General features: G+C 46.1%; 1 protein-coding gene across 5 annotated transcripts; it reads left to right on the forward strand.

The window, feature by feature from the left end:
- Positions 1-20,633: 20,633 nt before the first annotated feature.
- SERP2 (stress associated endoplasmic reticulum protein family member 2) lies at positions 20,634-49,874 on the forward strand. 5 transcript variants are annotated; one of them, XM_027557173.1, is made up of 4 exons: positions 20,634-20,650; positions 21,405-21,522; positions 28,354-28,426; positions 45,996-46,450. In XM_027557173.1, exons 2-4 carry the CDS (start codon positions 21,439-21,441, stop codon positions 46,034-46,036), a joined length of 198 nt encoding a protein of 65 aa, XP_027412974.1. In that variant the 5' UTR covers positions 20,634-20,650; positions 21,405-21,438; the 3' UTR covers positions 46,037-46,450. The 5 variants fall into 5 exon arrangements, 4 of the variants coding, with proteins under 4 accessions (XP_027412974.1, XP_027412973.1, XP_027412971.1 ...); XM_027557172.1 differs by lacking the exon at positions 20,634-20,650 and adding an exon at positions 20,694-20,980; XM_027557170.1 differs by lacking the exon at positions 20,634-20,650 and adding an exon at positions 21,079-21,180.
- The last annotated feature ends 18,814 nt before the right edge of the window (positions 49,875-68,688 follow it).

Genomic DNA, 68,688 nt, shown 5'->3' on the forward strand with positions numbered 1-68,688 from the left:
TAAGCAGAAGTTGAATGAACTGGATTCATACAAACCAACATGGTACACAGTGACATCTTTGGAACATAATGTGAAGGAAACAAAGACATTCATAGGATGATAAATATAACACGCCGCCATGTCTGCAAATGTTTTAAATATATACTATTATGTTAAGTAGGGAAAACAAAGAGACCCACTAAATTCATGATGGCAGCGACTGACATCTAAGGAAGGAGGGAATGGAACAATGGGACTGGGAAGGGGAACAGAAGGGACTTTGGCTTCTCTGACGCACGTATGGTAAAACGTGGACATCTGCTGCGTCTGGCTAGTGGGCACCGGGTGTGTGTTATATTCTCTGTTGTTTTTGACTTGCAAACTTTTCATCCACAATAAAAATGGCATCATGAAGAGGCACTGCCCTGGGAAGCTGCCTGCCTCAGCCCCTTGGCTTGTGGCACCCAGGAGTCTCGCCACCGTCACGTCTCTGGAGTGGCCTTCTCTCCACTGAGGGCAGAACATGCAGTCCATCTACAGGAAGAGACCTCAGCAAATTGGTCTCTTGGATCTAATCTAATTCTGGGGCCAGACATCCAGTGCAAGTCAAAGGTGACTCATGATTTTAAAAGCAGGATGGGGCTTCCCTGGTGGTCCAGAGGTTAAGACCCTGTGTTTCCACTGCAGAGGGCAGGAGTTCGATCTCTGACCTGGGAACTAAGATCCCACGTGCCATGCAGTGCAGCCAAAACAAGAACAAAATAAATAAATAAAGGGCGGATTGTCTAGGGGGGCACAATATTACCAGCCAAACTTTTCCTAGCCTTAAATTGCCAAGAGAACGAATGAAGTTTCCTGACAGGTTGTGCGTGCATGGTAAGTCGCTTCAATCATGTCCAACTCTTCGTGATCCTAGCAATTGTGGCTGGCCAGGCTTCTCTTTCTGTGCGATTCTCCAGGCAAGAACATTGGAGTGGGTTGCCATTCCCTCCTCCAAGGGATCTTCTGAACCCAAGGATTGAACGCGTGTCTCATGTTTCCTGCATTGGCGGGAGGGTTTTTACCAGTAGCGCCACCTGGGAAGCCCTCCTGACAGGTCAAGGTACCATGAAACCTAATACGGCATTATAGGCTTTGGAATCAGACAGACCTGGATCATAATGCCAGCATCACCATTTATCAGTTGTGGGTCATTTTGCAGAGTAACCTGTCTGCATCTCGGCCTGCTTATCTGTGGAAGTGGGCAAAAGAATACTTGCCTCTTGGGTCTGTTGAAAGAATTAAATGAATAAAGAAGGCACATCCTTGTTCATTCCTTGGATACAGTAGACACTCAGAACATTACCATATTTCATCAACTCTGTCATATAGTTTCTCTCGATTTAAAAGCTCTGAAAGCAGGGCCTGCTTCCAATCGTTAACATCTTGAAATTGTAATTGGTGGTATTTTGTGTTATTTCTTAGAGGAAACAACATAGAGACACGTCTTGGAAGCAATGGGATCTGAGAGTCTATTAAATATGGCGGTTCCTGAGCTTCCTCTTTCAAATAGTAACTGTGTGTAAATCAAGATATACCAGTTAACATTATTAGGCTATTTCTGAATATGTCTTGTCAAACCTAAAGGAACACACTAAAATAAGAACTTACCTCATTTTAATCCATCATCTTAGTCTCGTTAGGGAAAAAATGGGGCTCCCTCCTGTATCCCCCAGATCAATCCCTGTACCTTCAATGCACTGTTTGCCCTGCAGGGCTGCTGGGAGAGAGATAGGCATTTCAGAAGAAAATATTATGTGCGCAGTAACAGCTGTAAACAAGCGCCAAGCTCATCTCCTTGATAAACAACAGAACTATTTGCTGAGCATTTCTAAAAGATAAGAGGAAGTTTGGAACCAGTAAAACAATGTGATAGGGAAAAGGTGTAAATACCTGGAAGAAGTATTCTATCTAATAAGAGGATAATTTATAGTTTAAATTTTTCAAAGATTTTTCATCTATTTTATTTAAAGTAATCGTCGCAACCACTTCATGATTTAAGAGAATATTATTATATTATCCTGTTTTACAAGTCAGACAAATGAGGCTTGGGAATAAGTGGTGGGTTGAGATCATATAGCTGAAGGAAATAGAAGAACCTAAGTATTTGAATTTTCAATCAAACTTTCCTCTTTTAAATTTTAAACCATTTTTTAAAAAACTGAAGTATAGTTAACCCACAATGTTGTGTCAGCTTCGGGGGAACAGCAAAGTGACTCAGCTACATACGTATCTGTTTGTATGTGGGTGTACACTGCAGCCCATGGGGTCGCACAGAGTCGGACACGACTGAAGCGACTTAGCAGCAGCAGCAGCATACACATACACACACACGTATTCTTTTTCAGATTCCCCTCCGTTACAGCTTGTTACGAGATATTGAATATAGCTGCCTGTGCTCTACAGCGGGTCCTTGTTATTTCTTTCTACACACTGTAGTATGTGTGTGTATCTTCAGTTCCTAAGTCACGTCTGACACTTTGCCACCCCATAGACTATAGCCCCCAGGGGATTTTCCAATCAAGAATACTGGAGAGGGTTGTCATTTCTTACTCCAGGGGATCTTCCCGACCCAGTGGTCAAACCCACGTCTCTTGGGTCTCCTGCATTGGCAGGCAGATTCTTTAACGCTGTGCCACCTGGGAAGCCCTACATAGGTAGTGTGTATATTTTAATACCAAGCTCCTAACTTATCCCTCACCTCCACCTTGCCCCTTTGGTAATCATAAATTTGTTTTCCCTATCTTGAGTCTGTTCCCCTTTTTTTGCAAATAAATTCATTTGTATCATATTTTAGATTCCACATAAAAGTGATATCATATGATATTTGTCTTTTCTTCTTGGTTCCTCTAACAGTGACCTGGAAGAAATCACAAGATTTTATTTTGTGGTCTGTTACAACAAGCTGGCGTGCCAGATAATTTATTAGATTTCTTGCTCTTCTGATCACTGTTTGAAACTATTTCATAAAAAAAAAAACAAAAACAGCAACTCAGCCACTATCTTTTTCTTTCTTTCCATCTTATGAACCCATACAATCATTTTTTAAAAAGAACATTTGACATTTTTGATGATAGCAAAAGCCAATATATTCACTGCCATCACATCCCAGCCTGTCAATTTGCCCGTGTCTCCTGGCATATTCTGATGAAATTACTGCTCAACTTACAGTGTACTTCCTCACAGCCCTGAAAGAATTCCCCTACCCATTAATCTGTAGTTGTATTCATCCAGGATGTCAGCTTGATAGCTTATTTTCCATCCTGTCTAACTCACTAGTAACACGATCTGGGAACCAACACATCGAAATGGAAATTCCTCCTAGAAAATGCAGCCATAAACACGTGTGAAGCTTATCATATGGTAGATTTTTTTTTAATACAGTTCAGAAAGATTAGGATATACATAATCAAGAATGCATCTGTGTTTTTATTTTCAAACCGGGAAAGTGAGATCACAGAGTTCTTTGATGTGTGATTTTGATCTTCAGAAAGTTTGTTATTACGACCCGTTGCTGATCATCCACTTTTTCACTTGCTGGAAGGGCACAAGATGGATTTGTTTTCTATGAAAACTCCAGCCAAAACAGCTGGTTAATAATCATAATATTCTCTTAGAGCAAAGGACATTGTCTCCAGCTCTTCTGGCTGAACCTCAGTATGTTTGAAACAGCACATCCTGTTGACGACTTCGACCCAGAGGGTGAGGGAGTGGGGGAAGAGTCAAGGAGAGCTATGAGAATGTAAATATGGGTAACTAAGAATGGAGCCCGCCACCAGCAGTAGTAGAGTTGAATAGCAGCCAAGGTTTGGGGAGACATTAGGCTTGTGGTTATATATTCCATTTTAGGCATAGAGATTTCGGGGACGATAAACTATCCAAGTGGAAACACCTTGCAAACTGGGGGAAAAAGATAAGAACAAAATACAAAACTGGGCTAAGACTGGACTTTATCTTCATTCAGTAATGACACCTCACTATGGAAAAACAACACCTCGTTATAACTACACAATAATCAATGTCATCCACATGCTTCTTACCATGTGTCTGTGGTTTAGTCACTAAGTCGTGCCTGACTCTATTGCCACCCCAAGGACTGTAACCACCAGGCACCTCTGTTCATGAAGTGAATACTGGAATGGGTTGCCATTTCCTCCTCCAGGAGATCTTCCCAACCCAGGGACTGAACCCGTGTCTCCTGCATTGGCAGGCAGATTCTTTACCACCGAGCTCCAAGGGAAGCCCTACCCTGTGTCTACAAACACATTCACTGTTGAAGTCTTAGAACAAGCCTGCAAAGCAGGTATCATAATCATTGCCATTTTTTCAGATCCAGAATCTGAGACAGGGTCTAAGGGACATGGCCAAGTTTCCCACCCAGGTGAGCTGGTCCCCAAGGCCACGTCCCTAACCACCCTAACATCTCCCAACAGAGCATTACAGATCAAAATGCACCCCGACATCCTAGCCCATGCGTAATCCCCATGGCAACCCTACAAAGGAAGTACTGTTATGCTTATTTTTACAGATGAGCACACCAAGGCCTTTCTGGGTGGTAAAGTTCCAGAACTCAACCCCACGTCTTCTGACTCCTAATGCAGTGTTCTTTCTGCTCCACCACAGCTGCCCCTGAAAGCTCACGAGCCCCTGCTTTAGGCAGGTAGCATGGACTGTGGATAGAAGAAAGGAAAACCCCACACGTGTTGAGGAGGAAAGAAAGGGAGGTGATGATAAAGAATGAGAACTCAGAAAAACAGAAGTCCAGAGATCCCACATCAGATATTTTTCCTTCTAGGAACAGTCTCACCAAATTAAGATTGACCACCTTCTGTGGGCAAAGTGCTATGTTTGGTGCTTAAAGAAAGATAGCTCCAGGGCAGATGCGATGGTAAACACTTCAGAGAAGACCTGAGTCTTGTCTTTGATGAGCTTATAATCTTATTAGAGAGTAAACCAGACACTGAACACAGACAATGGCTGGCCCCCATCAGATGAATGGGACCGAAAAGCACCTGAGGGCTTCAGAGGAGGCAAAGCTACAGGTCACACTGTCAGCTAACGCTTCCTGAGGGAAGATGGCGCCTGAGCATTCTAGTAGAATCATTTTGTGCTCTTGTTCTTATTACTTTTAAGCACATCTGCACATTTATCTTGATCTTCTGGAGCAAGATGGGAGAAAACGAGTTCAAATCCTTTCCTCCTTCCTACCTCTCTTCAAAACCTAAAAAATGATGACAACTTTTCTAACCAGAAGACTGAGATGGCTTACTTAAGTGCCTGCTTCAGTTCTAATAGCTATCCTGTGCTGCGCTAAATCGCTTCAGTTGTGTCTGACTCTTTGTGACCCTATGGGCTATAGCCTGTCAGGCTCCTCTGTTTACCCTGGGCCAAGAAAATAGGTGTTATTTACACTCTCACCCCAAAGGCATTGGAAAGTGCTCTGAATATGCCCAAGGATCCACCCTCTAGCTGTTAACTAGGTCAACAGTCCCTTGAGGAAATAATCTCCCTTTTAGAAATCAGGTAGCTCTGCCTATAGTTAAAGAAACATAAACCATCTGATTCCTGATTACTAGAAGCAACTAACCCAGTGTGAGCATTTATAAAAGTAAAGGAATCTCAAAAATCTGATTTTTAACCGTGAACCCCAAGTCGTAAATCTCTGTAAGTCCAGCTGTGTCGAAACAGAAGCCTAAGATAAACTCTCGAAGTTTAACAAGCCCCTTTCCTCTTGATGTGGTATCCCATTTCTGCTGTTGAGTTGGATTTCTAGACATTGAGTCAATTAAAGGGAATTATATGAGGCACATAGAATAGGCAGATTTGTAAAGATAAGAGGCCAGAGGAGAGGCAAATGGGGTGCTTGTGTTTAATGGGTACGTATGGAGTTTTGGTTTGGGAGGATGAGAATGTTCTGGATATGAATAGTGCTGATGGTCACATAGCAGTGTGAATGCACTTAATGCCTCAGAACTGTCCGTTTTAAAATGGTTAAAATGGTGAATTTTATGTTCTATATATTTTATCACAATTTTAAAAAAGGAAGATAGGGAACTTGTTTTAAAACACATTATTGTCATTTGCAGCAAGATAGATGGACCTGGAGATTATCATCCTAAGTGAAGTAAGTCAGACAGAGAAAGACAAATCTATGATATCACTTAAATGTGGAATCTAAAATATGATACAGGTGAACTTATTCACAAAGCAGAAACAGACTCACAGACACAGAAAACAGACATTGTTACCAAAGGGGAAGGTGGGAGAATAAATTAGGAGAAGGGAATTAGCAGATACAAACTACTATATATAAAAGAGATAGACAACAAGGCCCAACTGCATAGCACAGGGAGCTATATAAAATATCTTGTAATAACCTATAATGGAAAAGAATCTGAAAAAGAATATATATGTGTGAACATAACTGAATCACTTTTCTGTACACCAAAAACTAACACAACATTGCAAATCCACTATAATTCAATTTCTTTAATGTTCTTTAAAAAAATGAAGAATTAAAATCTTCTAGGAGCAATGACCAGGGCAATTGCCAACTTTTAATGACAAGCCAGTTTCGAGTAAGCTATTTGAAAAGTACCATGAAAGAAGGGAAAGGAGAAAACAAAGCTTTTAAAGAGGATACAGAGGAACGTCAGACTGTTTGCTAGGAGCCATAGTATGAGTAATTCAGGTGAACCGTGGTTGTTTCCTGGATTATTTAAGGGAAGATTCAGTCACCAGATGGCTCGTTCCACAATCTGATAGAAGCGTGCTGGGGCTTTGAGCCAACTGTTATCCGTTTAAGGATGCTAAGACTTCAAAACTGTGTTTCAGTTCCTAAAGAGGCAAATTCATAGAGACAGAAATAGAATAGAGGTTACCAAGGGCTGGGGAAAGGGTGGGGGAGCTTAGTGGGCATAGAGTTTCCATTTGGGATGATGAGAAAATTCTAGAAACAGTGGTGATATTTAATGCCACTGAATTGTACACTTTAAAATGGTTAACATTTATGCTATGTATTAAATAAAACATTTTTACGTTGTATGTTCAGTTTTACATATTTTCTATCACACACACAAAAAAACCTAGAACATCTCCACCACTTGAAATAAAAATGAAAAAAAGAAAGTGAATCCTAAGGGAAATGATTAATACCTGGTAGACACTAGCAGTGGGAGGGGAATGACACCGCTGGGCTGTGCTAAGTCGCTTCAGTCGTGTCCCACTTTTGGTCACCCTACGGACTGGGAATGACACTACATTTCACCAAATGGGCTGTTGCGGTCATGAGGCAGCATTTAGCCAGTCGACTCTACAGACAGCTATCCCAGGTCTTTGGCTTGTGAGGTCTTATTCAGCCAGAAGTTTTCCAAATAGCCTGTCCCTCTTTCTCTGGCCTCCTCCCCTCATCCTCCCCCTCCTTCTAAACTATTCAGAGCTCTAACCGGTCATTTTCTTCCTTTTATATTGGCAACCGCCTACATTGGATAAACAAAATACACAGGATGGAGGGGGTGGGTGAGGCGGAAGCACATTTCAGAGTTAGGCAAACAAATAGCCAACGAAACAGGAGAGACCACAGTTTGACTGAGACAAGTTCAGCTGTGGAAAGAAGTGTCAGACGAGGCAATTGTTTGCAGATCTCAACAGGCGGGGATGGGAGAGAGCAAACCATCCCATTTATGGGAGTGAGTTCACGTGGGGTGCAGTCAAAGTCAAGGAAATGGAGGGAGAGAAACAAAGAGGAGAGTCAAGGTCCCTTTTCATTAAGTTGTCACTGAGAAAGCCAACTCTGTAATAAAGCTTGCTGGGTACTGATGAGACTCTGTGGGTTTGGACAGGAGAGGAAGAAGAATAAAACACCAGTCAAGACATGACACCTTCTCCCTGACTCGCGCTGGAGCAGAACCTAAAGAGTCGGACCAAACTAAGCTCAGGAGCCACACAGCTGCCATAGGCCACCCGGGTGTGAACGTCTCAGGAAGGATGAACGAAGCCGGGGAGACTGGGATCTTGGGGAGGTGAACAGGCTGCTCCTTGGCACTCATGTTTGGCTATAGTTGGAGTTCATTAAGGCCTTGTTTTCTCAATCAGACTAGCAGACCTGCAGAATGAACTAGATAAATCGGTTAGTAGAGGCTTCCCTTGTGGTAGATAACAGTATGAAAATTCAGTAATTTCCTATTGCATGGAGTCCAGACATTGAATGTGCATTCAGGCAATACTATTTTAATACAGGACAACTTTACCCATTCCAAGTCCATGGGCCTGAATGTCCGTGCCATTGACGTGTCTACGGTACAGTAGAACACGGTGGAAAATGCTGACGAGAAGGGGATCAGAGAAAGAGGAAACAGATCATGCAAATATGAACCAAGAGAACACACTCATGGAATATCAAATATGACAAAGAAAAAAACACAGAAAAGAAGCGCCATGCCACTAAACGAACAACAACAACAAAAGACAATGTCTGGATGGACTGAATTGTGGAGGTGTCCCAGAGAACTGGGCTCCCCGGGAAAAGAGGGAATTTTTGTCATTAAAACAGCAATGCTAATATTAACCAAAATGAATCTGAGAGAAGAATATTTCTGCTTCTTCAGAGCAAAGGAACAAAAAACCCTCAGTCGAATCAATCATGTTTCCATTCCTTCTAGACTTTGCTCCTTTTGCTGCCAAAGTCTTGTGTATGGTTTCTACTCATGAATGATGTTTGTGCATGTATGTGCTCAGTCAGTCGTGTCCAACTCTTTGCAACCCCATGGACTGCAGCCCGCCAGGCTCCTCGGTCCGTGGAATTTTCCAGGCAAGAGTACTGGAGCAGGTTACTATTTCTTTCTCCAGGGGATCTTCTTGACCCAAGAATTGAACGTAAGTCTCCTGCATTGGCAGACAGATTCTATACCACAGAGCCTCCTGGGAAGCATTAGCTGAGTTAAAATAATGAAATGTATTTTAACTATATGTCCTACACAGTACCAAGTGATAGAGAAAGCAAAAAAAAAAAAAAAAAAGAGCCCCCCTCTCTCTCCATACTCACACACACTCAAATTCATTGAGTACAGGTTTTGCATATGAAAATGATCACTCTCAGTTACCAAGCAACCATCTCGATGAATTTTTCTCTTTTGACATTTGTTTTGCAGCACCTTTAAAGGAGGAGTTGGACTGAATAGCTCTCAAGGTCCTTTTCAACCCTGAAGTCCCCTGAGTCCGCACAGGAGGTGGGCTCAGGGATTGTTCAATGGGGAGCTCTGACAAAGCACAGAGGGGCTGGCAACCCCCTCAGGTTCAGCAACCTGAACCCTTAGCCAGGGCCACCACTGGTATTTATGTGACAACCCTCTGGCAAAATCACGTCTGTCACGGTGGGCCATGCTGGTGCCAAGGAGACAGAGCTGGGGATAGAAGCCACATATGCTTCAGGCTTTCTCAATTCTGTGAAAATGCTATGCAAGCAAAATTTCAAGACACATTCCTATAATTCAAAATGATAGGTCCACCCGTATTTTCATAGCAGTGCTATTCACAATAGCCGAGGCATGGAGACAACCTAGATGTCCATCAACAGACGGATGGATAAAGACGACGGGCTACATGTGTACAACGGGATGCTACTCAGCCATAGAAAAGAAAGAAAGCAGGCCATTTGCAGCAACATGGATGGAATGGGAGACAATCACTCTCAGTGAAGTGAGTCAGAAAGACAAACACCGTATTACATCATGCGCATTTGGAGCCTAAAACGTGACACAAGTGAATTTATCTACAAAACAGACTCACAGACATAGAGACCAGACTTGTGGTTGCCAAGGGGGAGGGGGCACAGGGAAGGGATGGACTGGGGGTTTGGGATTAGCCGATGCAAACTGTTACATACAGAATAAATAAGCGAGACCCTACTGTACAGCACAGGAAACTACACTCAATATCCGGTGACAAACCATAGTGGGAAAAACTATGAAAAAGAACATATTGTATGTATATAATTGAATCACTGTGCTACAGCAGAAATCAACACAACACTGTATTAATAAATCAACTAGGGACTTCCCTGGTAGGCCAGTGATTAAGAATTTATCTTGCAACGCCGAAGACTTGGGTTCGGTTCCTGGTCAGGGAACTAAGACCCCACGTGCCACGGAGCAACGAATCTGTACGACACCACTACTGAGCCCACGTGCCCTGGAGCCCACATGGTACAACCAAGACACCCTGCAGCCAAATAAGTCAATAAACTACACTTCAGTAAAATAATTTTTTTCAAAAAGGTACATTCCTACCACGGTCCCCTCTTCCCCACTTCTAACCAGATTGTTGACCCTGAGGTCCTTTATTTCTGGGAATTTTGTCACAGTCACCATCTGTGTGCTAGCTTCTCAGCTACAAACCTGGGATAAGGATGACGTTGACCTATCTCCCAGGAGTGGTGTGGGTGTTGACTGATCAAGCTTGGTAAAATATCTTAGAAAACAGACAAAAGAACAGGATCTACTTCCCAGGAAGAATTCAGTGCTTCCGTGGGCCTGACCCGTACTGGATGTGGCGACACTTGTCACTCTATGGCAGTATTTCATCCTTCTTGGACAAAGGGCTCTGGAGTAAAAGGCAGGCTTGAACCACACACCCTCCCAATATTATGCTCAGAGGAATTCCTGGGAATCAGTCTGGTGAGGAGGCTTGCCAACTGCTCTGAGTCACTTCCTTTCTTCCCATGGATTGGCTCCTTCCTGATTTCTGCTTCTACGTGAAAAGCGGGTGCGGGAGTGACACCATGGCTCTGGTCCAGGCGTGTGTTTCCAGGTGCCATGAGGCGACTGATGCTTCTAGGTGACCAGCAGGGGCTCCCTTCAAGGCTTCTTCTTCCTCTTCCCTCACCTATTTTTCCCTCATCCCGGCTCAGATTTCACTGTGATATTCAACAGCCTTGGGGCAGCCCCTGCCTAGAACACAGTTCCACCCAGACGAATGTGGAAACCAGAATGGCCCAGAGCTTTCCTCATGCAAAGTCACCCGGGGACGTTGTGTGATTCAAACGCCACTGTGGTTTCGGTGCAAACAGTTTCATCCGAATGTCTGAGCTTTCTGCAGATGGTTTACTAATCCATACCCATACCATTGCCAATAAGCTCTTTATGAAATCCTTTTAAAGTACATTCGATGTGACAAGTTTCCAAAAGCTGGGAATCTTGGTTGAATGTGCTGACATTCAGAAAGGCCGAGAGCATTCTTCATCATCCGCAAAGCTCCTTTGAAACAACTGTGTGATGACATTATTGAAAGGACTGGATTTTGGGGGAAAAAAAATTCAACGTGACAGATAAAAATCACAACTATAATGAGGAGTGAGTGACCCGGACAAGTAAAACATGTATATTATTCTAAATGGTGATATAACTTTGAATTTAAATCAAAGGAAAGTAACATAAGCAACGAAAACAGAGGCTTACTGTTGTCTATAGATGGCTGGGTTACAGCTTGGAGTATGAACTTGCTCTGCATATCTAACACAAGTTGACATGTACTCTGAACGAATGAAATACAAACTGTATAATACACTAAATAGATATTTATTGTAATTAATATCCACATCTCCCAAATTCTTTCTGTATTCACTATTCTCTCATTCAGTATTCACTTAATCTGTCATCAGACACCCTCTGGGGATACCATAATGAACATCCATGGTCTGTGTGTTGAAGGAGCTCACAGTCTACTGAAAGCAATTTCTGTACAATAAGGATTGTGCATAAATATAAGTCCTTTATCTCCAAATTGTTAGAGCTCTGTACTAGATATAAACATGTCTTGTGACAGTGAAGCTTAACAAACAAAATAATATTATTTTTTAAACATTTCAATTTTTTTATAATTCTCTATTTTAGGAAAGTAGACTCTAAGGAAATCCAGAAATGGTCAGGAATATTTCCCATCTGTCCATTTTCTCCTCTGGTCCCTATTGTGACTCACTGAGCAGGAAACCTTGATAAAAGAGACAACAAAGCTAACTGACTGCAGAGTGGACAAATTCATGCCTGTGGCCTCATTACAGTACTCACTCTCACTAGGAAAGCCTGTAAAGAAACAAAAAGAAGTCATGCCACTCACCCAAGAGTGCTTGTCCAGTGCCATGTAACTAAGGAAAAAATACCCTGAACCCATTCACATACACTATGAAGGAAGTATACAAATTGATACAATATCTCTGAGGATAATTTGATAATCTCCATACACTTCTCAACACATAACTTTTGGCCCAGTAATCACACTTCTGGGAAGTCCTCCAATAAATATATGCATGTATTTTTGCAAAAATATATAGGCAAAGCTATTCATTGATTTTTGTAGCAATAAACTGGAAACAATCTAAATGTCGATCAATAGGAGATTGGTTAAATCAATTATGGTTTCTTCACACCTGAAATATCATGCAACCATGTTAAAAGAATGATATACACTTAGATCAAATGAAGTGAATCAATCTCCATGATACATGAAGTGAAAAAATAATAATAAAATAAGGTACAGATCAGGTTGAATAGCAGGATACTACTTGAGATTTTTTAAAGGAGAATTAAAGGGATTTTGTAAAGAGTTTATTTAAAATTATTATATATAAATAAGCATATATAATACATGTACACACATTAAAATGTATCATGCATACATACTTGAATATTCATGGACAGGTAGAAACTGTTTTGAACATATTGGAGTCAAAGGTGAGAAAGTCTGACTTTTCTCTATATCCCTTCAATATGGTAATGCTTGGATTTTTTTTTAGATTTTTGAAATAATTTAAAAGAAAAAATGACCGAGAAAGATTATGTCTCTTAATGCAATGGCTCTTTGGGTTCATCTGGGCTTACAACATTCAGCCCTGTTTAAGAACCTCAAGTAGACTCCAAACTATGTGAGGGCAGTGACCATGGCTCATTGTCTTGACCTTCCTTAGGCAAGATACTTAACTTCTATAAACCAATTTCCTCAGCGGTCTATGGAGATATTAGCAAAGGCTGACATTTACTAAGTAATGACCATGGATCTATGCTCTGCGTTTAATGTTCTTAACATGAATAATTTCCTCTGATCTCAAAAGAACTCTTATAAGCATTACTGCTATATCCCCGCTTTATAGATGAGGAGAGAGACTTATATCACCCACCTAATAAGGGGAGGGACCAGGATTTGTCTGTTTCCAGGATCCACATACTTAGAGGGTTGTGTAAGAAGTGAGAAAGCACAGGTAAAGCAGTTAGCAATGCCTGGCCCTCAGGAAGTGCTTAGGAAATGTTAGATATTACTGATGTTATTTCTTCCCTACCAGGAAACTCTTCCAGCCATTAAAAACATGTACCTGACTGAACAGAAACAAGCTGGCTTTGTGCTAAATCACAGTTGAAATCTTAGCAGGGCACGGGCAGGAGTGTGATACGCAGCATGGCTTGAGTGTTCAAACATGTGGAAACACTTCGCATCACTACAGCCCTGAGTGCACTGCCGTGGGAGGTCATTAGGGAAAATACTGTGATGGGTACGATCCCTCCCCCCTCGGGATAGGATGGTTTTACTGCTATTAATAACAGCTGTGAGCAGGCAATTACAGACTGGAGATGGGTAATCACATCTTCCATTTTAAAGCTTAATCTGATCACCTGTAGGGTCAGGGAATGACAGTTATCATGTTTAAAGTCTGTCTTGTGCTATCACTTAGGGACCAAAGATCAAGGCTCGTCTGGAAGATAGTTTATCCTTGTTCTGCAGTATGCATGTGTGTGTGTGTGTGTGCACGTGTGTGATTTATTTCAGAGCATGTAGAGGCTACTCCAAATCCCTCAAACCTGCAGGCTGGCTCCCACTCAAGTTTACCTAGTAAATGTTCCTTCTGAGAAAACAGGAACCCAAGAGGCCTCTTTCCTGCCTTCAACTCTGCCACAACTCCCTCTGCAATTTCAAGGCCTTTGCTCATTTGTGAAATGAGGCTAGTCTCCCAGTGTTTGCTCTCTGTCTCTGCATAAAACCTAGCGCTTCTAAAGGTAGAAACTCTTGTGTCAGTCATCGAATCCTCGGTGTCTAACATAGTGTCTGGCACATAGAAGACAATAAACATGAAATAAATGGCTGAGTTCTCTTCCAGTTACAACCTGATATGGTTCTATAAAATCATAATTGAAGGCATTGATTCTAACACGTGCAGCAGACAGCGATGACTGTCAGTTCTCCTATTTTTCTCTGCCTACTGTTGACATATCACCATGAACATTCTTATCAGAGCTTCACATGTGCAAAGGAGATGCTGCTGAGATTTGCCAACTTTGCCTCTTCTCCAGCAGTATTGGAAACAGTTTGGAGGAAGAAGAAACTGAAAATATTAATTTGAAGCATCAGCGATCTGCTAGTTTTACTTATATAGTGGGTACCTGTCACCCTCATTCAATATCAAGAACTGGCCACCACAGCACCTGCCACCAAGATCTCTATGCCCAGGTCCCCTTGATGAGGTAGGCTGAGGGGAGGCCACTAGTTGTCAATGTCCGAAAACTTCAAGTGAGACGGCCATCATTCCAGATCTGGAAAGGGGAATGACCACAGAGGACATTCTGGGCTTCTGTCTGTTTTTGCATACATTCAGCAGGGTTTTTGGTTGTGATTGTTCCTGTTTAGTTGCTAAGTCATGTCTGACTCTTTTGCTACCCCATGGACTAGCCCATCCTCTGTCCATGGGATTCTCCAGGCAAGAATACTGGAGTGGGTTGCCACTTCCTTCTCCAGGGGATCTTCCCAACTCAGGGATCAAACTCGCATCTCCTGCCTGGAAGTCAGATTCTTTACCACTGAGCCACCTGGGAAGCCCTCTTGATTGTGAACAACACATATAAACTCTGGCCAATGGAAGCAGGAGAATAATTTATTGCAAGGATTGCAGAATACATGAGATACTACCATTGGGTCACCACCACCTTAACCATCACCCTCTCCACCAGATATTGCTGGTGTCTTAGACCTCACCACCAAGGTGAAGTTGAACCTGGCCCTTTGTCCTTGCACTTCCTGCTCAAGCTTTGAAGTTCCAAACAGGAGCATCACTTGGCCAAGCTTGGTCACACACCCTACTGGGCTCCCATAGTGGGAGAGAAGATCCTGCGATCCACACAGTGAGGAGTCCCCCCAAAAGACACAAGGTTTGCGTGTTGTTCACAGAAAAATGACAGGTGTCCAGTACATCACAGCTCAATAGAGTCACATCTGTAAGCTTTGATTATTTGTTGTTACTTGGCTGCAGTCCATGGGGTCGCTAGGAGTCAGACACGACTGAGCGACTTCATTTTCACTTTTCACTTTCATGCATTGGAGAAGGAAATGGCAACCCACTCCAGTATTCTTGCCTGGAGAATCCCAGGGACAGAGGAGCCTAGTGAGCTGCTGTTTATGGGGTCGCACAGATTCGGACACGACTGAAGCAACTCAGCAGCAGCAGTCACTAAGTTGAGTCTGACTTTTTTGTGACTCCATGGATTATAGCCCACCAGGCTCCTCTGTCCATGGGATTTTCCAGGCAAGAATACTGGAGTGGGTTGCCATTTCCTTTTTCAAGGGAATCTTCCTAAATCAGGGATTGAACCCATGTCTCCTGCATTGGCAGGTGGATTCTTTACCACTGAGCCACCAGGGAAGCTGCAGCTTTAATTGTACATCATTCATAAAGATGGGTGAAACCCAGTCTCTCTAGTCTGAAATCCAGCCTTAGGATTAATGGTCACAGGCTTGTGATGAATTCTTGCTCAAAAGGTTGAAAAACTTACCACCCCAAATTCAATTTTAATCAGTTAACAGCTTCCTGCTTCTTTACCCAAGGCAATTTTAGAAGTTGCAGTTGAGCATTAGGTACTACCGGTGTGTCATAAAACTTCTCCCACCAGCACGATTAACCCAAAGGAATTTTCTCCTCTTGATCGACTTTCCATTCCCCTCCTCAATCCTCCCACCTCACAAAAGCAAGATGACTCCAGGCCTCACTCCTTCTTAGCACAGCAGTTACTCTTGAACTCTAAGGATGCAGCTTCAGACATTGGGCCCTGCTCCCCAGCAGAAGGGCTTCTGGCATGAGCCAGCTCGATCTCTGGTGTATGGCAGGCTGTGGGGCTAAGGGGGCTTCCCCAGTGGCTCAGTGGTAGAGAATCTGCCTACAATGCAAGGGACGCAAGAGATGTGAGTTCGATCCCAGGGTCAGGATGATCCCTTGGAGGAGGCTATGGCAGCCCACGTCAGTATTCTCACCTGGAGAATCCCATGGACAGAAGAGTCTAGCAGGTTGCAGTCCATGGGGTTGCAAAGAGTCAGACACAAACGGAGCAACTGAGCATGCATGCATGCATGTGGGGCTAAGGAGAGGAAGGGACAAGACCCACGGTGGAAGGGAAAACTCTTAGTAAATTATGGTAATCCTCAGGACTTCCCTGGCAGTCCGGTGGTTAAGACTTCACCTTCCAATGCAGCAAGCTGTGGGTTTGATCCCTGGTGGGGCAGCTAAGATCCCACATCCCTCAGGTCCAAAAAAACAAAACATAAAACTGAAGCAGTATTTAACAAACTCAATAAAGACTTTAAAAATGGTCCATATTAAAACATATTTAAAAAACAATAACGGTGATCCTCTAGGTCTAATAAAGGTCTGAGACTTGTAGAGGGCAAAGAGGAGAATGGGCAGATATAGTGGAGGTCACAGTAGTGGTGGTGCTAGAAAAGACTCTTGAGAGTCCCTTGGACAGCAAGGAGATCAAACCAGTCAATCCCAAAGGAAATCAGTCCTGATTATTCATTTGAAGGACTGATGCTGAAGCTCTAATACTTTGGCCACCTGATGCAAAGAACTGACTCCTTGGAAAAGATCCTGAAGCTGGGAAAGATTGAGAGCAGTAGGGGGAGGAGGAGACAGAGGATGAGATGGTTGGATGGCATCACCGACTCAGTGGACATGAGTTTGAGCAAGCTCCGGGAGCTGGTGATGGACAGGGAGGCCTGGCGTTCACGGAGTCGCAGAGTTGAGCACGACTTATGACAGAACAAGAGCAGGAGACTGCCTCTCCCCAAAAGAAAGCAGTAACCCCACTGAAGCCATGAAAGGTGCAGCAGCTTCAACTTAGCAATCTAGTCCATACATATACACGTGTCCTGCACAAGCACATAAAGATACACATCCAGGATGTTCACTGAAGCATTGTTGGTAAACACACACATGTATACAAAATAACTGGAAATAACTGTCCACCTATCGGTTCAGTTCACTCAGTCGTGTCCGACTCTTTGCGACCCCAAGGACTGCAGCTCGCCAGGCTTCCCTGTCCATCACCAATTCCTGAAGTTTACTCAAACTCATGCCCATCAAGTCAGTAATGGCATCCAACCATCTCATCCTTTGTCGTCCCCGTCTCTTCCCGCCTTCAATCTTTCCAGCATCAGGGTCTTTTCCAATGAGTCAGCTCTTCGAATCAGGTGGCCAAACTATTGGAGTTTCAGCTTCAACATCAATCCTTCCAATGAATATTCAGGACCGATTTCCTTTAGGATGGACTGGTTGGATCTCCTTGCAGTCCAAGGGACTCTCAAGAGTCTTCTCTAACACCACAGTTAGAAGGCATCAATTCTTCGGCGCTCAGCTTTCTTTATAGTCCAACTCTCACATCCATACATGACTATTAGAAAAACCATAGCCTTGACTAGATGGACCTTTGTTAGCAAAGTAATGTCCACCTATAATTCAATATATTACTATATAACCATAAATATGGAAGACTGTGTACCTATTAGAAAAAGAAGGGATATAAAAGTAGATGTAATCATATTGCAATAAACTGAGAAAAGCAAGTGGCAGAACAGTTGGCATATGTTGGCTTGTTTTTTAAAAGGGAATATATAAGTAGCCTTCTATAGGAGTAAAAACTACTAGAAGGGTAACCTAGAAACAATGGGAATTAGTGGGGAGGGCAGGGAATGAGACCTTTGCTTTATCACTTTATATCCTATTTCTGTTTGAATGTTTGCTGTGAGTACACAATCTATAATTAAACTAACTTAAAATATTGTGAAATGAAGCACAGCAAGAAAAAGAGAGTAAAATTGGTCAGTGTCAAGCAGGCATGTGTGCGTGCTCAGTTGCTCCCATAACGTCCCACTCTTTGTGACCCCTTGGACTGTAGCCCGCCAGGCTCCTCTGTCCCTGGGATTCTCCAGGCAAGAACTCTGGAGTGGGTTGCCATGCCCTCCTCCAGGGGATCTTCCCGACCATGGAACTGAATCCAGATCTCTTGCGTTGGCAGGTGGGTTCTTTACCACTAGCACCACCTGGGAAGCCCCACATCAAGCAGGACTCATGGGTCAAAAACCAGTTTTTTCCCTAAGCGAGGCAGCACACCTGAGCCTGATGGAAGGCAGATCTCTGACCCTGAGGAACACTTTTCTGCTCTCAGGCCCAAATGGAAAACCATCTCTGTCTGCATCTTTTCCTTCATGCTTCTCGGAGCCAGGTCTGTGCGCAGCTCAGGCGGGGTCCTGCCTTGTCTCCTCTCCAGGATCGGAGGAAGGTGAGTCACAGAGAGGCTGGCCCTGGGCCTCACACACAGCCAAATCCAGCAAGTGTGACTGAGGGGGAGAAGGCCTCTCACCCTTCCCCACCAAGAATCTTATTTGCAAAGCAGAAACAGACACACATAGAGAAGAAATGAATGGACACCAAGGGGGAACCGCAGGGGAATGGGAGGAATTGTGAGCTTGGAATCGACACATATGCACTACTGATACTACAAATAAAACGGGGAACTAATGAGAGCCTACTCAGTGCTCAGGGAACTCTACTCAGAGCTCTGTGGTGACCTAAGTGGGAAGGAAATACAAAAGGGGGGGATGTATGTATGTATACATATAGCTGATTCATTTTGCTCTATAGCAGAAATGAACACCATATTGCAAAGCAGCTATTGTTGTTCAGTGGCTAAGTCATGTCCAACTCTGCGACCCCACGGACTGCAGCATGCCAGGCCTCCCTGTCCTTCACTATCTGCCGGAGTTTGTTCAGACTCATGTCCATTGATTCAGTGGTGCCATCCAACCATCTCATTCTCTGTCACTCCCTTCTCCTCCTGCCTCAATCTTTCCCAGCATCAGGGTCTTTTCCAATAAGCCAGCTCTTGACATCAGCTGGCAACTATACTCAATAAAAATTAATTTTTTAAAAAGAAAGAACTCAATTGTTATTAAAAGCACAGCATTAGAGTTGGGCCTACTTGGTTTGTGGTCATGAAATTAAAAGATGCTTACTCCTTGGAAGGAAAGTTATGACCAACCTAGATAGCATATTCAAAAGCAGAGACATTACTTTGCCAACAAAGGTCCATCTAGTCAAGGCTATGGTTTTTCCAGTAGTCATGTATGGATGTGAGAGTTGGACTGTGAAGATAGCTGAGCACCGAAGAATTGATGCTTTTGAACTGTGGTGTTGGAGAAGACTCTTGAGAGTCCCTTGGACTGCAAGGAGATCAACCAGTCCATTCTGAAGGAGATCAGCCCTGGGATTTTTTTGGAAGGAATGATGCTAAAGCTGAAACTCCAGTCCTTTGGCCACCTCATGCAAAGAGTTGACTCATTGGAAAAGACTCTGATGCTGGGAGGGATTGGGGGCAGGAGGAGAAGGGGATGACAGAGGATGAGATGGCTGGATGGCATCACCGACTCGATGGATGTGAGTCTGAGTGAACTCTGGGAGTTGGTGATGAACAGGGAGGCCTGGTGTGCTGCAATTCATGGGGTTGCAAAGAGTCTGACACGACTGAGCCACTGAACTGAACTGAATAATGGTGGTGGTGGTAATGGTTAAGCCAATGGAAACTAGTTTGGAAACTTAACTCATCTTCAGAGTAGAAAAAGAATGACCAGACTTTATTAATGATGCTAGATAACTTCTGGCTTCTTCTAGCTTACCCAAAGCTGCCCCTAAACAGTCCGTGTTATCGTTTGATTGACAAGAAATGGGGAGGGGCATGAGGCTGAGCTCAGTCTAGGAGCCCCTGCCAGTTACCAGGGCCCAAAGGGCCAGAAGGCGCCCTCCCTCCCCTCCCCTGGACACAGGGGAGTCTCACGCCATAAAACCCGGTGGAAACCCAGTCACAGATGCCCCAAAGGGAAGGACTGGGGTGCACGAGCCAAAGCTGGTCTAACTCTTCTTCCCACCACTCTCCCCAGCCCCAGAACTTCCAGGCTGAGGTTTCCCCTCTTCTGGTCTTCTAGGGGCTAACTCCAATCCGTCCAGCACGTGGGAAAGTGAAGGACTGGACCTCTCTCCCCACCTGTCCCCACACTAGACAATCTGTAGGGCCTGGTACCAATGGTTGTGAGTCAGGAACGTTCCATTTGTACCCTTGAACCACAGGGAAGCCTCCAGTTCAGATGCCCCTGGACCGGGGGTCGGGGGTTGTGGGGGGGAGGAATTTTCTAGAGGAGATCCAAGTTGCCCCGAGTGGTCCAAGTTACCCACGTCCGGGCGGTGACCACCAAACTCCGCCTGGGCAGCAAGCCTAAGTCTTTCCTCCTCCACGTTTCACTCAGATGCGGCGCTGCCCGTCTTCCGAGTAACCCGGTAACCGCCCAGGCAGGAAGGCCTCTCTCCGCTCCATCCTCACACCCCCTTCTCCCCATCCTCGGGAAGATCCGGTCCTTTCTGCAGCACTTCAGAAAGCTCCTGCTGCGCCCTTCCCTACGCAAGCCCTTCCCCAGACCCCCGAAGGGGAGGCTCCTTCCCACGGTCCCCCAAAAGCGCGGGCCCAGCCCCGTCCTCCCTCGTTCAACTTGTCTTTTGAGGACCGCGGGCCGCCGCCTCCAGCCCTGCCCTCGGCCAGCGGGCAGCGGAGCCGGGGAGCACGACCCCGGCTCGAAGCGCAGCCGCCCCAACCCCTTCCCCAGGGCCTCGGTGGGTCCCGGGCCGGGGAGCCCCGCCCGCAGTGAGCGCACAAAGCCCGCGGCCGCCGGAACCCTGGGCCTCGCCGCCTTCGGCACTGGATCCCGACTCCCCCGGGCTCCCCAGACCGGAGCCGCTCGGCGCGCTGCGCTCCGGCCGCCGGGTGCGCAGTGGACGCGCCGCAGCGCCCGCCTCGGGGCTGCGCTGGTTAGGTAGCTGGGGGGACCGGAAGGATGGCGAGGAAGTAGGAGAGGGTTTCCTGAGATGAAAGATTACTTCCGTCCGGGCTCTGGCCTCTCTCTGGAGCCAGCTCGTTGGGGGTTGGGGAGCGGGGTGCCCGGGGCTCGGGGGCCGCGCCTTGCCACCTGCAGCGCCCGGGGCGGGCGAGACGAGCTCGGCCCGGTCTGGGGGCTCACGCGGGGGGGCATCCTTGCAGGTGGGAGTCGAGAGCGTTTCCTGGCGCCCGAGCCATGGTGGCCAAACAGCGGATCCGGATGGCCAACGAGAAGCACAGCAAAAACATCACCCAGAGGGGGAACGTAGCCAAAACCCTGGTAAGGCGGGGGCGGCGTGGACCGAGCGGCGCGGGGCCGGGCCGGGGCGGGGCGGGCGTAGGGCTGCGGGCGCGGGGCTGCCCCCCACCCCGCCTTATCCGCGCCCCGGGCCGCCCCTCCCGCGGAGTCCGGCACCCGGGGGCGCTGAGGAATGGGCTCCCCCACGGCCGGGGCGCGGACTTGGGCTCGCGTGGGCGGAGAGGGCCCTGGTTGGCCGTGGCCCCTCTGGGAGTGGCTGCCACGGAGGCGCAGAAGGGCCTCCCCAGGACAGAACTGAATCTTTGTCTCTGGGAAAGATCAAAGTCACATCCTTAAGGGAAGAGTTAAACCCACTGCTTGACACAAGGGACAGAAACCTAGCAGGTGCGAGATCGTTTGTTGAATGAATGAATGGGTAAAGGGAGGCCGTTTGCCATCTCTCCCTCCTAGGCTTTCACCCCTGCCCGCCCTCCGCAACAAACACACCCTGATAAGGTTTTCTTTCCTGCCTTTTGTAATGCTCTCCTTGTGTACATTGGGAATTCGAAGTGCGATTCAACCTGTATTTCCTTCCATCTTCCTTCTTTGCCTTTTCTCCAGGGGCTTGTAGGCCAAATTCTAAAAGCAGCATTCCTCTTATTCATTCTGTGAATTCAGGTTCATCTTGATAATATGTTCCAGAATTTTAGAGCCTACTTTATTGCCAGGCATTCTACGCCTCCAAAACTGTAGATTAAAGCTTTATAACAATGTTTAAGTAAAATCTGTGCCTTATGCCTTATGTGTGTGTGTGTGTGGTGTTCATTTGTTTTCAGTAGAGTAAATGATCTTCAGCAGAAATTGCCAGGCCTGTATTTCTGGACATTCAATGGCAGGCCACAGATGAGTTGTCGGGTAGTGTTTGTCTCCAAGTGCGTGAGCAAAGACACTTGGAATCTGTCAATATTATCTCAGACACTTCAGTGGAAGTTTAGCTGAAGCTTGGAGTTTTGGCTGGAAGAGTCTTCTGATTTGATGAAGCGATTGCTTTTGGCCAAAGACACAATGCTAGTTTGATTCACTGAGCAAAAAGCTAGATTTGCAATCACTAGACTAGAATTCTTGCACAAACAAGCAGTACTATGTCAGAGAAGCCTTGGGATCAAAGCTGGATCTTTATACACAGCTACAGGCTTAAGTAGGCTTCCCTGGTGGCTCAGACAGTCAAGAATCTGCCCACAATGCGGGAGATCCGGGTTTGGTCCCTGGGTTGGGAAGATCCCCTGGAGAAGGGCATGATAACCCACTCCAGTATTTTTGCCTGGAGAATCCCATGGACAGAGGAGCCGGGCAGGCTACACATCATGGGATGGAAAAGAGTCAGACATGACTGAAGTGACTAAACACAGCACAGCTACAGGCTTAAGTTGTGCTGGAAATTCTCTCATTTGGGAGCTAGATCATTTAGTTGTTGTTGGGCAGCAAAACGGCAACATGCCATTGAATTGGAACTATTTTTCACATAGATCTGTGTTTTTCTTATTTTTACTCAGGAAAAAAAATCTTACTGTCCAAATTGATTCTGAAAAACAGTTTTTAAGGATATTAAAGCATTCAGGGTTTATATCCCTAGAAGATCAGGTCTTCCAAGGATATCATACAGACTAGCTAATTTACTGAAAATTTCTAGCTGTGTGGTTCTTTTTAATGAACTAAAAAAAAATCAGACTTCACTTATTAATTCTCTCCAGTTGACAACTTATCTGACTGCAAAAGTAACAACAAAACAGAAACTTTTTTGCAGAGTTGTGTTATCCATTTGTTGTTGTTAGGTCGCTCAGTTAGGCCCACTCTTTCACAACCCCATGGACTGTATCCCCCCAGGCTCCTCTGTCCATGGAACTTCCCAGGCAAGAATACCAGAGTGAGTAGTCATTCCCTTCTCAAGGGGATGGATGTTCCTGACTCAGGGATCGAAACCATATCTTCATTGGCAAGTGGATTCCTTACCACTGAGCCACCAGGGAAGTCTGTGTTATCTGTTAGGCTTGGTAAAGTCAGCATCTGTCACCTTAAGCTTTTCAAGACCACTTGAGAACATTTGGGACCTGAAAAAAAAAAAGTCTCCAAAGTAAGAAAAGACAATGGAACAGCTGGAGAAAAAACTGTTTAAATATCTAAGAAATGTAGTCAACTTGACTGCAGTTCAACTCAATTCAACTTTCAGAAATATTTTCAAATAATGTTTAATGTGTGGTGTGAGTAGATTTTTAATAGGTTCTGGTATACCATGGAGTGGGCCCTTCAAAAGTGCCTGGCGCCTACGAGGGTATTTAAGTGGTCCTACTAACTTTGTAATGAAAGATTTCCAAACTAAGCCACAAGGTATGTTTATTTTCCCTTGGTTAGAAAGGCTTTTTTGGTTAACTTTATTGTACATGGATCAGCATCCAAAAAGAAAAATGAAATTCTCTTTCAAAAAAACAAAACAAAATGAAACACTTTAAATCCTAAATCTCATTTTCCTAATTACAGATCAAACGTGATTATACTTAGAAAGAAGTAACTTGCAAGGGGTAACTTGTTCAGTATGAAATGCAGACACACGAACAGATTCTAAAGGAAAATCCAGACTAGTCATTTAGAAATAAACTCCTTTAATTGTATGCAGATATTTCATTATTGGTGTACAGCTATGAAGTGAATCAATATTGTTCTCCCAGATAACAGAGTAGTGGGATGATCATTTCATAATTATACAGTAGTAACTTCTTCAGAATAAAGGGGCAATTTACATTTCAGAGTTCTCCTGCTGGTATCTTATCACAGGGAAATATATCCTCCAACAAAGTGAAAGTGTTAGTCACTCAGTTGTGTCCAACTCTTGTGGCTCCATGGACTGTAGCCCACCAGGCTCCTCTCTCCATGGGATTCTCCAGGCAAGAATACTGGAGTGGTTGCCATTTCCTTCTCCAGGGGATCTTCCTGACCCCGGGATTGAACCCGGGTGTCCTGCATTGCAGGCAGATTCTTTACTGTCTGAGCCTCCAGGGAGGCCCATTTTGGGGCCCACGGACTGTCAAACTCCTGCTGGAAATGAACCATGTCATTTGCACGATTCTACTGCTTTAAAAAAAAAAAAAAAAAACCTTTCCCAGCAATAGATTCAGGCTTAGGTGAATTGTCCTGACAGATTTGTGCTGGGCAATGTTTCCCAAAATGAAGTAACTCAAAGCTCTCAGAAAAGGATATATTGGGATAGAGGGGTTTGTTTGTTTTTCCCCTGTGCTGCAAGTCATGTGGGATCGTAGTTCCCTTACCCGGGATTGAACCCATGTCCCTTGCACTGCCAGCATGGAGTCTTAACAGCTGGACCACCAGGAATTCAAATCTAGAAAAACGGTATAGATGAACTTATTTGCGAAGCAGAAATAGAAACACATATAGAGAACAAATGTATGGATACCAAGGAGGAGGGAGGATGGGATGGATTTGGAAATTGGGATTGATACATACACACTAACTGTGGGCTTCCCTGGTGACTCAGTAAAGAATCTGCCTGCAATGCAGGAGACCTAGGTTTGACCCCTGGGTCGGGAAGATCCCCTGGAGGAGGGAATGGCAACCCACTCCAGGATTCTTGCCTGGAGAATCCCATGGACAGAGGAGCCAGAGGCTACTGAGAGACTAATACTTTCACTTTCATGCATAAAATAGATAACTAATGAGAACAAGCTGTATAGCACAGGGAACTGGGAAGAAAATCCAAGGAAGAGGATACACACACACACACACACACACACACACACACACACACACGTGGTTGATTCACTTTGCTGTATAGCAGAAACTAACACAATATTGTAAAGCAACTGTACTCCAGTTTAAAAAAAAAAAAAATATATATATATATATAGGTACTATGACCAAGTTGTTCTTGAGCTCTGAAAGTCCCCAAGTACTATTGTTTCACTATGAAATGTCATCAAAAAGATTTCTGTGTTATACGCTCCAAGCTCTGTATCCTGATAATTTGAGTGGAGGTTCCTCAAAGGAAAAATAAAGGACTCCATTTGGTATCTGCCCTAGACCAATAATCCCATTTACAGGCTCCTGAATTCACTTGTTGACTTTGCTGGAGATAGAACTAAATGGATTTTTAAAAATATAGCATTAGTGGGATGACAGCAACAGAATTGGTTTCTGGTCAGCTGGTTCAAATGATTAGGAAGTTGGTGGGTGGGGGAGGGGCAAATGTTCCGCTCCGTTCAAATAACTATTTATCTGCTCTCATCTTGACTTAGTCTCAAGTGCCAAAGAAGGACACAGTGCAAATGCTGATTAAATAGTTATTCTGTGCAATTATTTGACTGATTTCGTCCTTGTTCTAGTTAAAAGAAACAGTCTATCCCCTTTCAGTGTGATTTGCCATCATACAAGTGTTGGTAGATACAAGTTTCTCAAAGTCAGAGAAGTGAATTGCTTTAATCCTTAGTCAGATTCTATCTGCCCCTGACATTAATCTATACTTCTCTAGTAAGAGAAATCCTGGAATAACCCTATCACCAATTTGGAAAAATTCATAAAAGAGCCAGTATCTTTTCTAGATCCTTCTTTACTCTAGATGACCTACAGAGCAGTGAGAGTGAAAGTGTTAGTCGCTCAGTCATATCCAGCTCTTTGCAACTCTATGGACTGTAGCCTGCCAGGCTCCTCTGTCCGTGGGATTTCCCAGGCAAGAATACTAGAATGGGTAGCCATTCCCTTCGCCAAGGGATCTTCCTGACCCAGGGATTGAACCTGGGTCTCCTGCATTGCAGGTGGATTCTTTACCCCATCTGAGCCACCAGGAAAGCCCCTAGGTGTCCTAAGATGTCATATTTAGTGAAACTTGCATGCTTATTCATTCTTTGATGAATATTTATCAAGCATCTACTATACCTAAGTTCTGGATCAGGCATTGGTATGCCGTGATACATGAAAGAGACACAGTGCCTGCCCATGTGGGGCTTACAGTCTAGTGGAGAGACAGACATTAAGCAAAGCATCACAAGAATAAATATTGCAATACAAACCATGCTAAGTGCTATCTAGAAAAAGTACTTGGTGATATAAATGCCAAGTGAGCTCAACAGAAGTAGAAGAGAGAAGGTTCTCTACGAATGGAACAAGTAAGCTGAGAACCAGAGAACTGTTGCCTTATCTATGATAAAAATGTTTGTTTTTTTTTTTAACCTGTGTTGACTACAGCCTATTTTTGGTTCATGCCAATGAGGAAATATTTACTGAGTTCTTTCTTTTTTTCACTCTACCTTCTCCGTTAGCATTTGAGAAATTCTCCACTTTCAGATGCCTCTCTCAGAAAATATTGGTTTTCCATTGATTGATTGGACTGTAAGGACCAAGCCCTACCAGCACACAGACCCAGAGGGGTTGCAGAGGGACTTCTGTTCATTCGGTTTGAGATGAGCAAGAGGTTCGAAGGACTCATCTTTGTGGGAGCCACAGGCCCCTTGTGCTTCCCAGAGAAGTAGAGATTTCTCCAGAGTCAGCTTCACTAAAATTAGATTTATTACAAAATGCTGCTCCTCTCACCTCCATAACGTGATTGCTGTCTGCCGTTCCCTGGATTTGCACTGAAGTGACTTCCCAGGTTTTTAGCACTTAAAAAATTTTTCTTTTTTAAACCACCATTTTTTATTTTTTAAAGAGTTCTCTTTATTTTTTTGGCCACACCACAAGACACATGGATCTTAGTTTCCCAACCAGAGATAGAACCCGTGCTTTCCAGGTGGCGCAGTGGTAAAGAATCCACCTGCCAATGCAGGAGACACAGGAGACCCGGGTTCCATCCCTGAGTCAGGAAGATCCCCTTGAGAAGGAAATGGCAACTTGCTGCAGTATTCTTGCCTGGAAAATTCCATGGACAAAGGAGCCTGGTGGCTACAGTCCACGGGGTCACAAAGAGTCAGACACGAATGAGCTTATAAGCACCCATGCTTTGAAAGGTAGAGTCTTACCCACTTGATCTCGAGGGAAGTCCTGGCACTTGGAAAGTTTTGAGAAAATGGCTGTGCTTTGTGACCCAGCTTGGAAGCCACAGATGCGGGAATTCAAGGGGAGTCTTTTGGAGGCAAAACCCCTGGCTCTATAATGAGGCAAATCTAAACTTGAATCCCAGCTCTTGCTGAAGTTAACGAAGCCTGAGCCTCAGTTTCCCAGCTACAGAAGGGGGATGATAAGACTGACCTCGTGTGGAGTTGTGAGCACTGGAAATGGTGACTATCGGCTGTTTCCTAGAGTGCCTGGTATGAAGTGTGCTTTCAGCCAACAGAAACAATTATTAGTAATGGCATTTTTGGCTCCCAAATCACTGTAATGATTTATGTATTATACCTCATCTGTCTCCAGAATATTTAAGAACTACCAAGTTCATTGAGTTACAGGGATGCAAATAAGGTTGTTGATGAGTTTTCCCAAACCAGTCTTGATCCTTTAAATTGACTTTGTTCATCTAGATCTCTGGTGGCTCAGACAATAAAGAATCTGCTCAGAATGTGGGCAACGCAGATTCAATCCCTGGGTCTGGCAGATCCCCTGGGGAAGGCAATGGCTACCCACCCCAGTATTCTTGCCTGGAGAACTCCATGGACACAGGTGCCTGGTGGGCTACAGTCCATGGGGTTGCAGAAGAGTTGGACACGACTGAGCGACTAACACTTTCACTTTCATCTAGATCTGCCCACTGGCATTAAGACTGGATCTGTCTTGTTCACAGACGGGTCCCCGGCCCCTAGGACGGTGTCTAGCTGTACTCGGTAAGTGTTTCTTGAATGAATGAACCTCCTCTTACTTTCTCCCACTCACTTTCAGAGGCCGCAAGAAGAGAAATACCCTGTGGGCCCATGGCTGTTGGCGTTGTTCGTTTTTGTTGTCTGCGGCTCAGGTATGGGTTTCTCACTGTGCTTACTGTCCCATGGTCTCCTCTGTCCCATAAAAACACATGTTTTCTCCACAAGGTAAATATGCCAAAAATATATTGGTCTGGGATTCAAGGTAATCGCTGCCTGAAGCCTTCCTCTTAATGGGTTTTGATTTCGTTTTCGTTCCAGCAAACCAAATAGGAATAGAGACAGAACTGATATGTTATCAGATCATAATCATAAAGTGATTACACTGAGCAATTAAATTGGCTGGCTACACTTCAGAGTTCAGTTAAAGCTTTCTCTGAAGACCTGACCTAAAAAAGGGCATTTGGAACAGAAAGTGGAGCACCGATCTGCCTGAGATAAATTCACATTCCAGAAAGAGGGAGAGGCCTTGTGCCTTAAGAGAAGCTCTGCAGAGATGCTGGGGAGAACGGAACCTTGGACCTAAGCCTCACGGTACAATCCCCTGATGTGGAAGGTGGCAAGTTCAGAGAACGGTATTTATACTCACATTACAACACATGCCTTCCCTGGTGGCTCAGCAGTAAAGAATCTGCCTGCAATGCAGGAGATCCAGGTTCAGTCCCTGGGTGGGGAAGATCCTCTGGAGGAGAAAATGACAACTCACTCCAGTATTCTTGCCTGGGAAATCCCATGAGCAGAGGAACCTGGTGGGCTAGTCTATGGGATCGCAAAGAATTAGACACTGCAAGCATGCACGCATTAAGCTTCATGAACATTTCTATTATAATTTCATTGTTGGTTACAAGCCATTTTTCTACAGAGTAGCCAGAAAGTGTGGAAGCATAGAAGAACATCTATAATAAATGGCTTACTGATATTATGTGATAATGTACCATACGGTTAGTGACATTCCATGATATATTCAGTGTGTTGCCCTGCATTAGCAATGCATAGTTCAAAGCACTGGTGAAAAATTGCAATAAATACGGTGCACCACTGTGGCATTTTGCTCGGTGCCGCCTATACAGTCATCTGTGACACGTTGCCTCACGTGATCTGCCTCTGATTTTCTCCCCAAAGCAAAACAAACCAAAAAAGGAAAAACACATACTGATAGCATGCCAAAGAAAAATCCATCTATGTAAAAACTTATCTATGTTTTCAGGTTTTATAGTCAACCAAAGATTGAACCTTGAGCCTTTTATCTAATTATCTTTCTCTCCCAGCTTTATGGTTTCTTGAAAAAATATTATTCCTCCAAGTCACTGATAAAAGTCTAGCCTTGGAGAAGCCCACAGAACATGATTAGAGACAAATCCCCTCAGGTTGATTTTGAACCTCTCAGCAAAAGTCTTGCAAGCAATCCCGGTGACTTGAGGGTCCCCAGTGTGCCTGGCACTGGGCAGCCTCTGGAAATAGAAACTCCTCCAGGAGGCAGCAGGCCGTGGGGAGGCAGATAAGGAAGCTGTCCGTTGTAGCCCAGGGGAAGAGCACTGTGATAGCAGAGTGCCCAGAGGGCTGGGCAAGCGCGGATAAGGGACCGAGTCCATTCGGGCTGCTTTAGCAAAACACTGTGGACTGGGTGGCTTAGAAACGGCAAAAATTTATTGCTCATGGTTCAGGAGCGTGGAAGTCAGAATAGGGTACCAACATAGTCAGGTGAGGGCCCTGTGCCCAAACATAGACTTCTCCCTGTATCCTCACATGACATCCTCACATGGCAGACGCGGCTTGGGAGCTCAGTGGGGTCTCCTTTATAAGAGCACTGATCCCATTTATGGGGCTTCCCTGGTGGCTCAGTGATAAGAACCCACCTGCCAAAGCAGGAGACCTGGGTTCAATCTCAAGGTCAGGTAGATCCCCTGGAGGAGGAAATGGCAACCCACTCCAGTGTTCTTGCCTGGGAAATCCCAAGGACAGAGGAGCCTGGAGGGCTTCAGTTCATGGTGGTCTCAAAAGATTCAGACATGACTGAGAAAGTAAATGAAACAACACATCCCACATATGAGACCTCCACCAGGACCTAAGCGCCTCCCCAAATCTCTGCCTTCCACCTCCATCACATTGGGTACTAGGATTCCAACACGGGAATCAGAGTGCATAGCGGGGCTTCTAAATCATACTGAGCAGAAGAGACATTTTCCCACAGGAGCTGCCATTTGAACTGAGATTTGAAGGACAAACAGCCAGACAAAGGGAAGGTTATTCCGCATGAGGGAGCACCGTGTGACAAAGGCTTGGAGGCCTGAGATAATACACCAGGCTCAAGAATGGCCAAAGCCCAGTCACAGGGATCTCTGAGTGTCGGTCACCATACAGCCTGTGTTGTTAGGAACTAAATAGATACAGAGCTGGGTTTTGTTTTGTTTTGTTTTTTCTGCTTCAAGATACACAGTAACTGGAGCCCTTTCTGGCCTGTGCCCTTAGGTAGCATATAGGGGAGTGTTCGTGCTTAGTCGCTCAGTCACGCCTGACTCTTGCGACTCCATGGATTGTAGCCCACTAGGCTCCTCTGTCCATGGGGTTCTCTAGGCAAGAATACTGGAGTGTGTTGCCATGCCCTCCTTCAGGGAATCTTCCTTACCCAGGGATCGAACCCAGGTCTCCTGCACTGCAGGCCGATTCTTTACCCAATGAGCTGTCAGGGAAGCCCATATAAGGGAGAGGGCAAGCCAGTAGTCTGGCTTATTTTTCTCCAACCTGTGCTAGTTTTCAATACCCATCCTTTTCAAAGGGATTAAAAACCTTCTTTAAACTTCATCTTAGTTAACATTTTGCCAGGCTTATTGGTTCACATAGTAGGAACTGTGTCTCCCCCTCCTGCGTGAGTACATTGGGATGTTTGCTGCCAGTAATCTTTTGGAAACTTCCCAGTTTCCATTAGTTTTTTCAGGGATCAGGTACATTGTCTCTGCTGTCCTATCCACTTGTTGGTTTGTGCAGGGGCCTGAAATGGGAGCCTGTAGGGCCTGGAGATTTGGACTTAAAATGGTTAAGAGGACATACCACTCATGGCATGCCACATCCCCTGCCTGCATGCCTGGGGCTCTTCTAAGGATGCCTCTTTATTTTTATTTTTTAAATACTTTGGCCATGCCACATGGTTCACCAGATCTTAGTTCCCCGGCCAGGGATCGAACCTGTGCCCTATGCATTGAAAGCACAGTCTTAACCACTGGACTGCCAAGGAAGTTCCATAAGGATGCTTCTTTACCTCTCCCTAGTTAAGACCACTGGCTTCTATGGAGAGACTAGACAGTGAACAGGGAGTTGGGTCATCTTAACTTCATTCTCTGTTAACATGCTGTTGTGATCCAAGCAAAGAACCTCATCCCTTTTTTAATCATCACTAAAAATAATGTCCCTTTTTAAATTTTCTTTTCAAATTTCTTTTGCCAACTTTAGCTTTTTTTTTTGCAAGCTTCATTTCAGGCCTAAGCGCTGTTCTCACAGAAGTGTATCACTCCTCTCAATTCATCCTTGGTACTGTGCCGTTCCTTCTATCTTTGTCTGTGTCCTTTTCTAAACCAAACATGTCATGAGAAACACAATAGCTCCTTTAGCTCCGTCCCTGTGGCCGTCTCTCTGGGATTAGTCATGATTCAGTTCCTCTTGCAGCTCCCACTTTCCCTCCAAGTTCCTCGTGTTCTAGAGTCACAGGCCATAGGCTCCTGCCTGTCTTTTTTCTCCTTGATTTTATTAAAGGAGTTGATTTTACAACGTCGTGTTAATTTCTGCCTCACAGCTAAGTGATTCGGTGATCTACCTACTTTTTCTGTACGTTTAAAAGAATTCGAGGGAGGGGACATATGCATACCTATGGCTGATTCATGTTGATGTATGGCAGAAACCATCACAACATTGTAAAGTAATTATCCTCCAATTAAAAATAAAATTAAATTTAAAAAAATGCAATTTCCTCAAATCTAGCCCTTCCCTTTATCATCAGTTCCTTTGCTTTATGTCATGAGCCGTCTCAGTGCCTGGATGACTGAAGCCCCTCATCACTGCTCTGTCTCGCCTCTGTTCAGTTTTGTGAAAGCGAAAATGTTAGTCACTCAGTCGTGTGCGACTTTTTGCTACCCCATGGACTGTAGCCCACCAGGCTCCTCTGTCCATGGGGATTCTCCAGGCAAGAATACAGGAGTGGGTTGCTATGCCCTCCTCCATGGGATCTTCCCAACCCAGTGGTCGAACTCAGGTCTCCTGCATTGTAGGCAGGTACTTGACGGTCTTTACCATACTTTACCCATTGCAGCACAAAGTCACAAAGATCCATCACATCCCACCTCTTGCTGTCCATCTGTGATGTGCGCAGCAGCCCTCTCATCCCCGCCTTGCCTGTCATGCTCACACAAAATACACCGGAGTTTCCCGTGGGATTTCCATACCTCTGCAGACACGCCGCTTCCTGTCCCTGTCCAGCGGGTCCCTTTCCCATGAACCGGATATACCGTAGGCCAACCTTAAGTTCCCTTTCACCAAGTCCCGGGGATATTGAGGAGGTCATTTGCCCTCTCTGAGTTCATATAATTAGTTATTCATATTTTGTAAATTCTTTTTGGCTATGCAGGCTCTTCATTGCAGCGCACAGGCTTCTCTAGTTGTAGCGAGAGGACTCAGGAGTTTTGCGGGCTTAGTTGCCCCAAGGCATGTGGGCTCCTAGTTCCCTGACCAAGTATCCAACCCAAGTGCCCTACATTAGAAGGCAAATTCTTAACCACTGGACCACCAGGGAAGTCCCTAGATTTTTATACAGAGAGGAAAATGTGATCTGATTCTCTTACTTTCATTACCTTACTCTGTTAACCCACTTTACTGATTGATGGTTGGGCAAAGGGCTCTTTTTAGGAATAGTGTCACATAGAAAACAAACTTATGACTACCAAAGGGGGATGGGGGAGGGGGAAGAGATAAATTAAGAATTAGGGATTAACAGATATTACTATACATAAAAGATAAACAACACAGACCTGCCGTATAGCATGGGAAACTATATGCAACATCTTCGTAATAACATATGGTGGAAAAGAATCTGAAAAATAATATATATATATGTTTGTATCACTGAATCACTCTGCTATATGGAAGCCCACTCCAGTGTTCTTGCTTGCCTGGAGAATCCCACGGACAGAGGAGCCTGGTGGGCAACAGTCCATAGGGTCGCCAGGAGTCAGACAGGACTGAAGTGACTTACATACACACACATGTATGTTTGTATCAATGAATCACTTTACTGTACACCTGAAGCGTTGTAAACAACTGTACTTCAATTTAAAAAGTCACAGAAATACTGTCAGTTCAGTTCGGTTCAGTCGCTCAGTCATGTCCGACTCTTTGCCACCCCATGAATTGCAGCATGCCAGGCCTCCCAGTCCATCACCAACTCCCAGAGTTCACTCAGACTCACGTCCATCGAGTCAGTGATGCCATCCAGCCATCTCATCCTCTGTCTTTGCTTTGGCTACCAGGGTAAATAAATACTCAGGTCAGGCACGTCATAAGCAATTCCTGTTTTATCTGTTTTCCTGGTATCTTCTGGGAAAGAATGAAGACTGGTAAAAATGTTGACACTTAAGTAAATGCTCACTTGCTGGTCACCCTTACTCCATTTTATGTGGGAAAACAAGTTAACACACCTCCAGGAGGTGCCGGAACCCCTCATCACGGGGAGTGACGTGTCACAGCACACTCTTGGCCTCTCCCCCCTCAGCTCCTTCCCTGTGGCCTTCCTCATTCTCCACACATGCCTTTCGTGCCAGCGGCACTGGGCGCTGACGAGAGCCCAATGATGAGAAGGATGGGAGAGGACCCGGGGGAGCCGGGAGGCCGCAAAGCACAGGCCCCCAGAGAGAGCCCTGGCACCCAGGGAATGCCCACTCCTCACCAGGGAGGCCCCGGGGTCCCATCCAGCCCGGATCCACAGTTGTGACCAGTCAGAAGACGTTATGTAGCACACCTCACTTCAGAGGAAGGAAGTTTCCACTTTTCAGGATTGCAAAAGATCTCTCCGGCAAGACACTTCTTTGAAAACTGACCAACTGGCCTTAAAAGGATAAGAGGCTTCCGAGGGGAGGTTAGTTTGGGGCGCTGCCAGACGTGGGTTCAGAACCTGGGTTTGCTAGGTATCCGCTGAAAACCCTTGGAACAGTTCCTCACTCTCTCTGTATTGATTTCCTTATGCATTAAACAGGGGTAGGAAGAGCCCTGCTGGAGGTTGTCCAGGTGCTGAACGGCCCCAGGGACGTACATGCTAGCCCACAGCACGCTTGAAACCTGCAGCCTCAGCCACTGCCACCTCCGTCCCCATCACCCTCATGGGAAGTAGTGGTACCTCGGATGGGACTTACGTGCCAGGGCGGCTTAGTCTCCCACCGCCCCCCACCCCCATCCTCCCAGGCTGTGCCTCTGCTTGGCAGACGCAGCCACTCACGGTGGTCTGAACCTTCCAGAGAGCTGTAGACCCCACCTCTTCACTCCAAGGAGAAGGGGACGCTATCTCGGTGATAACACTCCCGGTGTGTGAGACTTATGTTCCCACGAGAAAGCATCAGAGCCTTTCAGACAGACCCAGGCAGGAAAAAGGAACCACCCACAGGCAGACCAAAATCAGTGAGTAGGGGTTTGTACTTTAAAGTTGAATATCAGAAGCAGCCGGTGAGCTTCATGCCTTTGCTTGTGTGTGTGCTCAGTCGCTTAGTCGTGTCCGACTGTTTGCAATCCCATGGACTGTAGCCTGCCAGGCTCCACCATCCAGGGGGATTTCCAGGCAGGAATCCTGGAGTGGGTTGCCATTTCCTCCTCCAGGGGATCTTCCTGACCCTGGATTTTTATTTTCTCAAAGCAACCGAAATACACCACTGTTTTGTTATTTAAAAAAAAAGCTTGTGAGATACAAAAGCTCAGGGGAACAGCGTGTTCTTTTGAGACACGTAATTGTCCACATAGGCCATGTCAGGGCCGTGTCTTACTTGGTCAGGTTTAGTTTGGAAACTAGCCTTATTGTTGTTAATATTATATACCTTCCATCAGAAATCTATAACCTGTCTCTTAGTCACATCCCTCTTCTGAGTCCTTTCAGATGATTATTTCAAACAGGCCAGAAACTTTTCATGTTCAGGTCTTGACCCGAAATTTTTCCTGGGGCCTTTTTAACTGGGTTGCATTTGCTTTGTTTGATCTCCTAGACCTTTAGATTGACACTGAAGTACCAAGGCTTTCAACAGCCCTCTCTTAGAGACTTGGCTGTTTTATTCTCTCCCATTTTTATAAAAAAAAAAAATTATCTTCTATTTCTGCAGGCCAGGGGTCCTCTTTCCAGATAAGCAGCTCGTCCCGACTCTCAGTCCCCTGTTTTCAAAACCCTGCCTCTTTAGGGAACTGTCTGATAGCTTCTGTCTTTATCTTGAGACTCAGAGACAAGCGTGACCCGGAATGTCTGTCTGAGGCGGCAGAGATGCTGTCATACAGATACACTGAGCGCTATCTGCTCCAGACACTTGCTGTCTGCGGGTGCTTCCCTGGACCATTGACGAAGTCCATACGCCGTTTGTGCCCACAATTCTTGCCCCTGGGTTTCCCTCTCCCTTTTGTCTTGGGCTCTTTCAAGAGCCTTGTGGAGGAGGGTTCCGAGCCGCCCCCGGGGCTCTGTGGGGAGTGTGCGGCCGCGGGTCAGTAACGTCTGACCTGAACACAGCAGTCACAGCAGGGTGATCGGCCCTGACATCCGCTCTACAGTGTTCACTGGACAACCGTCTTCAGCAGTTTTACAATAGTTTTTAGTGTACAAGTTACGCACATCTTTTGCAAAGTTTATGTCTAAACATCAGCATTTATGTTTTTGACGTGATTGTGCATGCAATTGTTTTCTTGCTTGCGTGCTTTCTCTGGCTGTGTCTTAGTTGCGTCATTCGGGACTTTTCCTTGCACCGTGTGGGCTCGGTAGTTGTGGTGCACTGGCTTAGCTGTCCTGCAGCACGTGGGGTCTTAGTTCCCCAACCAGGGATCAAACCCGTGTCCCCTGTACTGCAAGGCAGATTCTCAACCACTGGACCACCAGAGAAGTCCCTGTCTTCAGCACTTTTTTACCCCTTTTTAGTCTTTCATTTTTTATATACACAGGATCTTTCCATAAGTATTACTGTCTTCAGCATTTTTAACTGTCCTCTTGAACTGTTTCACCTGGACCTGGGAAAATGAGGTCTTTTTCCTCACAGGCTAGCTGAACAGACAGTTTGGTAGTTCAGTCGGTGCTTCCATGTTTCTTGGGACCCTGTGGTGTCGTTCACCTCTCCGGGGCCCTGGCGTGTCCCTGGACATGGGCAGGAAGCAGCAAGCTAAGAGCAGAGTCTGTCCTCTCCCCTCACTGAGGTTTCAGCCAGGTCGCTGGAGCCATCGTGCTTACGACTCTCAGAAGGAAACTTACACACCAGCCAGCCCCGCTTCCTTCCCTCAGACTAATTCTCTCTCATCTGCCCCTCATTTCAATTTCATTTCTCTCTCTCTCTCTCTCTCTCTCTGGCTGAACCTGATACTCACTTCCTAATTAGAGATTATGCGCATTTTCGTGGTTCTTGAAGCCTGGGTTTTCTTGAAGCTGATGAGTTTATAGCCCCCATCAAAGGGAAACCTCCAGGGTAATAGGATTAACCAGTGACTTATTTCCTTCCTAATTTTCTATATTTTCCAATTTTGTCAATGAGCATATATTACTTGTATAATCAGAAAAAAATAAGTGTATTTGGGGAACAGAATGTCTAGACTCCTGGTTTTAGCCTTTTCTTTCTTTCTGTTTTTTTTTTTTTTTTTAAGCAGTAGACCTCTTTGTTCAAATCTTAAAGGGAAACAAATGAAAGAAAAGCTCTTCTCACTGAGGCAGGATCTTCAGTGAGATCCTGTGTCGTGTGTGTGTATGCATATGTGTTTATGTCTCTGTGTGTGTTTATGTCTGTGTCTGTGTATATTTGCACATGTCTGTATGTGTGTTTGTGTATATGTGCTTGTGTGTGTCTCTGTGTATTTATATGTCTCTGTGTATTAGCATATATGTGTTTGTGTGTCTCTGTGGGTTTGTGTGTGTGTGTCTGTGTGTTTGTGTGTGTCTGCCTGTTTTGTGTGTATGTGTGTACATGTCTGACTATGTGCATGTCTGTGTGTGTGTATGTGTTTAGGGGATACCTCCTGTGTTGCTGGATATTCTGATTTTTTTTCATCCCCAGAAGGGAATGCACATCTGGACCCTCTTTGCCCATCACATAGGAAATTATGTCTGCCCCAGCGCTGGCCTCTGTGATTACAGAGTTCATGCCTTTCCCGCAGAGCCTGCCTGTCAGTTGTGAGTAGCTGCACGGTTTCTGGACAGGAATGTTCCCTTTGTCCGGCAGTTAACAGCCTGTACTCTTCTCCTGTCTCCTGCAGGCACTCTGCCTGCTGGGGTGGAACGGAGCAGAGATAATGTATCACGGGCAGGACCGTTTTCTCAGGACACCCTATTCAGAACAGATAGGAAGAGTGATTCCCTGAGATGTTCTTGGCTGGGCTTGAAGTCTCCTGTCTTCCCAGCCTCTTTTCAGGGGGTCCAGCAGTCTCCCTTTATGGATGTGCCTCTCCGTTTCTGGAAGGGCCAATTCCCCTTCCCTCGCTGGGACTGGTTGTTCTGTTAAGGATGGTGTGGATGAGCAAAAGGACCAAGCGTGTGCCAGCTCCAGGGCCAGCCTCCTTGGGTTGGGAACATGGCTCCGCCATCTGCTAACTCTGTGGCCTTGTCCAAGCTACTCACATCTATCCCCACTCTAAGCCTCAGTTCTCCCACTGTTAAAAGCAATAAGATTCTAACTGAAAACTCCTAGGATCCTCATGAAATGAATCCTGGGGATTATTAAATGAGACAGTGTGTGCAGCGTGTTTAGTTGAGTCCTGGTAGTGGTTTTACAAATGTTTGTTGTTATTGTCATTTTGATGATGCCCTTCATCGTGCTGTGTCGCCATATCTCAACACTCCTGGCAAAGTTCAAACCAAGTTTCTGAATGTTTACAAGGAAAGGTAACGCTGTGACTCTTGTGCAGGTGAGAAAATGTGTAGTGGGGGGCACAGCTCTGTGATATTGGGGAAGACAGGAGCCCCAGCTCCTACTGGACAGGTAGAGCTCAGGGTTTGCCAGCCAGAAGTCAGTGGTGTCATCTCTGCAGGGGCAGCTAGAGCTAGAGCCTCTTCTCTCCTTCTAGAAAGAACTCTTTGAAGACTAGCCCATGGGGTGAGCAGGATCTATTCATACAACTGTTTTGACTACTGATTCTTGAGTACTTACTATAATGCCAGGCCCTACATTTATATTTTCTTTTCTTATCACACAGTCCCTGCAAAGAAGCTATGGTACTCATTTCTCCAAATCACAAAACAGGTCCACAGAGGAAATCAGCCAGCATCCCATAGCTAAAAAGAGAGCTAATTCCCAAACCTAAACTCCAAACCCATCTGCTTTTATCACCCTACATCCTTTTCTCTTACCATTTCCCCCAAACGACCATGGAGCAGAAGTTTTCCACCAACTTCAGGCATTTAGCATATGACCAGGTATTGAAAAGAACTCCTGTTGAAACATCTCTTACTTTCCCTGCCAGAAAAGGTGCACAGTCCAGAGTTCCATTTGGACAGACTGTCTGGGTTTGCTCCCAGGTGGGTAAAGCCCCGACCCAGCCATGTTTCTTTACTGGGCCACCAGTCTTCTCTGTCACCTTGCTCTTTCCTGGACAGTTGCTTCAGGATAGATTTGAATTCACCATGTTTGCAGGTTGACCACATAAACACTGGCCTTCCCTGGAGACTGCCTGAACTATCTTGAAATTGTGATACCCAGAGGGTGTCGCAGCCCCAAGACTGGAAAGTGGGATGTTTGAGGAGCTGAGCCGCCCGGGAGAACCCCTTCTGTTTCACCACAAAGGAAAGCTTGAGGACGTGCGTCTGCTCTGGAACTCCTGCCTCAGGATCTGAGATGAACAGTCTGGAAAAAGATGTCTCATCACCCATTGGCTCCCTCAAGGTGATCTTCACACCTCCCTTGTCTGTGCTTCCTTCTTCCCCGTGCCCTTTGGGTCCTCTGGGTTTCTTTATGGGTTCCTTCTCAGAAGAATGCTTCTACTGTCTGCCATTTGACTCTAGAGAGCGAGCATCCCATTCTTTGCTAATATGATCCCTTCTTCTAACGTCGTCCTCTCGCCCTCACCTGTCCCAGGCTTCCCTCTCTTTCCGCTCTTCTCCATCTCTGGAGAAGCCACTGGGAAATGGCATCTTGCCTTTGACTTTCTTTGTGCTGATCCTTTCAAAGAAAGAACCACCTCACGATGTCTTGTCTTCTAACATTTCTGCTTGTCTTTTGTGGGTCCCATACTTTTCCTACTGGTGCTTTAATTTTCTAAATTTTTTAAATGAAAAATAATAAAAGTTGTGTGATTTCCGAAGTTGGCTTATCCTCCTAAAGGGGATTCCCTCTGGCCTCTCTTGATCTCTCTTCTCAGCAACTTCCTTGATCTCTCTTATCGTCAACCACTTACTTTCAATAAACATCATTTTTGGAACCCCCCATTGTCTGGCAGGGTTCCAGCTTTCTGACAGTCTCCTAGGAGATCCAGTTGTGTCGTGCCTGTGTTCTCCAGCCACTTGCAGTTATCTGGGGTCAGTCAGTCCCCAGGAGGAGAGTGGATTGGACTGGCACAGCCCCCAACCTTAAGGAAGTGTATGTTCTTATGACTTGACTTCCCCTCAAGGACTAAGCTCTTGGACCAATTGAATCTCAAGGTTGCCATATGATACCGATTCTTTTCGTTGGCAGAGTAATCAATTGAAGTTTTTAAATACATTTTCCTCCATGCTGTTCACAATTTTTCATCTTTCAGTCCTTCAGGAAATTTGTACAGAGGACCTACTATGTTCCTGGTGCTGAGCTTAGACCCAGGGGTTGATCTGGGAACAAAATCATCCCTGCTCTCCTAGAGCCTGTGGTCAAGTGGGGAAGAAGGATGAGTCAGTCAAATAATTATGCTGAGATGTGTAAAATTTCAGCCATGAATATGTTGGAGGAGAGGCACGTAGGGCTGTGAAAGCATGTACCAGCAGACCACAGATATATTGCAGGTTTGGGTCCAGGCCAGTGCCAGTAAAGTGAATATCTCAATAAAGCAAGTCACATGAGTTTTTTGGTTTCCCAGTACATATAAAAGTTATATTTGCACTATACTATAGCCTATTAAGAATCCAATAACATTACATCTTTTTTAAAAGTAAACATATGTTAATTAGAAAATGTATTTTTTTATTGATGAAAAACACTAACCATCATCTGAGCCTTTCTGCAAGCCACAGTCTTTTTTGTAACAGTAATATCAAAGATTACTGATCACAGATCACCATAGCCAGTATAATAATAATGGAAAAGTTTGAAATGTGAGAATTATCAAAATGTGACACAGAGGAAAGAAATGAGCAAATGCTGTTGGAAAAATGGCACCCTTCGACTTCAGCCATACAGGATTGCCACAAATTTGTAAAAAAAAAAAAAAAAAAAAAAAAGGCAATAAAACAAAGTGTGCCTGTAATGCACAGGGATGGTGTGCTTTGGGTAAGTGGCTCTCCAAGCATGGTCCCTGGACCATCAGCCTCAGCATCACCCAGGAACTTGTTAGAAATATACATTCTCAGTTCCCACCACAGACCCACTGGATTAGAAACTCTAGGGACAGCGTCCAGCACCTGTTTTCAGGCACATTCAGGACACTGTGGTACACAAGTTAGAGACCTCTCGCTCCAGATGGTCAAAGGCAGCCCCTCTGAAGAAATAACTTCTGAATCATGAAGAAAAACTAGGCAGTAGGGTAGGATGGGGAAAGTATTTCAGACGGAAAAAATGGCATGTTTAGAAGTCCAATTGTGAGATCAGGGAGCTCCTGAAAACAGGAAGATGTGCCATAAAGGTGGAAGAGAGTGGAGAAGGTGAGTATGGACAAGATGCCTGGGGCCAGGAAATGCTTGTCATGACGGCTTTGCAAAGGATTGGGCAATAGAGAGCTTCTGGAACGCTAGGAACCCAAGGATGGTGTGGTCTCACTTACTGGGCAATACAAAGCTTCTGGTATGCTAGGAACTCAAGGGTGGCATGATCTCACTTATTTTTATCTAAGGAATAATTCTAGCTACAGTATGGAGAAAGGATTGAAGAGGAGCAAACCAGCTGGAGATTGTCTCAGGAATCAGGGGAAAGATGATGGTAACTTGGACTAGGGCGGTTTCTGGAAGGATGAATGAAAGACACAGAATCACAAGATTATTAGGTAATGCCCACAGGTCTCGGTCATCAACTAGACGTGTCCAAGAATGACTCTGGTGCTTTGGGTTTATGTGTGAGACAGAGGAGGAGGATGCCAAGCTTGGCAGTGGGAAGAGACCGTGAGGCGTCCCCATTGTGTTCGACGAGCCTTTGAGCCACCTGTGTGCAGGTATCAATTAGACGGTGGAAGGCGTGGGTCTGGAGCTCCTAGGAGAGGTCGGGGCTGACGGCACATCTTGGTGAGTCATTGAAAGCTAAGCGGCCATTGATGAGATCACCCAGGAGAAGGAATGTAATGAAGAGAGCGAAGCCAGAATATGTGCTGGGGAACTTCAACATTCTTGTTGACTGGTCAGGAAGAGTCGGGATGACCCCCATACACCAGGTTTAGTGTAAAGAGTAGAGAGAAGGAAGAAGACTGGAAACCAGGAGAATCATGTGTCACAGAAGCCAAGGGGGAGTTTCCCCCAGGGAGCGCTCAGTGACGGTGAAGAGGGGTATACGGCAGGAGGCGGCTGAAGGATGCTTGTGGATTAGGTGACTTGGAAGGCCATTTGTGGTTTTAGCAAGAGCTATTTCAATGGAGTTGAAGAGAGCAGAAGCTAGAGTGCAGTGGAATGAGAAATCGAAGGTAAGGAAAATGGATAAAGTGAGGACTATAGACAGCTTTTTGAAAATGGTTGTAAAGAGGAGGGTATCCGTGGATGGGAGATGTGGAGTCAAGAAGATTGTCCTGGTTTGTTTGATTTTTGAGTTTGCAAGTGCTTCTCACATGTTAAACCCTAAGGACTTCATTGAAAGGGAACAGTTGAAAAAAAGAGATGGAGCCAGCCGAGGTTAACAAGAACCAGGATCCTGAACAGATGGGAGAGCTTGGAGGCTCTCGGATTCTGGAGTTGCCACTCTAGCCTGGATTTTTCTGAACCTCTGTGGCCTTCCCAGGGCCGGATGCCCTGACCTCGAATGCCCGCCACCCCTCCCTTTCTTGGCATTCTCCTCCTGCTGACTCGCCTGCTCACAGCCCCTTTCCTGCAGCCCGCTCAACTGTTTTGTCTGCTTTGTTCACCCACTGTTAAGTTATTAACTTGTCAGGGTCTAGACTCCCCACTTCCTTTCCCACTCGGAACCCACTCTTGGCTCCCTTCCCGTTCACTGCCTCAGAAAGTCAGCACTGGGGAGGCCTGGATTGCTCGGCGGGTCATTACTGGTGTGCACACAGGAGTAAAGTTAATATAATTGGTATAAGATGGTAAAGCCTTTTTAAAGATCTTGATGCAACTGAAAAAGAAATCATAAAATACAACCATCTCTCCATTATCTTAGCAGTGGAGGCAAATGCTGAACTTAAAGTAGACTTTATTCAAAGTAATTTCTCCAAGAGGATTCGATTTTAAAGGGTTACCTGTAAACATATTAAAGACCATCAGATTTTACATGTTAATTCATGGATCCAATAAGGGTCAAGAATGACCTTTTCTTAGTTTTTAAAGCAGACCCAGAGATAGGTAAGTTTTAATATAAGTGTTGCTACTCTGAGGTAAGCAAACTTTGTCTAAGATTCTTAAGAGAAATTTGCAGCATTCCTCGAAAAGAATTGAGTGCTTTTATCATTACCCAGCTCTTTTGAAATCATGGAATAATTTAAATGGGATCTGATGGACTAAGATACAGACTGTTTCCTAGCCATTGACCTACATACTGCTGGTAACGATTTGTTGTCTAAGAATAAATCTCACAGAGAAACAATTCTTTGGAGTATATATTATCTACAGTTTTATAAATTAGAGAAATCAGGGCTCAGAACTATTTAGTGAATTCCAAAAATGCACACTCTGGCAGATGGTAAATAGCCCTTGAGCTCCGGTCTTCATGGGCATACCTGGAGAAGCCACAACCATCATTGTAGCAATAGTAACTAGTTACAATAGCTCCCATGCACCAAAACCTTGATATGTGAGGACCCTCATCTATATCATATGTTTAATCCCTATATTAACGCAGCAAGCAACGTGGTCCTCATTGCACAGCAGAGGAGACGAGCATGAAGAGGTTAAATTATTCATGCAGTCACACAGCTGGTCAGTGAAGAGTGGAGAGTCAAACCCAGTTCCCTCTGACCCTAACACTCTCTTGTAAAGTTAAGCCCATTTGTCCAAATTAGGGATATTTTCCCAATCCCAAGAACAAAGCCTGAGGCATGGTGGATGTAAATATTTTTTTCCTAATGTGCTTGAATATACAGCTGCCTCCTAGGACTCCTATGTGAAGCCAGAACACAGAATGTTTATTTAATTTTTATTCCTTGTTAGCTTTGCTAGAGGAAGACGGAAACGTCCGTATTCCAGCAAGCTTATACATTTGTGTGAGTACTTCCTCATCCATCTAGCAACTTCTCCCGTCAAAAGTCACCCCCAAATCAGAATAAGCCAAGAAAACCTCTGAGCACAGCCAGGGTTATATATCACGACTTGTTGAATTAACTCCTTTATCTAGAAAAGAGTCCAACCTTCACATACAACCAATTGACTCTAGTTTTACATGTAGTTCTAACAGTCTTTGTTTTCGACTTAGTCTGCAGCTCATAATAATAGAAGAGGGCACACTGCAGACTGGAGTAGTAACACCAGAGATGTGACCAGACACAAGAATACCTGAGCCCAAATAACCACTAAGAAGCATAAAGGAGAGCCCAAGATATGTAGTTGACTGGAGGTATTTGGGGATCAGATCAAACACTGCATCCGCTGTAACAATATTACAGCAGAGCCTTATCAGTTATCACTTTTTATTATGGTCACACTGGACATTCATGAAAACCTAATATTAAATCACATTGGGTGTATATCCAATTTAGGAAAGTCATAATGATGTACACAGTGATTTTTTTTTTTTAATCTATAAAAATCCAACTACAGGGACTTCCCTGGCAGTCCAGTGGTTAAGACTATGACTTCCATTGCAGGGGCTGTGGGTTCGATCCCTCTTTGGGCAGCAAAGATCCCATGTGCCTTGTGGCCCAAAAACCAAAACATAAAATAGAAACAATACTTTAACAGATTCAGTAAAGACTTTAAAAATAGTCCACATCAAAAATGAAAAATCGTAAAAAAAAAAAAAAAATCCAACTTCATTCTTACTTAATCTACGCTTCAAATCTAGCTGTCCAAGAAAGAGCCCTTGTGAATTATCTTTTGATCCCCAAACACAGTGCCTGGCCCATGGTATATGCCCACTAACGTTAGATGATAAAATCAAACACTTTGTTTTTTGAGGGTTCTGAGTAGCCTCTTTCACTCTGGTTACTTAGGATGCAGCATTCCCGGGTCTATTCCAGGAAGACTTTATGAAGGGAGAGATGGGGTAAACCCCTGAAATGACCTCTGCTTGCTCTGTGTTTACAGATGATTACATGGTACCCAGATGCTCCTCAAAAAAAAAAAAAAAAAAAAAAAATCATTCCGTACATGTTCACTGCTGTTATCATCATGATTGTCTTCATCATGATGGACCCATATTGTATATTTTACATCTGGGAAAGATGTGAAAAAGAAGGTGGACCTTCCTCTCCTGGGACACATTTAAACCCTTTAGACCAAACCAGACTGGGAACTATCCAATCGCTCTAACCCAGATAAGGAGGGGATGGGCCCCTGGAATTGTTTGTTGGACATTCAGGCTACCCACCCCTTCAGTTTATCAGGAAGGAGTTCATTCCACTTAGTGAGGACAGCGCCCTGAATAAATCAGTGCGGCTCTTGGTGTATTTCAAGTTGAATTTCAGAAAGTTCCAGGCCGCCTGAAGATGCACTTGTATCAAAGGTTATCAGCAGCCCGGGGGCCCAGCTCCCGCGCCTGCTCCCAGCACCTGGCCTTCCTTCCTGTTCAAGGGCAGCTTCTTTTCCAGGTCACAGCCCTTGGGAAGAGGCAGCGTCGATGACCTGTTAAATGAGCGCCCCGCCCGCACGCAAGCCCTGCTCCCCGCTCCCCAGCAGCATCAGAACCTTCTGGGGACGGGGGCCAAATCTCTCAGCATCTGAGGGCTGGCTGGCCTCCACTCTCGGTAGAATTAGCAGGAGTTATCCATAAATCCCCGCGGCATCCATCAGCAGACAGAGCAAGACTGCCTTTTTAAAGAAGTTCACTGACCTCTTGTTAACTTAACTCCTTGTTAGGAAATCTCTAATCAGCTGTATGCTAACAGGCCCAGGGCCCCGGGTCAGCAAAGCGGGGCTGGCGGTGGGGTTGGGTTTCCAGCTGTGTGCTGTCGGGTGTCTGAGCCGACTGTTTTGTTTTCCCCGTCCAGCTATCTTCCAGATCATTCAGAGCATCAGAATGGGCATGTGAGCCAGCCCTGGGGGTTTGACACCGCCCCCGCCCGCTGGAGGGTGGAGGACCACTTGAGCTCTTAGCCGGGTATCTGTGGGAAGCCGACAAGTCACCCAGAAGAGGAAAAAACAAACAAACAATCAAAGGCTCCCTCAGCTGTTCCCTGATCACTTCATCGTGGACGTCAGACCAAATTGCTTTCTCACAGGACATCTCGGTACATCCGTGTTCTTGAGCGGAAAGGACATTTTGCTTTGCAGTTGGCAGGATGGGGAGCTTTGTGGTGTCTGCAGCAGTGTCTGTCTGGATTCGCCCTGGGTTTCACTAATGTCTGCATGTGGGCCCCCCATGATCACTGCTTTACTTTCTATGGAGACAGTCTCTGCTCCATTGGGAATTGCTTTTACAAATAAATGTCTTTGTTCAACCTTATGTCCCGTGCGGCTTTCAGTGAGAAAAGGTGTCAAGATAGCTCCGCAGGGGGATGGGTAGGGTGGGGGGACTTAATTATGTAACAGGGGAAAGTCAGGGAATCTGTGGCCCTGGAACCAGGGCTAGATTTACCCATCCTCAAGGTCTACACCTGAAAGGAAGGCCTAGGCAGTTCTTAAGGACTTTGGGTTTTCCACACATTTGATAATTTGCAGAGGGGATCTTTGGACCTGCCCCCTGGTTGGGACTTCTAATGTTGCCTAAAGAGGTCACAGATGCCCAGATCACCTGCAGGATAAAAGAGGCTCTTAAACAGGCCTTTGCTGTTTCTTTTTTTAATTCCATTTTTGCTTTCTTAGTCATTTATTTCATCCCTTAATAATTGGGTGTGTTAGTCACTTAGTCACTCTTTGTAACACCATGGACCATAGCCCACTAGGCTCCTCTGTTCATGGAATTCTCCAGGCAAGAATACTGGAGTGGTTAAGCTATTCCCTTCTCCAGAGGATCTTCCTGACCCAGGGATCAATCAGGGTTTCCCACTTTGCAGACAGATTCTTTACCACCTGAGCCATCAGAAAAGCCCTAATAAGTGTGAGAGTTTTAAAAACAAAAATGAAGGAAACAGCCAGGACCTCTAGTTACCATTTAAGGGGCTTTGTTATAAGTGGCCCTTCGGAATAGAGGGTGGGGGCTTTTTGTCCACAAGAGTCCTTCACCCCAGACTTTTAGTGATGTTCTTGAAAGCTTTCTTTTCTCCCATCCTCCGAGTTCCCCTCCTTCCTCTTTGTTTCCCACTGAGGATAGGGTGTCAGGGCTGTTCTGAAATTTAGCTGCCGCAGGGACAGGCTACCCTCCTTGTGCCCACCTCCACCCCCACCCTAAGCCCCTCCGGAGCTGGCAAAAGGCATTCTCCACCACTTGAGGGCTGCACTCGGTAGGCGCTCTGCTAGCTGGCCCCTTCATTATCTGGGCTCTGTCTGGCCACCCTCTTCTTGGTGACTAAGATCAGTGTGAGATCAGACCCCATGGCTGCCTGCCAAGAAGCAGGCCGAAGGCCAGGCCCCTTGTTGTAAGGTTTCCCTGGTCTGTGCTCCTGTTTACACCCTCTCTGACTCCCACGGGGCCTAGACTTGATCTAAGAGCCTTCCTCTCCCCCCCGCCCCTTTATGCCAACAAAAGCACACCCATCAGACCATTGTGAAAAGCCATGGCTGGTTCTGAGCTTTGAGGTTTATCCTTTACTGGAAAGAGTCTTTTCCCATCCTCATTTGGTCTTTTCCACAACAATAATAATCAATAGGGTGATTATCCCCATTTCAAGGAAATGGAAACTGAAATTTGGCCAGGCTGGGCTCCACGTAAACCCAGCTGTCGCCAGGTGACAGGTGTGGTGGGCTGAGTCGTCTGCCATCCATAAAACTTCCCGTGGTGGAGTTATCTCCACCGGGCTATGCAGTCGCCCACAAATTGGCTTTCTGTTAGTTTCCAGGTAACCTCCCAGAAGTTCTTGTATTTGACAGTCTGCCCTCCCTGGTGACTTCTTCCATGAGCCCTCTACTCGTGGAGACCAGAGCTGCCCTAAGTTAGGGTCATGGCTGTACAAGGGAGATTTACAAACATTTTTTGCATGACCCATGGTAGGGACCTCCCTGGTGGCCCAGTGATTAAGAATCCACCAGCTTCCAATGTAGAAGATGCAGGTTCGATCCAAGGTTTGGGAACTAAGATCCCACGTGCCACGGGGCAACTAAGCCCACAAAACAACTACTGAGCCCTCGCATTCTAGAATCCATGCTCCTGCAGCAAGAGAAGCCCTCATATCAAAACTAGAGAAAGCCTGCTTACTGCAGTGAAGACCCAGTGCAGCCAAAATAAGTAAAAGAGCAGAAAAAAGAAACACATGGCAACTGGATATACAGCACACCTACTAAAGCAATCATGGAACAACACTTATCCTTAACACATGTGATGCACTCTGGTTTTTTTCTAGTCCTTTTTTTTAAGAAGCTGGTTGCACCCTCTTTAAAGGACTTTATAAATCACGAGTAGATTGCAACCTACTGTAAAAAACACTGCTCAGGAGAAAATCAAGCCCTTCATGGGAAATAGAGAAGCAGGGCTTGTGAGGTGAGAAAGTCAGAATCCTGAATCCTGATGAGAACCTGACCTCTCATCTCGGTCACCCCCAAGCAGTACCTCGAGGAGCACATTAAGCAGCTTCTTTGGGGATTTAGGGTACAGATCCTACAGAGAAAGAACTGGCACCCCCTGAATCCATTGAAACATAAACACCACATTCTGCTTGTCAGCATTCACTTGCTGTGCATCACAGTTATTGTGGGGTGGGCTTGGGGCGGGGGGGGACGGGGTATTTTTAAAAACAATATCCAGATGATTTCAGTGCTGCCCATCCACTCATTTAGCCTTTGGGAACCAATTCATCAGCAGACTTAGTTTAATTAAATCAAATGGGGACTCAGAGGCAATATTCCCAAACCTAACACGGCATCAACTTTGATGCATGAGAACGCCTCCCTCCTCTGACATTGGAAGCATCTGGGACCCTCCGCAGAGCTCAGCAACTAAGACTCTGTGTCTTATTTTGCTCCAGGTCCTGCGCATCTCTGTCGTTAAGAACAACACAGACAGGGGCACAGAGTGCTTACGACTTGACCCTCAAAAGCTCTGTAAGAGGGAAGCCATCTGCAGTGGAAATGTGAAGGGCTCTTTCCAGATTCTGGCTCTTTTCAGATTCTCGTCTCCCAGGGCATCATGACAAATCAAACACTGTTTCTGGGAAGGCCGTGCACAGAGAGTGTGCTCACAGCTTCAGAGGGGAAGAAAGCACACAGAGAGACATGTGGGCTGCGCAGGGCTGGAAGAGAGTTTTCATCCCTTCCAGACACGAGAACATCCTAACAGCCTGCAGTTACTCCACTCTGGATCACATTTGCTTTGGAGGCAAAATATCATTTGAGTGATCTCCTTTATCATACACAACTCATCATCAGGCTTCAGCTGCAAATTGTGAAGACATAGCAGTAAGCTCTTCAGGAGCAGTGAGCTCCTTTCTTTGAAAATCATCCAGTCCTCAGGCTTCCATCTGCCACCTGTGGGTCTGCCTTCCTCCCTGGGGCGTCATCAGACTTTCTCGGCAGAGGCCAGAGAGTAAATATTTCAGTCTTTGTGGGCCATACAGCCTTGAGACTACTCAGCTACACATTTGTAGCTTGGAAGCAGCCATAGGTAACACATACATGAATGGACAGGCTTTGTTTCAATAAAACTTTATTTAACAAGCCGGTGAATCCTGCCAAGCCCTGCTCTTGAATGGCAGTTCTCAGATTGTCATGTACAGATGTGAGAGTTGGACCGTAAAGAAGGCTGAGTGTCAAAGAATTGATGCTTTCGATTTGTGGTGCTGGAGAAAACTCGAGAATTCCCTGGACTGCAAGGAAATCAAACCAGTCAATCCTAAAGGAAATCAACCCTGAATATTCATTGGAAGGACTGATGCTAAAGCTGAAGCTGAAGCTCCCATCATTCAGCCACCTGATGCAAACAGCCAACTCACTGGAAAAGACCCTGAGGCTTGGAAAGATTTAAGGCAAAAAGTAGAATGAGGCAGCAGAGGATGGGATGGTTAGGTAACATCACTGATGCAATGGACATGAATATGAGCAAACTTCAGGAGATAGTGGAGGACAGAGGAGCCTGGAGGGCTACAGTCCATGGGGTGCTAAAGAGTCAGACACCACTCAGCGACTGAACAACAACAAATCTCAGATTGTGGTACACAAGCCCTCATCCCCTGGAACACTGGATTATGTTGGAAGGTTTTGCATATCCACAAGCCTGTTGCTCATGACAGAAGGCAGACTCTCCTAAAAAGGAATTTAGAATTTAAATAATAAAAGTAATATAGGCAATTGATCTGCCTCGGCAGAGCTGTGAGGGACTCTCTCAGGATGAATAGAAAGGATATTAATTCTATCAGTGCCAAGGTAAGATTGGAGAGTTGGAGTGATAGGGTGAGACCTTGAAGGCAAAGCCAAATTTAAGGTGGAGCCGGGGAGTCAAGCTCTTTCTGAGAAGTAACTGGAGATTCTCAGCCTTGAATGTTCAAAACAGAGGCACAGACTATGTTACAACATCTCGAAAGTCCCCAAGATAGAAGCCTGTACACAGAGACTAATAGTTTATCTCACTGTGACAGATACCAACTTTAAATATTGCATTAGGAGAACAAAAAGACCTGAGCAGAGCTGCATAGAGGTCTGGAAGAGAGTTCCAAGTGAATAGTTTAAAAATTGGCCCAGGGACTTCCCTCATGGTCCAGTGGTTAAGACTCCTTGCTTCCAATGCAGGGGACTCAGGTTGGATACCTGGTCAGGGAACTAAGATCCCACAGGCTGCTTGATGTGGTCAAAAAATAAATTAAAAAAAACAAAAACACAAACATTGGTTGGTCCTAAGACATTTATAACTCATCCATTACTTCTTGATGGGACCAAGATGGAGGTCAACTATGGGGGAGACAAAATATGTTACTACTAAGGAGAAAGTCCAGGATTTCCCTGCTCGTCCAGTGGTAAAGCATTTGCTCCCTTGTTCAGGATGATTCCACATGCCTTGGGGTAACTAAGCCCTCCGGCCAAAACTACCGCAACTAGAGAGTAGCCCCTGCTCTCTGCAACTAGAGAAAGCCTGCATGAAGACCCCGCTCAGTTAAAAATAAATCAATAAATACAATCTGAAGGAAAAAAAAAAAAAAACAGAAGAAGAAAGATCCAGAAAGAAATAAGCATTTGGAGTCATCACCCCAAATTTGCTGAAAAGCATTCTTTGTTTTTTTTTTAAATTTTTAATTGGAGGATAATTGTTTCACAGTGTAGTGTTGGTTTCTGCCACACAGCAACAAGAATCAGCCGTAAGTATACAGATGTCCCCTCCCTGTTGAACATCCCACCAACCCCCAGCCCATCCCCCGCCCAGACTGTCAGAGAGTAGCCGCTGCGCTCCCTGTGTTAAAGAGCCTCTTCCCGTTGGCTATGTTTCACATATGGTGCCGAGTGTGTGTGTATGTGTGTGTGTTTCCCTGCCGCCCTCTCAGTTCCTCCCGCCCTCCTCTCCCCGCCCCCCACGCCGGCTCTGCCCACAGCCCGTTCTCTACGTCTGTGTCTTTATTCCTGCTCTTCAAATAGGTCCATCAGCACCATTTTTCTACATTGCATGTATACACGATATTTGCTTTCCCCTTCTGCATGAAGCGTTCTTGAGCATTTAATAGCCTTGCACACACGTTTGTTGCTGTCGCTGTGTTATTTCAGTCTCCCCATAAGGTAGGGTAGACTCATGACTAACACATATGGCTTACTGTGGGCCAGGTCCTATTCTGGTATCTATGAGTATCTGCTCTTTGAAGCCTCACAAAATGCCCCTTGGGTAGAAGCTATAATTACCCCTGTCTTACCCATGAAGTGAAAAATATGGCTTAAAACTCAATACTCCAAAAACTAAGATCATGGCATCTGGTCCCATCACTTCATGACAAATACATGGGGAAACAATGGAAACAGTGACAGATTTTATTTCTTTGGGCTCCAAAATCACTGCAGATTGTGACTGCAGCCATGAAATTAAAAGATGCTTGCTCCTTGAAAGAAAAGCTATGACCAACCTAGATAGCATATTAAGAAGCAGAGACATTACTTTGCCAACAAAGGTCCGTCTAATCAAGGCTATGGTTTTTCCAGTAAGCACGTATGGATGTGAGAGTTGGACCATAAATAAAGCTGAACACCGAAGAACTGATGCTTTTGAACTGTGGTGTTGGAGAAGATTCTTGAGAATCCCTTGGACTACAAGGAGATCAAGCCAGTCAATCCTAAAGGAGATCGGTCCTGAATATTCAGTGGAAGGACTGACGCTGAAGCTGAAATTCCAATACTTTGGCCACCTGATGCAAATAACTGACTCACTGGAAAACACCCTGATGCTGGGAAAGATTGAAAGCAGGAGGAAAAGGGGACGACAGAGGATGAGATGGCTGGATGGCATCACTGACTCAATGAACATGAGTTTGAGCAAGCTCTGGGAGTTGATGAGGGACAGGGAAGCCTGGCGTGCTGTAGTACAAGCTGTAGCAAAGAGTTGGACATGACTGTGCAACTGAACTGAACTGTACCCATGAAGAAAGAGACCAGAAGGTTTGAAACACTTGCCAGAAGTCACGCTGCAAGTGAACAGATGAGCGGGACTGCAGACCCAAGCAGGCCGGCCCTGCATCTGCGCTCTCCACCACTGCACTGACCTTAACCACCACCTGATTCTGCTCCACGGAATGGCTGATTTTGTTTTGATTTTTCAATACAAAAAAAATTTGTATTGAAAATTTGGTGCTCAATATACATGTTCATGATGGAGAAGGAAATGACAACCCACTGACTGAGCATATATGTTCATGAGGGGCTTCCCTGGTGGCTCAGTGGTAAAGAATCTGACTGAAATGCAGAAGATGTAGGAGATGTGAGTTAGATCCTTGGGTTGGGAAGATCCCCTGGAGAAGGGAATGGTAAACCACTCCAGTATTCTTGCTTGGACAGAGGAGCCTGGCAGGCTACAGTCCAAGGGGTCGCAAAGAGTCTGACACAACTCAGCAACTAAACAACAGATATGTTCATGAAATGAATGAATAAATAAGTCTGCGAACAATAGCTTCTTGGTGAGGGCATAGTTTCAGCGAGGCTGGAGCTGCGGAAGGCAGAACTGAACCATAGAAAGAGCCCAGGACCAGAAATCAGGCCCCCGAGTTCCTGGCTTCTGTTTATCACTTTGTTCTCTTGTTTGATTTCCTCCTTCATCTGTTTGAAGATCTCCTGCCCTCCCACATCACAGGGCTGTTGTGGGAAGCAAATGATATGATGTATGTGACACTGCTTTGAAAAAACTGTAGAATGCTATACAAATTATATATATAATTATATATACGTATACGATTATATGTAATTATTGTTGGCAATCATATAATAATATAAGAGTAATTGCTACTCAGGACAGGTGGGGACTATACAGAGAAACGTTGCTACGTTTTCAAAATCCTACCTCTGCTGGGGCCCTGTCTTAGAAGAACATGCTCCAGCAGCAAGAATGCCCAGAAGGGGAGGTGTGGAATGGGTCAACACAATCCATCCAGGCTGTTGAAGAAAGAACTCAAAATGTATAGCTATTGTCATTGCCCCTGTTTCCTCTATTACCACTGTTGCTCGTAGTAGCTCCTGGAGTTTTAGACAAGATTCTAAATTCATCTGCGCTATAGAAGACAACGATATCTGTGAAGAGGTTGACTTACTGCTTGTTCTGTTCTCATTATGCTTGTTATCTTCAAACTTTCTGATATGTTAGAATGGAGACAGGACACGCAATCAGTTCCCACAGCACTGGAGATTCCAAACAGACAGAGAATGGCTGGGGATGGGCAGGGGAGATGGAGGGAGGGGAGGAGGAAGGGAGGGAGGGAGGGGAGGAGGAAGGGAGGGAGGGAGGGGAGGAGGGAGGGAGGGAGGGAGGGGAGTAGGAAGGGAGGGAGGAAGGAGGGGAGGAGGAAGGGAGGGAGGGAGGGGAGGAGGGAGGGAGGGAGGGAGGGGAGTAGGAAGGGAGGGAGGAAGGAGGGGAGGAGGAAGGGAGGGAGGGAGGGGAGGAGGGAGGGAGGGAGGGAGGGGAGGAGGGAGGGAGGAAGGAGGGGAGGAGGGAGGGAGGGAGGAGGAAGGGAGGGAGGAAAGGACTTTCCTGACATTTTAGTGCTAGTCACTTTATCATTTACACAATATCTCCACATCTGTTGTGCCTGGGCTAGGTCACAGGATCTCGCACGTGACCCCCTTCCACACACTCAATCTCCACTCTCAGAACCACATCCCACAGGGGTATGTTTCTAAGGAGGGATGGTAGAAATTTGTCCAGGCTTTCCTGGTGGCTCAAACGGTAAAGAATCTGCCTGCAGTGTGGGAGATCCGGGTTCAACCCCTGCGTCGGGAAGATCTGGAGAAGGGAATGACAACCCACTCCAGTATCCTTGCCTGGAGAATCCCATGGACAGAGGAGCCTGGTGGGCTGCAGTCCATAGGGTCACAAAGAGTCAGACATGACTGAGCAACTAACACACACAAGACCTGAGAAAGGAGCTTAATTTTTTCCCCTATTTTTCCTCTGATTAGTGTTGTTAGGATAAACCATCTTCAGACTGGATAAGCTGGGGTTTGGCAGGGAACAAGTGAGAGTAAAAGATACATTTCTGGTGACAAGGTGTGAATAGGATTGTCAGGGAGCAAGACACACACAGGAGAAGTTTTCTTGGTCCCATGGACCAGGGCAATGTATCTTGGGAACCCAGGAAGAGCAGAGAGCAGGGTGTGTTGGGGGCCACCCCCTGCTAGTCTCCTGGGCTCCTAAAGGCTCCAGGGTACACAGTCACCTTGGGCATTCTCGATACCCTTCCTTTCACTCAGAGGCTGGACACATCATCTAATTTTCCTCCTGAGGATGCCAGGTGGCTGCCGGAATACAATGGCATCCACTACGAGGGTGACACGAAGCTCCAGGTGTTGGTGATGGACAGGGAAGCCTGGCGTGCTGCGGTCCATGGGGTCGCAAAGAGTTGGACACGACTGAGCGACTGAACTGATGAGGGTGACCCAGAAAGTATCTACATATTAGACATACATCCACAAAACTGGCATTGTTGCTCTCTTCTGAAATGTGATTTGGGAAAATGAAAGAAGGGAGAAAGGTTGATGACATTGATCCATGGTCTGCATGTGGGGAAATGTGAGCTCTTTGCATAACCGGAAAGCACTTTATTTATTCCCTGCCTTTAGGGCAGGAGAATAACCCTAGTTGGGTGTTTCTATTTTAGAGCAAATACTGCGAATAGGGAAAGGATGGCAGAGAAGCAGAAAGACTCCCCGGTGAATTAAGGGCACTCGCTGTCAGAAGTCACCAAACCTGTATTTCCAGAGCCATCTCTGCAGCTCTGGGTCCCCAGATTGGGCCTGGGCCGCAGCCCTGGCCCGGGCTTGGCTCCCACTCCTTTCAGTCTGAGTGAAACCTGCACGGTGTCTCTCTCCCTGTTTTCTAATATCAGCACTATTACCTGAGATCAACATTTGTGTTGGAAAAGGCTCCTGCTGCTAGCCAACCTGGCGGGGCTCCCAGGGGGCCAAGGAAGGGACAAGTTGCTGATGTAATAACTCAGCTTGGGTTCTGTTGCCCGTGGCAACGGAGACTGGAGGAAGCCGGTGCATGGCCGGGCTGCCCGGCATTACTGCACAGGGAGGCTGGGTGCAGGCCTCGGAGGACCAGCCTTGAAAATAGCCTTGAATCTTGGGCTTTTCCCTAGGAAGCTCCCCTTGACACCGCATCCCCAGTGGATGCCGGGCTGTCTCCTTATGCCTTGGTCTCTGTCTCTCTCTCAAAGGAGCAGCAATTTCTGCTCTCTAACAAGATGGTGTATTCTCTGCCCCGGCTTTCGGGAATTTCACAGCACTGCCTCTGCACACTCCTCCGGCCGCGCCCCCAGCATCTCAGCCTCAGTCCTGTTCTGGGCTGCACCCCGTCCTCCTCCCCTGGCCCAGGCAGCCCTTGCGTTCTCTCCCCAGGGAAGGCCCTGCCCTTTCCCCTCTTCCTAGAGCTGCTCAGTGATCTCCCCGCTGCCTGAGGAAAGTGAAAGCAAAGCGTTAGTCGCTCAGTCAAGTCCCGACTCTTTGTGACCCCCTGGACTGTGTCCATGAGATTTCCCAGGCAAGAATACTGGAGTGGGTTGCCATTCCCTTCTCCAGGGGATCTTCCCAACCCAGAGATCAAACTCCAGTCTCCTGCAGTGCAGGCAGATTCTTTATCACTGAGCCACCAGGGAAGTCAGTTAAATGAGGTACCTAGAATTGTCAGATTCCTAGAGAAGAAAGTAGAGCGGTGGTTCTCAGGGGCTGGAGGGCAGATGAAAACAGAGCATTGTTTAATGGATATCGAGTTTCAGTTTTGCAAGATGGAAAGCACTCTGGAGATGGATGGTGGGGATGGTTGCACAACCATGAATATACTTAATACTACTGAACTGGACACTTAAAAATGGTTAAGAGAGTACATTTTGAGTTATATATATATATTACCACAATTAAAAACAATTTTTAAAATCCTTGAGCCTATTGGTTTTAAAACGGTGGCCAAGGTTTGGTGTGGACTGGAGGGCACACGTTTTCCCTTAGTATTTCTTTGGCTCAAATCCACTCAGCTCTCTTCTCAAATAGCCCTCACTGATACCACTAAAATGGTGCTCCCATGTGCACACGTGCGCACACACACACACACACACACACGCACTGCCTGGCACACACCTTAGCTGGAGTTATGGAGAATCTCCATTCTCCATTACCACCATTTTTTATGCTGATATCCATGCTCAGTCACTTCAGTCGTGTCCAGCTCTTTGCGACCTCATGGACTATAGCCCGCCCGGTTTCTCTGTCCATGGGATTCTCCAGGCTAGAATACTGGAGTGGGTTGCCATGCCCTCCTCCAGGAGATCTTCCCAACCCAGGGATCAAACCTGCATCTCCTGCATCTTCTGCATTGCAGGCAGATTTTTTACCGCTGAGCCACTGGGGAAGCCCATTGGTATCTATACATTGGCTTATTTGTTTCTTTTTTGATCCCCCTGCCAGGACATCAGCTTCACCAGGACAGGGACTCTGTCTACTGTTCCCTCCCCTATGCCCAACGTATCCTAGGCGCTGGTAGGAATTTTTGGAAAGAATGATGACAAACAAATATACCACAGCTCGCCTGTATCACATCCCAATCCTCCACTTTGGAGCCCCATCTGGGCTTATCTTCTTGGCATTTTTCTCTCTCAAGAACCTTGAAGGGAAGTGATGTGGAAGATGGGGTTTGATGTGGAAGATGGGGTTTGAGGATTTGATACCGAATCACAGCTAAGTAACATCTCTTACCATCTTCCACGATTCCAAGTTGGTGTTACAGTTCAGAAACCAAGAGAATGCCAGATGGTGAATTGGGAGGGGAGAGTCAATTTTAGAGAACATAAAACTTAGTTTTTAAAATAGAATCATACAATTTTTGAGGTGGAGGGGACCACAGACTTGGGCTGGGTTTGAAACAGGGAGACAATATCCAATTGCAAGTGGATGGCATGGCCTGCTGACTACCAGCCCCTGATGGCCTGGGACTGGCTAATGGTGCCCTCTTAATCAAGTTTTACATATGACCAAGCCACTAAGATGGGCTTCCCTGATGGCTCAGCAGGTAAAGAATCTGCCTGCCAATGCAGAAGACACAGAGTTCGATCTCTGGGTTGAAAAAATCCCCTGGAGGAGGAAATGGCAACCCACTCCAGTATTCTTGCCTGAAAAATCTCAGGGACAGAAGAGCTGGTGGGTTACAGTCCATGGGGTCACAAAGAGTGGGACACAATTAAGCACAGCATAAGCCACTAAGATGTGCTTTTGCTGAGAAGGAGACAGAGTTGCTGATAGCAGCAGGTGACAGAGGAGAGGCCCAGGGACCCCTAGACAAGCCTACAGGATTAGCTTTCCTCTTTACCTTTCTCTTGAGCTCCCAGGCCTGTGGTCCCCACACTGACTTTATGAACACAGTGCCTACCATTGCTTACATACACCAGGCTGTTTTAAGAGCTCTCATCCACTCCTTCCTCCAAATTCGTTTAAACATTAAAAGGCTAACTTTGAGTAAGAATTCTATGAAAAACAGAAGATAAAATGGCAGTTTTGTTTGATTTTTCAAGGCAATGAAGCCAATTCTCACTAAATGCATTGTCCCTATGACACTATTACATTGTCACCCGCTGTGCCTTAGAATTCTCCCTCTGGAATCCCCGAGTCTCCAGCAGGGAGTAAAAGTTAAATGCTACTGGAATAGTGCTTCTCAAGCCGTAGTTGCAACCATTTGGGGGAAACATAAGACTATTTAGCAGCCCATAATGAGTCGATCCTAAAGAATATTCATTGGAAGAACTGATGCTGAAACTGAAGCTCCAATACTTGGGCCACCTAATGTGAAGAACCAACTCACTGAAAAAGATCCTGATACTGGGAAAGATTGAGGGCAGGAGGAGAAGGGGGCAACAGAGGATGAGATAGTTGGATGCCATCACCAACTCCATAGACATGAGTTTGAGCAAACTCCAGGAGATAGTGAAGGACAGGGAAGCCTGGCGTGCTCCAGTCCATGGGGTCACAAAGAGTCAGACACAACTGAGTGACTGAACAACAGCAAATGAGAATTTGAACTTGAAACAGAGAAGAATTAAATGGAAAATACCACAGTGCGTTGCAAATCATGAAAGGAAGCATTGCTTCACAAAACTTGTCACTCAGCTACATAAAAATATGTATGTGTCCACTGCACTGCAATCTGAGTTAAGTTTCTCTCTGATCCTGACCAAAAAATATTTGAAACCTATTGCCCTGATCCATTTTCAATATAGAATTCAACCCTCCTAGATCTAGCCAATGCTCAATCATTCCTTAATTCCTGAATTTATTAAGGACCCATGGTGTGGTAGGCTCAATGTGGGGTCCTGGGGAAACAAGGATGAATGGAGCACTGTGTTAGGCATGGTCTGGCAGAAACCAGGTGGCACGCTTTAACTGGGTAATATGAGGAGAGTTTAATAAAGGAGCTATTTGTCTGGTGTGGAAAGGGTATAGGGAAACCTAAAGAGATAGTGCAGAACCCGGGGCTGTGAACAACAGAGCAAGGAGCCAGAGTGACAAATATCTCAGCCTCTTTCCTCTCCCCCGCCCCCCTCATCTCCTGCTGGTGAGATCCTCAGGCCAAACTAGGCCCAGGGGCCCAGCGATACAGTCCAGATGGGAAAGTGGGGTGAAGAGGGTGATGAGTGAACATGGAGAGTAGACAGAAGATGGCCAGTACAAACCAAAACCCTGCTCTCTCGGAAGTTACATCTGATGAGTGAGAAGGTTATACAACCCAGAAAACCAGAGTGATACAACCCTTGCTGAGAGTGGTGTTCATGAGGACTTCTGAATGCACTTGGGAAGAAGCACTTGACTCTTCAAAGAAGGTGAGGGAGGGCTTTGGAAGAGAGAAGACATAGTGGTCCATCCCCACTGCATCCCTTCCTTTGGGAACTCCTCCTCTGCTTCAGTCCCTGCAGAGGGCTCTGGGTGCCAGACACTGTGCCCTGCCCCTCTCTGTTGCAGGAACCAATCAGAGTGAGTCCCCATCCCTTGAGCACAGTGATTGGCTCAGGGAAGGTCTAAAGCCCAGCCCCTCAGAGTTTTCCCAGCGTGTGGTCTTCTGCTAAGGAGGAAAATTGTCTCTTGCCTTTGAAATCAGGATGCTGGGTGGTTGTAAAGTTAAAACTATCTCCTGCCATCTTTCCCTTCTCCCCAATAAATGTAAATATTCAATTGGAGGAAAAATTGATTCAGAGCAGAGAATCTTCTTACTGGAAAATATTTTATATTATGGGTCACTTTATATTCAGACATTTATTATATTCATGATATATTTCTGATATATAACATGATTTCTCTTGTTGTTTGTGAGCTAGAGTTGAGTTTCTATCCCAGCTCACTATGGAGATGAAACAAGATGTGCAAAAGTGGGAGGTGAGAAAGTGCATGGTCTATTGGAAACCTGCTGGGTCTGTGGCCTGGCCAGAGCTGAGGGTGCTTGTGACCTGAGACAGTAGGATATGGCTAACAGTGGGCTTGAGTCAGGTGCTGAATGTAGGCGTGTTTATTAAGGATTTTCAGCAGGGAGTGGCACAAACTGCTGTGCATTTTGGAAAGCTCACCCTGAGTCAGGTGGAATACGGGCAGAGGTGAGCAGGCCCGGAGGATGGGAGCTGCTGCAGAGCCTCAGGAGACACAAGGGGCTCCAGAACTCAGCTGAGGACACTGGGGAACACAGAGCAATGCCAGGATCCAAGAGGGACTGAGGGAGGTGAAATAGTCTCGAATTACTATCAAGGTTCCAGTTCGGATGAGTAGGGGAATGAAAGCATAAATAGAATCATCATTTGGTTGTTTCTTACATTTCACAACTTTGAGCGTCTTTTCTCTCCTGGCCATCATTTCCTGAATCTATTCTGGGTTTATCCATCTTCTGTAGAAGACATGGGCCCTGGAACAGAATTATGCCAGCTGTGGTTTGACCAGTGGAGGGAAGGACCATACACACTTAATGAATGCAGCCCACGAGTCCTTCAGATTTCCTTGGAAGTCATTTCACAGTGATGACTCACATGGAATATATTATTGTGTAAAATCCCTGAGGTTTTTTTTTATTGTTTGGTTTGTTTTTTTTTTTAACGGAGGCTCTGGGTCTTTTTTCTTTAATGGGAAGTGAACAATTTTACAAATAAGTGATCCTTTGTAAGCCATCTAAAGTACAAGCCTATACTATTAAGCTTAGCATGACTTCCCTACATCTGCAAACCATGCCTTTCTAATATTTCTAATTCAGTTTAATTCAACAACCAAATATGGTATGAAGATTCTAGGGCAGATATTGTGGGAAATGCATGAAATGGACATATTCTTACTCTTTTCAAATAACTTAGAACCCAATGGTTGATATACACACACATATGTATATATAAGTTAAATTAGGCACCTATATAAACATATGTGTGTGCTCAGTCGCTCAGCCATGTCAGACTCTTTGCAACTCCATGGTCTATAGCCCACTAGGCTTCTCTGTCCATGGAATCCTCCAGGCAAGAATACTGGAACGGGTTGCCATTTCCTACTACAGGGGCTCTTCCCAATCCAAGGATCACACTTGTGTCTCCTGCGTTGGCAGGTGGATTCCTTACCACTGTACCACCTGGAAAGTCTATATATGCCTAAGATGAGGCACCTAGATACAAAATGATTAGATATCCAAGTATCTTTGGACCAGTGTCTACTTGTGAAATGTTAGTGTGGACTGTTGTGATTCTCTGATTTTTCCATGAAGTTCACCACAGCATCTTCACAGCTCAGCAAGTCTGAAAGGTTTCACCATATGAACTCATTGCCTTGATAATTCAGATTAGTCACTAGCCTTTTTCCTCTGTGACCTTTGTCCTAGAATATGTCCCCTGGGGCTATGGGTTTGTACCATCCTCTGCCTTCTCTTTTCTGGTGTTGATCTTTGGTTTATTTTCAAAAATCTCACTAATTTCTACAGATCCACCTTCCAAGGGGTGGTCATAGAAAGCAGACTCCTTAAAATGCCCTTTGTAGGTTTTCTGTAAACTACCTTCAGCTCTGGCACCCCACTCCAGTACTCTTGCCTGGAAAATCCCATGGACAGAGGAGCCTGTTAGGCTGCAGTCCATGGGGTCGCTAAGAGTCGGACACAACTGAGAGACTTCACTTTCACTTTTCCCTTACATGTATTAGAGAAGGAAATGGCAACCCACTCCAGTGTTCTTGCCTGGAGAATCCCAGGGACAGTGGAGCCTGGTGGGCTGCTGTCTATGGGGTCACACAGAGTCAGACACGACTGAAGTGACTTAGCAGTAGCACTTTCAGCTCACTCTTCCCCACTTGCCTTCCCTCCCCTGCAGGAAACTCCCACGTCAGTTCTCATCATTTGAGATTCCTACTGGAACCACCACCATCAACCTCTTTCCATTTTTGGTAGATCACCACTTAGTCCAGCCAGCCAGGCTGTGAGTCATGCCACCAGGGTGTCCCCCACACCACAGGACATCCTCTTTCTGAAGATCCATTGGGGAGCCTGACACACAGATCTCAGGACTATGCAACGTTTAGCAGATCCATTCATTCTGCTGGTAATTACTAAGCATCCATTGTGTACCCAGTACTCTGGAGGGAGGGAGCCAAGGGGAAGGAGATGGGTTACCAAGAGAAGACAGACCAGTAAGTACAGAGAAGAGGTACAGGATTCTTGGGGAGCAGACAGCAACACTCTCACCAGCCTTGGGGTCAGGGAAAGCTTCCTAGAGGAAGAGACGGTGAGCTGAGCCCGGAAAGAAAGACTATAAGAGCAGGAACACGGCTGGCCCAAGAAAGAGAGAAGGAGGGCTGCTCTTTGCCGTAGAATGTGAGCGGCTGTTGGGAGCAGAGGAAGATGTGAGGTGATGGAGGTGCCTGGCTTCTAAGGGCAGTAGGAGACTACTGAAAAATTCTAACTGGAAGTGATGTGATCAGGCTGATCATATTTTCTGCTTCCCTGGTGGCTCAGAGGTTAAAGCGTCTGCCTGCAATGCGGGAGACCTGGGTTCGATCCCTGGGTTGGGAAGATCCCCTGGAGAAGGAAATGGCAACCCACTCCAGTGTTCTTGCCTGGAGAATCCCATGGACGGGGAGCCTGGTGGGCTACAGTCCACTGGGGCTCAAAGAGTCGGGACATGACTGAGCGACTTCACTTCACTTCACTTTGATAACTTAGAAGCTCAGAACGGAATTTGCCGCCTACTGCTAGCAACCACAGAAGGCCACCCATGTGCCATTGGAGATTAATTTACCTTTCTCTCATCTTATTATCCCTTTGCTCCCATGTCTTTATTTGTTAGCTTCTGTTGTGCTCTATACAGGCTTCCCAGGTTGATACTAGTGGTAAAGAACCTGCCTGCCAGTGCAGGAGATGCAAGAGGCATGGCTTCCATCCCTGGGTTGGGAAGATCCCCTGGAGGAGGGTACAGCAACCCACTCCAGTATTTTTGCCTTGAGAAGAATCCCATGAACAGAGGAGCCTGGCTACAATCCATAGGGTTGCAAAGAGTCGGACACAACTGAAGTGACTTAGCACAGCACACACATACTGTATGCATCTCTGCAAATCCCATCAAATATCAAGGAAAAAACCCATGTTAAGGCAGTTACTGTCATAACACCCCTTGAGTAAAATGTCTGTATCCCCATCTTATGGAGAATCTTGAAGAGACTGAGGAATTTGCCTATGGTCTCAGCATCATTTCATTCATTACTGGGACTTGTTCACTATCTCACTTGCCTGACAGATTTTAAATACAACGGAGGCAGAGATAGTGTCTGATGTGGTTGTGGGGGGTGGTGTCCACCTCCAGCACATATAGGGGCCCCAGCCTGAGTTGCTTCCCCTCCCAGCTGGGGCTGCAGACCCAGATTCCCAGACCCCCAGCCACTGTCCTCTCCCCAACTGCTCTGGCATCCTGCCTGCTGTGGATAACCCCTCCTACCACATATAGATGTTTTTAAAGAAGATCCACCATTTAACTTTCAAGTACATCAAGTAACTTGTTGTTTTGTCTCTGAGTCATGTCCAACTCTTTTGTGACCCCATGGACCATACATAGCCCACCAGGCTTCTCTGTCCGCGGGGTTTCCCAGGCAAGAATACTGGAGGGGGTGGCCATTTCCTCCTCCAATATCAAGTAACTACAACAAACAACTAGCTATCTGCCTTTAGAACTAGACTTTTGGGACTGGAAGAAACTTGAGCGACGATTATCATCTGAGTGACTCATTTTACAGTAACTCAGATTCAGAGAGAGTGGATGTCTCCCCAAGGTCACGCTGCTGCTTAACAGCAAGTCTGGGATCAACCACGGTTCCCACGTACCTTAAAAACGCCCTGTATGGTATTTACAGTATCACTTTGTTCTTCTTGCAATATAAAGAGTAAAGCTTTAATTTGGCTCGCTCATAAAACTGAATGGTTTGATATATTTAGAAGGTCCGATGAGAACTTGTTTTTAAAAGATTTTAAACCACAGCCCTGTGATTTGTTCTGACCAGGATCCTGACTCAGAGATGCAGAAACAGTGGTGAAGTAAGAAAACATCCTTACGTGCTCAGGGCCACACCATCCTCAGCCTCACAGCGCTCTCTCCCTGAGCCATCTCATCCATTCATAAGGCTTCTGCTGCTGCTAAGTCGCTTCAGTTGTGTCCGACTCTGCACGATCCCATAGACAGCAGCCCACCAGGCTCCACCGTCCCTGGGATTCTCCAGGCAAGAACACTGGAGTGGGTTGCCATTTCCTTCTCCAATGCATAAAAGTGAAAAGTGAAAGTGAAGTCGCTCAGTCGTGGCCGACTCTTAGCGACCCCATGGACTGCAGCCCACCAGGCTCCTACCATCTCTTATTATGCGAGGGGTCCCAGGCAGTCCGGGACACAGTAGCTACCACACTTTGGGTGTGTGTGTGCATAGCATGCGCGCACGTGCAGCAGGCATTGTTCTAAGCACAATATATAGGTTATATCATCACATTCGTACCACTACCCAGTCCAGTGGACAAAAGAGGAAGGCAAGGGCTGAGAGGAAAAGGACTCGCCCAAGGTCACAGGTGGTAGCCCCAGTGGCCCTCTTACCAGCTCTGCAGCTGGTCTCATTGATCAGGACAGGACCGTGCGAAGCTCAACTCCCTTCCAGGGTCCTCCTCTCTCCTGAACTCCAAGTTCCAGCCAACAGCTGCGTCCAGGCTCCCCCATCAGGCACCCCAGACCTCACTCAAAACTGAGCCCAGCTTCCTGCGGCCAAACACGCAGGTGACCCGGCAACAGCCCCCGGGCCTCCCTTCTTCCCTCGGTTTCCTTCTCCCTCCATCTGCTACCTGCCCGTGTTTTTCTAGATGTTTCTTGGATCCACCTCCTCCTCCCAGGGTCTCCGCCACTACACATGGCTTCAGGGCCCCGGGCAGACTCAGTGTCACAACATCAATCCCAGCCCAGCCCTGCCCCCACAACCAGGCCTCCCCATGAACGTCACTCAGGATTTCTAAAGGCCAATCTTACATCAGGTTGGGCCCCAGCCCTTGGTGGCCCTGAACGTGACCTCGCTTCTCCCTGCCAATTAGCCAGCCACCTCTGAGGCAAGCAGCCTGGCTCTGGCTGAACTACCTGGTTCCGGGCCAGGCAGTCTTGCCTCACGCCTCTCTGCTCCTGCTTCCTTGGAATCCCCCTCTCCTCTCCTCCCTGCCCTTCCAGTAAAGCTGGTCACTTCCTCCTTTGCTCCAAGGCAGCCCCTCTGGCTGATGCTCACTCAGTCCTTTTCTAGGTTCCAACCACTGACTTCCCTGTCTCTCCTCTCAGGCGGCAGGGGCTTGTATCTGGCACTCAAGGCTGCATGGAACCTGGAGAAGGTATACAGGTAGAGAAGGTCTCTTTAGATGTATGTGGATGGATGGATCAGGGGAAGGAATGAATGGCAGAAAGCCTGCCATCCAGCGTCGCACCAAACCAGTTCACTCCTGCAGAGCCACAGCCCAGCCCGCCCCCCATGGACCCCAGATGGGCTCCTTGCCACTGTGCTCACATCAGTGCTACCCACCACAGCCTCATCCACCCTGACACTCTCTCACCTCCCAGCAGGCCCCCAGTGAGGCCCCGTCAGCCCACCACCAGAATCTCTCCCCTCAGTGCTCCTCATCCCCACTCTAAGGGCCTCTCTTAACCAAACTGGGAAGAATGGTTGGAATCTACCCACGTGGTGACAGAGGCCCCACGGTCCTGGAGGGAGCATGGATGGTTTGCTCTTGCTGACGTAAGCACTCGGCAAATATTTGTGGACCAAAGGCATGAACTATACGATGATAAGTCATAAAAGGGACTATAAATATTTGTTACAAGGGAGATGCAATCAACCTCTGAAAGAAAATGCTTGTAAAGACAAAACAAAGCATCACAGATGTTCAGATATTTCTAGAAGCCTAAGGTTTTGCAGAAGGAGTGTGTGTTCCTTGGCCAGAGTCAGTTGGGTCCCTGTCTCTTCGAGGTGAGAAGAGAAAGTGAGGGCTCAGGAGTAAGGAGGGGTCTACTGAGCCTGGTGGCCCCTAAGCCCCTGAGACACTCAGCACTCCCAGCCCGCGTGTCCGTTTGCCAGTAACATGTTCACCTGTGGGTGGCCGAGGCAGCGTAGACCCTGTCTACCCATCAGCATTACTGCTTTCTGGTGAGGGGACCTCGAGGGGACCTCAAGGGATGGTCATGATGCCACCTCCCTGCCAGACTCCCATCATGGATGATGAGATTGGCAAACGCATCCAACTTTTCCTTTCCCTTCTTTCCCCCCATTCCTTTCCTTTCCTTCTCTCTCTCCTCTCTGTTGTTTAAAGTTATCCTCATTGAATTCACACTGTTAGGAAATGTTGAGTTCCCATTTTGTTGAGAAATGCTTTTTTAAATAAATGCAGTGGTCATTAAAACAAACAAACCAGAAAGATTTAATCTATTCCCTTTCAAAGAATGTAAAATCACAAACAAAAAACGAAACCAAAACCTTGCTCTGAGAAGGGATCACCAGGCACCAAGCAGATCCAAGGCATAAAAAAGGATTAAGAGGCCTGGAAGATGAAGCTAAGATTTGGGTCCTCTGGGTAAACGAAACCCTCTGTTTTATAATCCCAGAATTACCAAAGAGGAAGCCCTTCCAAATCTTTTCTCAACACTCTTTTCCATTTATTCATTCATTCAATAGGCATTTATCTAACTTCTACAAAGTACCAGGCAAACTGGGGGAAAAAACAAAGCACCTGTTAAGAGCATTCCCGACCCTAGCAGGTGAGAGGATGAGGGCTGGGTAGACACAAGGAATCAAGGCTCTGAAAAAACACGGGTTCCAGGGCTTCCCTGGTGGCTCAGTGGTAAAGAATCTGCTTGCCAATGTAGGAGACATGGGTTCGATCCCTGGTCTGGGAAGAGGTCCCACAAGTCTCGGAGCTTGCACTTTAGGGCAGCAACTGTGAGCAGCACTCTAGAGTCCAGGGGCCACAGCTACTGAGCCCACGTGCTGCAACAACTGAAACCCATGCACCCGTGCTCCCCAACAAGAGAAACCCCCGCAACGAAAAGCCCAAGCACCGCACCTGGAAAGTAACCTCCACTTACCACCACTAGAGAAACGCCCGAGCAGCAATGAACACCCAGCACAGCCAAAAATAAATAAATAATTTAGAGAAAACACAGCTTCCAACCAGTCATTGCTTTGAAATCCACCGCAGCTCCTCCCTAAGGTAGAGATTCCATCAGAGTGATTCAGAGCCCCCCACCCCAGCCTCGTCTTCTCTCTCCATGACTCCCCATCCACTCTCTCAAACTCCTGCCCATGCCTCAACATTCCTGGCTCTGCAGCCCCTTCCAAGCTGGAGGTAATCAATGGCTCCTTCCCCAATGCTCTCGCCTGGATTTTAGCATTGTCACTTTTTATTGGCTTTATTTATGAGTCCACCTCGCTTCCAGGATCCTGGCCCTCAGCCCATGGTGTTTGGTGGCTGGCGGTGCCATGGAGCTGGTCCCGGAGCCCAGGGGTCCGCTCCCGAGCGCCTGTTCTTAGCTGAGGGATGGAGGCAACTTACTCCCCGCTCCAGTGGCCAGTGTGCACTAGCCAGGCCTCCGAGGGGCAAGGCTGTAACATGTGCCACCCTGAGAACGTTGCTCTCTGACCTTTCCTCCCAATCCCCCCGCCAATCAAAACGTTATTTCCGAGGAGCACTGGCTTTTCCTGCCCAAGGGCGGCCTTAGAACACAGCTTGCTTTCTGGCCAGCGTCTGACACATCCTTTCCACTAGTCCACCTCATCCTGTAAGACTCAGTCAAGTTGTTCCTTCTGGAAGCTTTTCGTGATACTCATCAACCACCCACTTCAACAACCCAGGCACACATGAGTCCTCCTTCTGTCCCTCTGTATCCTGTGTGCTTTATTCCAAAAGCCATTGGTGGCCCCTCCCTGGCTAGAAGCTCCTTAGAGGTAGATACCAGGTCGTATTCATATCTGTGGCCCCAGCATCTAAAAGGCAATACTCATTTGTTGAATGAAAAAGTGGACGAATGAATGAATGAATGAATGCCCCTCCTCTCTTCCTCTTTCACCAAGTTTTCCCTTTCCTTTGCAATTACATTTGGGTCCAGGGCTGTTTTGGCCACTAACTCTGATCATGGAGAAGTGACTTCATGTCCCTGGGACTCAGTGTCCCCTCTGGAAGTGGAGAGGGGTGGGGCAGAGCCAGAGGCTGGTAGGAAGCCCCCTCCCCTCAGTCCTGTGTAAGTGATTCTGTTGTGTGAGTCTGTAGGTGTCAGCACTGCTGGGTTAGAAGAACCTCTCAAGGCCGTGCTCTCTGCCCTGAGATTCCTCCCAGGAACTCTGGTATCCAGTTGGTCATGTTGTCCCCTCAATTCTATAGTTTTCAAGTTTTCAAATCCCCTACACCTGCCCCCAAAGGACTTCCCTGGTGGCTCA

The sequence above is a fragment of the Bos indicus x Bos taurus genome, chromosome 12 (genome assembly GCF_003369695.1).
Source record: "Bos indicus x Bos taurus breed Angus x Brahman F1 hybrid chromosome 12, Bos_hybrid_MaternalHap_v2.0, whole genome shotgun sequence".
Classification (NCBI taxonomy): domain Eukaryota; kingdom Metazoa; phylum Chordata; class Mammalia; order Artiodactyla; family Bovidae; genus Bos; species Bos indicus x Bos taurus.

Bases quoted from the DNA above. Each gene is read 5' to 3' on its own strand.
- SERP2 (XM_027557173.1), top strand. From the start codon at position 21,439: ATGGTGGCCAAACAGCGGATCCGGATGGCCAACGAGAAGCACAGCAAA. The intron at 21,523-28,353 runs GTAAGGCGGGGG...ACTCACTTTCAG, and splicing joins GGAACGTAGCCAAAACCCTG to AGGCCGCAAGAAGAGAAATA. The intron at 28,427-45,995 runs GTATGGGTTTCT...TTCCCCGTCCAG, and splicing joins TTTTGTTGTCTGCGGCTCAG to CTATCTTCCAGATCATTCAG.